Genomic DNA, 72,089 nt, shown 5'->3' with positions numbered 1-72,089 from the left:
GCAGACCCTGCTTGTGATTCTCTGTCTCCCTCTTTCTCTACCCTTCCCCAACTCATGCTGTCTGTGTCTCTCTCAAACTAAATTGATAAATGTAAAAAAAAAACTTTTTAAAGAAGAGTTGGATCCAATGAACTGTATTTTCTTCCATTTCTAACATTCTGTTTTCCTAGAACTATGATTTATGAAGAATATAAGACATCACTAAGAACTAAGGTGCATGAGGTACAAACTCCAACAGACTAATAAATTGAAAGAGAAATAATTGTCTGAATGATGGAAAAGTTGAGAACTTTCATCAGTGGCTCAAGTTCTAGGTGAATTTCAGCTTTGAATTTGAGCTGAGCCTGGAAAGATATACAGAATTTGTAAGATCAGGTAAGGAATAACCTCTCATAGTTTGTACTTAATCCCAAAGGCCATGTTCTTCTTTTCCCAATGACCTAAAAAAGTGAGTGGTCTTCTGGGTGGTCCTTAAAATGGCATTACACTTTGAAAACATGCTTTTTTCCAACAGAGGCATACCTTTCTATTTCTCATAATAAAAGTTCCATATAGCATATTTAGATTTCCCCCAGGTTATGAGGAGGAGGAATTCTGAATCCACTACCACTCAATAAATAATAAGTATTTTAATTTTTTAATGTTTATTTCTTTATTTTGAGGGAGAGAGAAAGCATAAGTGGGGGAGGGGCAGGGAGAAAAAGGGAGAGAGAGACTCCCAAGCAGGTTTCATGCTCTCATCCCAGAACCCAGCGTGGGACTCAATCCCAGGAATCATGAAATCATGCCAAAATCAAGAGACAGATACTTAACTGAGTGAGCCACCCAGGGACCCAGGAATAAGTATTTTAAAACATGTTTTGTTAAGTCATTATTAACGTGTCCTTAATACTTAAATTGATGTATGAAGTACCTGAGCCAAATTCCATCTATAAGTTTTTAAATGGAAAGCTTTCCATGGTTATAAAATTAAATGATATCCTTCAAATAAAAAAAAACAGAAAATCCAGAAGAGCACAAGAAAAGGACAAAAATCATCTATGATTTTACTACCCATAAGTATATACTGTTATCATTTTGGCAAGGATTCTTTCATATTTTTTCTGTATATCTATCACAGTGTCTGGCACAAAATTATTCCTCAATAAACTTTTGTGGACTAATCAAATATGAGGAAAAATAATTCAGTGGTTAAGTACAAATGCTCTGGAGTCAAGCTGTTGGGTTCAGTCATGATTTTGCTCCTCACTATCTGTTAAGTTGAAGTGAGTTATTTAATTTCTCTGTGTTTCTATTTCCTCATATATAAAACGGTAATATAATTGTAGCTGTCTCAAAGCATTTCATGAGTATGAATTGGGAAATATGTGTAAAGGTACAATAACTGACAGAGTAAGAGCTCAATAAATGTTGATCTACATTACTTGTATCTTCCAATACCCAGATTTAGTCTTCTTCCTGGCACATGGAACACTTCATTGCCTCTTACAGTTAGGTGGGATCTTGTGACTGTTTTAGGCCAGTCTATTTTAAGTCTATGTATTATTTCTTTTTTTTTCCAGCTCTATTTCTCTTTTATTTAGTTATTTTGTTTTTCATTGTTAAGCAATGTGTTATTTCTGGGCCAAAAACTGAGTAAATCCCCTAGGAAGACTTCCGTTCTCTCTTACCTTGCTGCAGTGATGGTGGAGATCATATGTTTTAAAGAGATGAAACATGGAAGATCAAATATATACATTACTTCCACTTTCCTCCAGAACCCCTACAATTAATAATAATAATGATAATGATAATGATAAAAGAATGAAAAGTCTATAAAGCCTCAAAGAGAGAGAGAACAAGACATCAGCAGATGAGAAATGTCATAGAGTTATAAAAGATGGAAAGAGGTTGAGCATATGATAATTGACTTCAACTTTAGGTTTCTCCACTGGGACAAAAACCAAGTAGTAAAATTCAACAAGGTGAAAATCAGTTCACAATGTAGATATGCAAAAGACTCAAGAGTTAGTCTATCAACAACCTTTGAAAAAGGAAGTTCAGGGGAGGGTTAAAAACAGGACAACTGGTGGAAATGTATGTAAGATATGATTAGATCCCTTCCAGCCCATTCAGTCAAACCTTGTCTGAAACTGGACATTTACCTTCCAGAAAGGTCTTTGATACTAGCACTACAGAGGAGGAAGTGCATTTTCTTGATAAGAGTAAGATTTACTAGAAAGTCAATATACGGAACAGTGAGAGATCATCAGACTTCCAAAATGCTTACTGTCAGAATTATTACCACCAGCCAAGTGACTAGGAAATTTGTCTTTAAGAAAACTGATTAGCCCAAGGGAAAAGACATACTGACAGTTAGGGTTTCCCCTAATGAAACGTGACAGTTTCAAGTATCACCATAATAGGATGCTTGTAAGTCAGGATGCTCTATCTATGCATATAATGCACCCATTCCAACAATTAGGAACTTATTAAGCACAAAAACACAAATGACCACAAAGCGCTTCAGAAAATACTTTAGGGTAAAGACAAAGTACCAAAAAAATAAAAATAAAAATAAATTCAGAGGAAAAAGAGACAAAACAGAGTAAAAAAAATGAAGAGAAAAAATAAAAAAGTAATAAGAGAAGATTATGAAACATGAACATTTAGAGAATAAGACGACAGCAACAGAAGTTTAAAGAGCAAAGGAAGGTTATAAGATAAAGTTGAATAATCCCCAAGACAGAACAAAATGACTGATTGAGAACTGGAAAAATAGAAAGATAATTAGGAAAAATGAAAGAGTTGATTTAGGAAGTTCAACACCTAAGTATTTGGAGCTCCTGAAAGAGAAAAGAAATGATTAAAGAAAGAAAGTTAGCAAGGAAATTATTTAATTTTCCACAATTAATAATCATTAGCTTCCAAAATGAAAAACCTGATGAATTCTCAGCAAAGTGAATAAACAAAAAGACAGAACGCAGGATACATTATTAAATTTCAGAGAATCTTGGATACAAAGAAGATCCTCAAAGTTCAAGAAAGAAAAGCAGGTCACGTAAGAAGGAAAAGGAAGTAGAATATCATCTAACTTCTCAACAGCAATTCTGGAAGCTGAAGGTTGATGGTTCAATACGTTCAAACATCTGATTAAACCTGAATAAATAATGTCCAGACTAGAATTTCATACTCTGCCAAACTATCAATCAGCTCTTTTGAGTAAGGACATTTTTTATTCACATAAGGTCTCATAGCTTTATTTCCCATGTACCCTTTCTTATGAAGGATTTTGAGGAAGTTGAGAAAGTGTTTAAAATGAAAAATCAATCAAGGAAGGAGACCTGGGATCCAAGAAACAGAGAATCCAACACAAGAAAGAAGGTCGGAGATTTTCCAACAAGTTATGAAGTTAGTCCCAAGAAGACAGTTGTGCAATGGGCCAACAGAGCAACCAGCACTTGTTGGACCCAAAGGACTGAGGCGAACCAGGGGGAAAAAAGGAATTAATATGTGTTTGCCTACAGAGAAACTTCATCCCTGTCAGAGATTGGGTCTGGGAGTTGGTGAATTAGTGAGGTGTGTGTGAAAAACTGAAAAAAACCAAATAACACCAATTATTAACTCCAGGAAAAACAAATATTGTACAAGAAATAGATGCAAAAATGTACAACAAATATTATGAACAATATTTACCTAAGTATAATAATGACAGGGTTTTGGAGTGTTGGGGATTCAGAGCTGACAGCCAAGATAGAATTCTTGAGATGTCTTTGGTGCAAAAAGGTGATTTTATTAAAGCACAGGGACAGGACCTGTGGGCGGAAAGAGCTGCCCTGGGGTTGTACTGATTATAAATTATGGAGTTGGGGGAGGTAAAGGCTAAAGGGAGGCCTCCTGAAGAACTTTCATATGCTTAAGAGAATTAAGATACTGGAGGCCTGGCTATTGTCAAGCTAAGGTTGCTTTCCTTAACATTAGATAGTAGGAAGTTCCTGGAGAAATGTCATACTCTACCGGTCTCAAGCATCGTCCTTGGGCTGCAGGTTATAAGGAAATCTAATTTTACTTGCCATTTTCTTCTTGTCTTTGTTCCCTACATCACTTTGGAAAGTTGGGTGATGTTAGGGCTCCAGGAAACTGAATCTACAGGTTTCTGGAAATTAGACTACTGATAAGATTGTCTTTTTCTTGTAATTTACCAAGACCTATATAAAATGATGGGCACTCCTGTCCTGCATGACTGTGATCTCTATCAGTTAACCAACCATTTGTTTTCTCTTAGCTTTAGGGCAGCCAGAAGTGCTTGAAGAATGTCAGGCATATCCCACCTGGGGTGGGAGGCATTGTTAGCTTGTGATTTTAGCTCAGCTTGCCTTGTGCTCCCTCATCAATAATGCAAACTTTACTTAAAAAAATGTAATATAGCTATAATGGGAAGATAGAGGAAAGGGGAGGCAACATGATGAATATACAGTAAAATAAGTCAATCATAATTTTCTGCAGAAGGAAATACATAAATGCTATCTAAAAATGGGGAAAATGCAACATACAAAATGTTTAGTGATACAGAACTAGGTAGAAATTGAGCTAAGAAATGAAGCTAAATGAACTGAAATGCATTGCCTTAGAGAAGGATGTTTCAGGAATGGAAAAGCAGGGATCAGAGAGCTGACAGTATCATAAGCTTTGATATAAGCTTTATAATATTAGCAAAGTTTTGGAGTCCCCAAGACCAGCCTCATTTCTGACACCAGTTGCAAGTTCAGGGGTCCTCATACCACACTCAGGTTCAATAGTTTGCTAAAAGGACTCACAGAGCACAGAAAAGGCATTATATTCCTGATTTATGCAAATGGTTATGCTTTATTAAAAGCAAGATTTTAATACAGATTAAAATCAGCAGAGGGGAAAGTCGCTTAGGGCAGGATCTGGAAAGTTTATGCACAGCTTCCATTTGTCCTTTGCCAGTGGCGCCATAATCAGTAGAGACTTTTCCCGGTAATGATATGCATGGAGTTTTGTCAACCAGGAAAGGTACCCAAGCTTTAGTTTCTAAACTTAACTGGGGCTTATATAAACATTGACTAACTGCATGCCTGACCTTTGACCCCAGTCCTTCCAGAGGTCTAGCTGATATCTCGCAGCCCAAGACCTCCCCATAAATCACTTTGTTAACATAGACTATCTGAGCTCATTCAAAGTCCCAAAGTAAACAATGATACTCATCAAACAGGGCTTTTAGAGGTTACCTCTCAGCATCTGACAGCAAAGGCCACCTCTCTCTTTGGACAAGGTTAATCTATTGCTGGGTAATAATGTGTGACTTTTTTTCTTTTTACACAGTTTGTTCTGCTATAATAGTATATATCTAAATATGTAATATGTATACTATAATATAATCATATATAAAACATGTAATATAATTATATTCATATACATGATTATCTTATACCCAATTGGTAAATAGGAAAAGTACGTTGATAAAGCGTGGAATTCACTTTTGTTCATACTGGATTTTTCCCAGTTTTAAGAGAAAAGGCAATCAAGTACAAGTTTTCTTACCATTATAAGGAAGACTTTGCCGTACTTGAAGACCTTAAGGAAAAAGTAAAAAAGTTACAGAAGTGTTTCATGTTAGAGCAAGTGGTGATTGGTCATGGATTCAGGAATTGTTAGCTTTCCAGTCCAGGAGAAGCAGCAAGTGCAGATAACTGAAACTGAAAAGATTTTTCCTCCTATTTACAAATTAAATTAAATGGCTGTACCCCAGATGGACGTTTAATTGGAATTTAAGGCAAATCTCAAAAAAGGAGGCTGCAGCCAGATTTTAAGGCTTGATTCACTATGATGATAGGTGGAAACTTCTCTAGAGATTTAACAATCTTTGTGTTTTGATTAGAATTTTTGCTGTTTTTGTTAATGCTCTAATTATAAAGCTTGAGAGGCATTAAATAGACCGTCCCAAACCTACTTATCCCCATAAACCTTGTTATTGTTAGAGATTTTGCAGAACACAAGGCTTTCAAAATATGACATGTGAAGACAGCAAGGCTTGTACGTGTATTACTTTGATAAAAGTAGAGATATTTTTAAAATATTATTCAAGTGATACATGTAGTGATTATCACTACTTTGTTGTGGTCACTTAGGGAGAGCCTCAACTATATGTTACAATTTCTCAAATTAGCTGAGGCCATTATAGGTCAAAACAGTGTATAAATTGAAGGCTTCCACAGTGTGCCGACAGCAAAGTGCAGGAACATCTCAATAAATCTGTATTTAACCTCAGGCGAATGAAGCTAAGAGAGAAATTCGTGCTGCCAAATATTCCTACCAGTTAAAGTAATGGTACCTAACAGTAACTAATAGCTACCCATGGTAAGTGCCTTACGTGCCTTATCTCCTTTAATGATGACAGCCATCTAAGAAAGGTAAATTTATTTTCATTCTATAGAGGAGAAAAATTAGGCTTTTACAGAGGTTAAGCAACTTGTCCAAGGTCACTGAGCTAGTAAGTAACATAGCTAAGCGTAGCTGAATCTTCTGCTCTGCTGTTTACCACTTTCCTACAATCTAGCATTTAATCACAGAACGCCTTCTGCTTCCTCTGTTAGTCCTGAAAGCCTGATGCATCAAATATTATATCATTTAGTGTTCTTTGTTTACATATATTAAAAAACAAATCTGACTAAGTTTAATTTAAAAATAGCACCGTTTGAAGGTATATGGAGGAGCTCAGATATGGATAATAAAGCCGAAGAACTGTGCATAAAACAGAGAAGCTATATCTGGCAAGCCCAGGTCTCAGCCCCAGAATCTACTCAGCCTTCTTCAGGGCACCATGAAGGAATGAATCAGTAAACTCCAATGCTTTTGCTCCTATCTTTGCATAAAACCCTGAGGAAGTGAGTCCCATTGGCTCATCTCAGGTCAGCTGACTGTCCCTTGACAGTCAATCCTATAGTGAAGAAGGGGGGAAACTCTGATAGAAGGATGCACAGGTACTCCTTTGGATTTCATGATGAGAGTACAGGAAACCCAGATCTACCAACCTAACATATTGGAGGTGATGAGATTCTCCAAAAGGAAATAAAAGTTCCATCAGGAAGGGCAAAGATGTTTGGTTGCCGAAAAAGGAACAATGACCTCCACAGGGACTTTCAGAGAACCTCATGGGATGGCAGAACCATCAGTGGAATTTTGGAATGTCTTCTGATTTAACATTCTAGAACAATCCTTGAACATTTTAACACTTGAATGAACGGAACAAAGAGGCTCATCACTGTAGTAACTGCTCAATACTGAATCAGCTTATGTACCTTCCGTTTGGGAAGACCTGGGGGACAGAGACTGACTTGACAGGTACCTATTTCTTCTTTCTGGCACAAAGCTCACGTTTTCCAGCTTTCCTTCCAATTATGTGGGGACATATAACTGAGTTCTAGCCCCTGGAATGTGAGTGCAAGCGATGTTTGCCACCCTCCATGTGCAGTCTTCCTTGCTCCTTCTCTGTTTCCCAGCTTGATAAGTGCCACTATGTGTCACTATGTGCATAGTGGCCTCATGGTTCAGGAAGATGGTGGAACCACAGATTGAAAGGGTCCTGGTGCTCCTAAGAGGGAAGAGAATTGCTGCTCTGATATATCAATTTTGGACTTCACACAACAAACAAATAAACTTCTATTAGGTTTTGGCCATTAATACATTTTGGAGGCATTCCTATCACTTTAATTAATATAGTCATTGAAGCCCCATGTCTTGACTCCAGCTGTTACCTAAATAAAGACATATGTGTATTTCATAGTTTAAAATAAAACTTTAGGGGCACTTGAGTGGCTCAATCGGTTAAGTGTCCAACTCTTAGTTTTGGTTCAGGTCATGACCTCACAGTTCATGGTTTCAAGCCCCACGCTGGGCTCTGTGCTGACAGAGTGGAGGCTACTTGTGGTTCTCTCTCCCTCTCTTCCTGCCCCTCCCCAGCTCGCACGCGTGTACACTCTCCCTCTTTCAAAATAAATAAATAAGCTTTAAAAAATACCTTTAAGATAAAATTCTAAATGCATTTTAAGGGCCTTAAAGCAACTACTGTCACTGCCTACTCAGACTTACTTTGTTCTTAAAACCCATTCTCTTCATATTTACTGTTATCATTGAAGTATGTTTGTTCAAGTGTCTTCCTCTGTGGATTACCTTCTTAAGACTTTTTCAATTGGAAAAGTCTGTAAAATCATTCTATTTATTTGCTATTCATTGAACTTTTTTATTTTTAAGTTTCTTAGGAGTTTTCTTCTTTTTTTTATTTTTCTTTTAACATTTATTCATTCTTGCAAGAGAGATAGAATGTGAGTAGGACACAGGCAGAAACAGGAGGAGACACAAAATCCAAAGCAGGCTCCAGACTCTGAGCTGTCAGCCCAGAGTCCAATACGGGGCTTGAACCCAAAAGTGGTGAGATCATGCGTGACCCAAGCCAAAGTCAGACTCTCAACCAACTGAGCAACCCAGGCGCCCCTCATTGAACTTTTTAACTTCGTGTCTTTACCTCTTATATTTTTCTTGTTTTTGTTTGTTTGTTTGCTTGCTTGCTTATTTCAACTATAATTTCCCTAATTCCATAAAGGATTTGAGGTGACTGACATTTAAAGGTTTTGCCCATTCTTTTAATTTTGAAATGTCAAATAAGAAAACTAAAGTTCTCATCTTTTTCTTTTTCAAATAATTTTGTTTCTTTTCTAATTATAGCAGATTTATTACTCCAGACAGCTCTAAACATACATCAGTGTATTTAATTAAGCTTCAACATCTTCAAACTTAATGATATATGATTTGCCGTTCTTGAAAATTAGAGACATCATTTGCTAATTAGAGTCATTGATCATGGCTTACATGCTGGTCCCATTGGTGCTTTTGTGGGGTAACCTGAACACACATACACACAGGCATGCCTGCATTGTCTCATATTTTCTTCTTCCTAAAGTGAAAAAGAAACAACAAAAACCATTCGATCACAAGAGGGGAAATCTAAATGGCATGTTACAAACCATTCAGTCTATGCTTCCATTAGGAAAGTGAAAAGACTCAAGATGGAAATATTTGTCACTCCAGGTTGAATTTGAAGAAATACTTTTCTAGTCTTTCTTCAGCAACACCAGCCTTGTTTGGTTCTGTAGGCCTGTGGTCGGGGGGGTTTCCCCCAAGGTGCCCTCCATCTCCTGGCAATAAGCAGTGACTTGGCGAGTTAAGTTTTCTTTTCAGTCACCTGATAGGATTTCCCAGGACAGAGGTGTCAAGCCAGTTTGACCCAACTTCCCCTCCATTTCCTGTGGGTCGCCTCAGAAAGAAGGAAATGCTTTTATCCCCCTCTACTTCCTCCCTCTTCAGTACATTGTCTAGCCTACTCAGGGCTTCTGCAAGAGGACAAAGGCTTTTAGTGACAGCGTGGCAGGGCAGGGCGCAACTCAAGAGGCTGTTTGACTTCCCCTTATTTGAAGAACGTTAACACCTACAGAGCTCCCAGGGCTTCAACAGTTTGTTTTGCATCTTCCCTCTTCCGAGGTAGTTACACCACCACCAGGGCCACGACAGCTGAAGCCAAGGAAGAGAGCTGTGCAAAAGTGTGTAAATCAAGATGAAGTTGAATGCTCTGGATGACCTCACCTGAAGTTTTTCTCATAAAAAAGAAAGAAATCCAAGCTATCCTTATATGCCTGCCTCACTCACTAAATGTCAAGGTCCTAGAGGGTATACTGTGCATCTTAGTCTCCTTGTTCATCTGAGTGTCCAGCTCAGTGCTTTACATGAGTGACTCTTGACCACCAAAGCCTGGAGGATGAAACCAGCAAGGCCACTTGGCCAGGGCTGCAAGCCTGAAGACATCTTGAGCTTTTAGCTTCCATTCAGTACCAAATTCATACAGGTAACAGCGTGGTACCTCATTATAATGCTGATTTTAGCTTTGTACCACGTCTACCCACTGTTTCCCTAAGAGCTGCATTGCCCCAATCACAGAGGCTGCTAGCAGCTGATGCTCATCACAGTTACATGCTAATGACAAATCACCCTCATAAACAACTGATGGACTAACATGGGGTTTAAGAGAATGTTCATGTTATAACTGCTCCTATTTATATGAGGACCCTCTCTTCTGTGAGATTATAGTGAATATCAAATGTCATTTGAGATTATAGTATATATAAGCAATGTAATTTTATATAATATTTGCACAATAGCATGGCATTCATGAACATTAATTTTTAAAGATTACTTCTTCAATATAGTATCATAGTTAATAGCGCAGACCTAGAAGCCAGACTGTATGTGAATCTTGCCAGGTGTTGCAAAGGTGGGAAAGTTCCTCAAAGTCTCTGAATTTAGCTGATAATCATGGCATCTACCTCACAGGGTGTTTGTGAGAATCGATAAGTTATGCACACATACATACACATAAAGCTCATGGAACACTTATAATATCTAAGCATATAATAAGAACTATGTGTGTTCACTATTTTCATTTGAGTTTAAAGTTTTTTTATTTTAAACTGATTTGCAATAGTTGTATTTATACATTTATTTATTTATTCATGTTCAATGGAAATTTTTATATATAGAAAACCATCTTAAATTGGGTTACATCAGATGCAGAGCTGAGCCAAGGATCATTTGGGCCCTAATGCTGGAAGCAAGGTGGAGAGCCGCAGGGTGACTCGGGAGCAGGAGGAAGTCATGGAGAAGGCTTCACAAAGAGGAGCCACTGGGAGCAACTGGGACTCAACCCACAAAAGACCTCTGGGAAATGACATAGAACACACCTCAAAGCTGTCCCAGCCAAGGGACGAGAAAGCATGGGTATTTATCTTCCAACTCTCTTCCTCTTTCCCAGGGACATTGCCCTCCTAGAACTTCCAAAGAAGTACAAAGTTGTTACAGTTCAATGCAGTGAGTAAGGACAGGAAGGGAGCCTCCTGAGAAGACATAGATAAGGCACTGGCAGCATTTACAATGATAAATTCTATTAATACTACTTTATTTTATTATAGTTTTTTTTCCATTTTCATTATGTCTTTTATTTTTGGGTAATAATGATAGTACATGGCCAAGCTACATTTGCCAGTGCTGTCTGCATAGCAAGTGATGGAAACCCAAAGTACATGATTATAATCCCAGAGGAGTCCTTATCATGGGTAACAGAGGGAATAACTCCAACTGGAACCAGGGACTCCATTGGTTTACAGAACTTGTCTCTCTGCCTCTCATCTCTATTTCTCTTGATGAGATGTCTTCAATCTTGCCTACACAGAGAAGCAGTTGGAGGTCTAGTTGGTCCAGTTGGAGGCAAGTTTGACTGTCATCATTCCTCCAAAGCTTTATATTTTACAGATTTTTGTCCCCCCAAATAGACTTTCCTTTTCAATTCCATTTTGAAGCACTGAAACTAATTCATCAAATATTCATTGATGTCTAATCATTCTAGGCACTGGTTACAGTAATAATAAGAAAAGAGACAAAACCCCTGTCCCACAGGTCTTAGATTCTGGTGGGGAAGATTGGTGATACATAAACATGTAGTTGTGCAATATAATGTCAGGTAGAGATGATTGTTTGAAAAACTGAAGTAGGAGAAGGAAATAGTGCTGCCTTACTTGGCTTTTTATTATGGTAAAATGCACATAACATAAAATTTACTATCCTAACCACTTTGAAGTGTACAGTTCAGTGGCACTGAGTACATTGATATTGTTGTGAAACTATCACCACTATCCATTTCAAGAACTCTTCATCTTGCAAAACTAAAATCCTGTATCCTTTAAACAACAACCATGACCTGCTGCCCACAAGCCCCTGGCAACCACTCTTCTACTTTCCTTGTTTTTTTTTTTTCAACTGTTCCCTTCCTCACCCCCCCCCAACTTCCAGTTTCAGTTAAAACTTTCTACTCTCTGTTATTATGAGTTTGGCTTTAAAAAGATGTATTATTCCACATATAGATGAGATCATGCAGTATTGGTCTTTCTGTGTCTGGATTATATCACTTGACATATGTCCTTCATAGAGAGGTTGTAGACAACCCCTTTAGCCAAGGTTGAGTTATAGCATGAAGGGTGGTATGGCTGGACCTAAAGAGGAATAGCCAGGGACCAGAACATACAGCCATGGAAAGAGTTTTGGATTTTATTCTAAGGGTGATGGGATAGTCTCTGTTGGGTTTTGAGTGAGAGAGTGAAATGATATGACGATATTTTAACATGATCAGGAAACTAGGTTTTGGTGAGGTGAGAGTAGAAACTGAAAGACCTGTTACAGTCATCCAGAAAAGTCCAAGTGGAGGCCTGAGTCAAATCTGAGTCAGGTGCCCATCCTGGAAACAGTCAACTGCGGGATTATATAAAAATATGGCGGTCCACAATAGATCATGCATGCAATATAAGCACCTGTACAGACGAAGGAAAGATGTTGGACAAACAGATAATAGGTGCCCATCACATATGTTTAGTTTACAAATTACCTCAAAAAAAGGTGATTATTTTAAACTTAAACACTTATATCTATCTTGTTAACTTAGAGTCATATTTCATCATTAGCATGTAAATGAAATCAGTTATTATAACTTTGAAATTTCTGATTTTTGAACATAGGAATGTATCTTCTTCCTAAGATAAAAAAAATATATAAGATATTGCCTTCAAGATAGTACCATTATCTTATACATGTTGGGTTTTAATGTTAAAGTTTAATTGGTAACGTTTAAGTTTTAGAACATAAATATTCACAGCATTCTCAGGATAAAAAACAGAGAAAGAAAAACACTAAGCTCAAAATTACTAGTAGTTGTCCTGGAAAAAAATTTTGAAATTAGACTTTTTCATTCATTATCAAGTACCATGCCAAAAATCAAGGCCTGAAAGTCACTCTTGCAGGTAAACATATTGTACCATTAGCATCTGTCAAACAAAACCTATTTGTTTATTTGTATACTTATGTATATTATTCCAACTCCCACCTCACATTACAGTTTTATTCATTTGTTCATTGAACACATATCTTTTTTGTACTAACACTAAAATATTTCAAAGATCCTTTTGTAACTTTTACTCTCCACATTGTCACTCACCTTTGAATAAAGAAGCCGTTATCCGATCTCCCCTAGCCTTATAGTTTTGCTACTTCTCTGTGCTAAGGACCGCCCAATCTACCTTCCTGAATGTTTAACGCACTCCATCCCACTTCCATGTGGGCATCACTGATAGGACGCTCTCTTACTTAAGACTCCTTTATTTAAAACTACTAGAAAACCATCTGGGACTATCTTAAGCAACAAAATAAGATTAAATTTGAATTTAAAATTAAAAAAAGATAATCTATTTGAAGGACCCAAGTTTTGCTCAGAGAATCCAAGGCAGAAAGTTCAGCCATAGTTTAAGAGACCTCTTAACTCGTTCTCTCTCTCTTTCTCTAACTATAGGCTACATGAGTTTCTCCACCTTTCTGTGTACATTTGCTTCATTCTTTCTCTCCAGAGAAAGCTTCTTCCTTCATAGGACAATTGATGGCCATCTCACAGCCCTGAAGTTTTTACTTGTCCTGTGGTTCCAGCCAGAGGCAGAGACGTGACTTACTCTGAATCAAACATCAGGGTTTCCAATGTAATTAACTGATCCATCCAAGCTCCTCTTCTGTGTTCTCTCTCTATGGTGCTGCCATCATCTCTACTCAGTCCCCCAAGAGGAGAGCCAATTACCATCAATTACAGTCCCCTGCCAATTACTTTATAAAGTGGCAGGAACATTGCCTCTTCTCTAACAAGAAATTGTTAGAGCTCCCCCAACAAGCATGGGAAGAAGATTTCTATCCTGATAATGAGGGGGGAAATAGAAAATTAGAAAAATCATTGTTGAAATCTGCACAATGAGTTTGTAGAGTATTTAATGATGTTTACACATAAAGGTAACTCTAAGAAGCCACCTTCAGGGAGCTTGCTAGAATTTGGAGTGCAGGCTCCCTACATGGATTGCACTTAACATTCTTATGTAAACACATCTAATTTTTTTTTTGGTTTAGTTTGCTTTATGTTTTTCACTGAGTGAATTTTAAATTAGGAGACAGTTTGGGATAGAAATTAAAAGCCCAGATATTAGAGCCAGTGAACAGTGATTTAGGTCATAAATCCATTCATTATATTAATTTGGATAAGTTACTTAACCTCTCAGGACCTTAATTTCTTCCATTTAAAAATAGGAAAGATAATAGTACCTATCTCATTATATGATTTATTATGAAGAACGAACATGTTAATGTTTTTAAAGCATTATGAGCCCTGCCAGGCACAGAGTAAGCAAAGATGTTGGTGATGATGGTGGTGATCATTATTAATGGCACTTGCCAGCTTGGTCACTTTAGTTTCTAATGGAAGTTTTATAAAAAGATAAATATATCCCCTAGAACTAGAGGATTTACCAAGAGAATATGATGAAGGAAGAGAAGGGCAAATGACAGACCAAGAAATTTGAAAGAAGTAAAGACATAAAGGGGGTGAAGGACAATAAAAAGTTGTTAGTACTATTGGGTTTTCAATCTCATTAAAGTTGAGTAACTGCTGGGGTGGGTAGTAAAGGGGACACGCTGGGAAGTCACAGAGTAGGATTCATAAAACTGAGATAATGTGGGAGTGGGGGCTGTTGTTACTGTAATGGAGTTATAGGATCTGCCCATGGGAAACAGTTGGCTAAAGTCGGATAAAAGGTGACATCTAGGTGGAAGGGTATTCATAGAATTGAGAGACCAGCACATTTGAAGTACCATCTACATAGACATTGAAGTTTGTGTTAGGAGGGGTACTGGGGAGAATGATCGCGAACTATAGGGAAAATCTTTCTAGCATGAGAAGAAGTGACTGAAAGATCAGTATATGATGACCACCAGGGACTAGTGGGTGACATAGTCTGATGATACGATATTTAAAACAGGAACAAGCTAATGATTTTAGGATGAAGAGAGAGAGAGTTGTGGAGTAAAACACAAAAGGGCATCTAAACTCTCTTCACCTCCATGCCTCAGCATATGAGAGGGAAAGGAGAGAAAACAGTCACATCTAGACAGAGCTGCAAGGAAGCCAGGTCACCAAGGGAGAATTTGGTTAGTTATCGCAAGAAGGTGAAGTTCAGGGACAGTGTTAAAAATGCAAGGGATTTTGCTGGCTAATGACAGTGAGTTCAGAGAACACAATGGAAGAGCTTCAAAAGTTGAAGATGAGGTCAGAGAAAAGGAAATTAAGAGTCATTATGGAGATGAAAGTCTGAGGATGAGAGGTGATCTGGGAGTCCCAGCTTCTTGTGATATTGCTTTATTTTTTAATGTGTTTATTTTTGAGAGGGAGAGACATAGTGTTATTAGGGGAAGGACAGAGAGAGAGGGAGACAGAATCTGAAGCAGGCTCCAGGCTCTGAGCTGTCAGTACAGAGCCTGATGTGGGGCTTGAACTCACGTAGTTGTGAGATCATGACCTGGACCAAAGTTGGATGCTTAACTGACTGAGCCACCCAGGCGCCCTGTGATACCACTCTTAAACAGGGATAAAGAACACCATGGATTATTCCTGGTAGTCTCACAGCCCAGAGTGGTGGGGAGGCTGGGAACATTGAGGAGTCTACAAAGAACACCGAGATATGGGTCCCCTCTTCACTCCTGCCAATGATTATATGGAGGTTGAGGGAGCAATAGTCCTATTTCCCAGAGACACAAGAGCTCTAGGCTCCTTCTGGACCACCTGGGGAAGAGGATATCACATCTTATTAATACCTACAGATGAAGTCATAGGAGGAAGAGAGGCCACCTAAGGACAGACATGCAGCAAGGAAAGTCAGTGTGCCTGGAGCCAGTAGGAGATATTGTAGCTATAAGGAGACTTAGGAGTGTCTGAATAAATGTTTTCATTTCAGTGAGGAGGAAATGAGTTCAGAGAAGAAGAGCAAACCCACCGTAAGTAGGGACCTATGTAATATATCTTAGGAAGCTCTCCTCAAAAACAATTATCCAAAAAGAGATGATGTAGTGTTGACTTAGTATTTGGGAAATTTGCTAATTGGAAATAGGCAAAATTGTTTAAAAATGTTTATCACAGTCCACGTAAAATTTCTGTTGACAACACTATTATTGTTGCTTCAGTGGCACCACAGATTTCTCATTATAGGATAGCAGTAATTGATTTTTCTTGTACATTTGGTATTAGAGTTACCAATTATGGGGCCTGAAGTAAAATATCTTGTTACATGATGAATTGAAAATAATAAATTTTAGGATTTATCATGACAACATTCTTAGAGAATATTCTTTGAAAAACTATCAGTAAATTAAAAATCCAAGTGAATTATATGCCCAAAAGCTTTGTTTTAGCAATTCTTCAGAAGAAAAAATACCCAAAATATATTATCCTAAAATTTTTAGAATTCATACTTTACCAGTATAAAAATAGTTCTAGAATATCTTTATTATTCCTAACCATATTTTGTTTCAATGATGTTTGTGAAATTTGGCAAACTATTTGATAAATCTAGATTTTATTGAAGGCTCTTAACTAAATGTTATTATTTCTTAGGATTTGATTTTGGCTACTTTGATGAACCGTAACTCTCCACCACAGGCTTTTAGATTTCCGAATTGATACTTTGAGGCCCAAAATTGTTTCCACCATCACTTGTTCACCCCGGTGTGACTCAGTTATGTGTTCTTGGCCAGGCCACACCAGGTCCAGCTGTGGCTGCATGTCCATCCTGAAAGGCACCTGCCAGGAACACAAGTGTGCTTCCCCATGCTGATGGCAAAATCGCCATGTTCCTGGGAAAAGCTCAGACCATGCATAAATATATAAAGATGGAATGCCCCACCATAAAAAAAAAAAAGGGAGGATATCTTGAAATCATTTTTGGAATGCACAATTGATTCCATACCTAGGGCTTTTTTTAGTTATTTAAAATTGTTGTACATGTTTATTTCTATAATTTTTGTGTATATGCTTATTTATAACCAGATTTATACTACATACCTCCCAAATCAATCTATGTTTAAAGTGTGATAAGCAATGGGATTACTTAACTTTTGCCACAACTCACTCTTATCCAGTGATTTGGAAACCTCATTCAAGAGAATCTTCTTTACCAAGAATTGGCCCTCTGATGCAGCAGCAAGATGCCATTAACTATCATTTCCACCGACAGCTGAGTTTGTGGTTTTGCTTTCAGCACTTTTTTCCCTTGTGTGCAGTGTAGAGCAAAAGATGTTACTGATGTAGTAATGTGAGTAATCCGAACCTGTGGTTACCACTGCCGTGAAAATTTTCTTTCTCAGTAGGAAAGTGTCATTGGTTATTCCCAAGATGTTACACATGAACAGAAAAAAAAAGTGAATAATATTGGCTCTTTGACTTTTGTCTAGGAAATAAAACTTAGTTCTTCACTTGTGGTTAAAGTCACTGTGGTAACACAGACCATTTTTACATTAGGAGATGAGCTAAGCAGGAAGCAGCGACCTGAGACATGTCATCCGTGAATATTATACTTATGATATTCTCTTTGCTTTAATAATACAAATAGCGACCATAAAAGTGAGTTTCTATACACTTATTAAAATTATTAAATTTTTCTCCTTCTAACCTCCTCAAAACAACACACATCATATTAATGTTTTGCTTTCTTAAGTGTTTTTCTTTTTCTTTGAAGATAAAGCCAATCGATCTTTTTTCTCCCGTTGAGAGGTACACCGATTCTTCTGTTTTCATCCTCAGATGGTATCTGTCTTAAAAAGACTATGAGGAAGCACATCTTTGTTTCTGGAAACAGCCTTTGCTCTAGGTCAGTGATAGGAGAAGTCCGTACCAATGAAGTGGCATGGTGTTCAAATCAGGAGTCCTGTAAGGACGTGGTTCCTAGGAGAAAATGACAACCCACACATTGGGCCCTCCTACATCTTTCCAAAGCTCCTTCCTTCCACTCTTCTTTCCATCTGCACTTTCTCCTCTTTGTTCCAGTTGCCACTATCTCTCACAAGGGACTTTTAATTGCTTCCCAAGCTTCCACTCCTACAAGGAGGGCCAAGAGCATGTCTGCAGGCCACTGTGGTGGGTCAAAACCTGTGCCATATAGCTTATTAAATATTTGTATTACCATCCCTGCCCACAATCCTTTGCCTCAGAATAGCCAATGTGATCTCTACAGCATAAATCATGGCTTTCCACTCCTCTGATCATAATGATTTTATCTGGCTGACTATCCCTGAAACCACTGATCTAACTTAACATCAAGAGAGAGATACAATCAGGTACTACATGCTTTCCGAATGATACAATAGGCAGTTCACAGCACCGCCGTCAAGTATTCTTGCTGAAAGCTTGAAACCAAAGCTGATTATGCCTCTACGTCTAATCACCAGTTTACAGGAAATTCTGAGGAAACTAGACAGTTAAATGTCAGTGGGGATACTAGCCCCAAAGTGGAAAGATGGAAAATTCTGTAGGACAAATGATCCGGTTTCTTCAACACATAAATGTTAAGAGACAAGAGTGTGGGTATTGTTATAGATCTAGAAAATACATCTATCTGTTTGGTTTCGATTCTGAGTCAAACAAACCAACTATAAAAAAGACTTTGGTGAGATTTTAAATTTTGACGATATTAACAAATTGTTGTCAAATTTCTGTGTGGTAGTAATATTTCAGCTGTGGGTTTTGTTTTTAAGAGTCCTTATTTCTTAGACAGACTGAAGTATTTATGGATACTATGAAGTATTTATGGATGGAACTATGTTTCTGGAATTATCTTTAAACTGATTTGGAGTGGAGAGTGAGAAATGTAGGTGAGCCAAAATTGTTAGATGTTGAGACCTTTTTAAGTTGAATACTAAGTATATTAAAGGTTGTCTGTTTTTGTATTTTTTATAATCATCTCTCTACTTTTTTGTAAATTTCAAGATTTTATGACAAAAAGGTGAAAAATTCATAGAAAAACATCTGGAGCTGTCCTTTTACTCTCAGAGTAAACTTTAAGCTCCTCTGGCTGTCCTGCTAGACCTCCACGATCGAGTCCCACAGGCTTCTCCAACCCCATTTGTCCCATTCTCCCTGCTTATTATGCTCCAGCTGCCTGGTCCCTTTTCCACTTCTTGAACACTCCACAGCCTTTCCCACTTCAAGGTCAGGGCACTTGTTGCTTCCTCTGCCCGGAGTCTCTGTGCTTGCAACTCACGTGGCTTTCTCGACTTTGATCTTCCAAGTCTCAGCTAAAATATCAGCTTAAAAATTGCTTCATGTTAGAAAAGTGCCCTGAGCACCCTTTCTAAAATACCCTCTGCATACCCACCCTCCCCAGCCAGTTATGTTTATCATATTCCCCTGTTAATTTTTTTCATAGCCCTTATCACATTCTGAAGTAATCTGGTGTGTTGCTTTTGTTGTTTACTTGTTTGTTTTCTGCTTCACCAGTAGATTGTAAGCACCTGGAGAATGGGTATTATCTCTTTTCATGGCTGTTCCCCAGTATTAGAACAATACCTAGTATACAATGAGCACTCAATAAATATATGTTGAATTAACAAATGGTGCATTAAAAATGAACAAACTAGAGTGAAGAGCCAGTACCAGCGACCTTGATGCAGGAGGACAACCTCAGGCCATCCAAAGATACTCCTCTTAGTTGGCTCAGAGATGATTGTTGTCTAGTGAAACCCAGAATTTCCAGAATACTGGGATCGTCATGTGGGTAGAACTGAGCAGGAGATGGTGACTAAATATATAAATACTAACCACTTCAGAAGGTGTGGCAGGAGCCAGAGCACAGCTGAGCTCACAGTAGGTCTCCCTCCCGATTCCGCCTCTCAGAGGTGAGTGAGATTGCAGGTCTTTAAGCAATTACCATTCATGGATGCTTGCACTTCTCAAGGTAAATTGCTACATCAGCATAAGAAGGTGCAAGATAAAATGTCAAAACATTACCATGGCGATAATTCCTGTTATTTTATCTTGCAAATACTACTGGGTGACATTTAAGGGAAAACGGACCACTACTTCTTATTGATTCATTCCCAAAGAACTGACCTCTGTTCTCCGATTGAGTATATCTTCTTACTTGGGACTTGGATTCCTGACTTGAAGGTGATGACATAGTCACAGTCTTGATAAGATAATAATTCTCTTTCTTTCTGCTTCAAGAATGCCTTCCCCAAGATCACAACTGGCTGAACAACTCTGGCACATTCATGGCAGACAGATGGACAAATGCAGGGAGGTTCACAGATGGTGCTGGCACAAAGTTAAAACAATATCACCCAAGTCACCGAAGCATTACACATCACGGGCTAGTCTCATCAGATAATATGAGAAACTCTGGCAGCTCAGTAAAGTCCTTAAAGTAGATTAGATTATTCCTTCTATTCTTCACTGTCATTACATTAGAACTATTCATTTATGTCTCTTTGTTAGGTCATGATGACCTGATTCGATGGAATTTATGTTCCTGCCCCAGTGACATTAGGATTGGCCATATAACTGACTTTGGTCAACAAGAGAACCTTAACAGATATTATGCAAACAGAAGCTTAAAATATGCTCGCATGATTCGGCTTGGCCTCCTGCATTTCCATCATCTACCATGTTAAAGACATGCTCATTGGTTGCAGAATGAAATGTGTGGAGTATATCTGAAACTAGACAAGCAGCCTGTAGCTGACCCAGAGACCTATGAACAAGGCACTGCTTTAAGACATTGAGGTTTGGGTGTTATTATACAGCATTATCACAAAACAATCCTCATATGGAACTTCGAAGCTCAATGAAATGACTCCCTCTGTCCTCTTCATCAGTGGACTTGTCACTGTTGTTTGCTCAGTTGAGGAAGGTTTCAGTCATGACAGAAGTGCATGGTGTGATGAGCCAGGAATCGGTCAATGAAAATTCCCCAAATATGCAAAGTATAACTAATGAGTTATAAAACTCTGTCAAGAGACACTTGTGTCCTTTTTCCTTTGGGAGTTACTATTATATTCGCATGAGGGAAGGGTCTGGAAAATGAACCCATCTTATCCCCAATTCACCTGATCGAGAATTTACTTTGGTCGCCTCAGAACAAGTTCTCACTGATACATGTTGCATTAAAGTTCTTTTAAGAACCTTATAGGGAGTTGATACTTTGTATCCATGGCAAATTTGACTAGTACTCAGGATACAAGCCATCCATTCCACCTACCTTCTCCAGTACTCCCCTGCAGCACACTGTTCCTACTGCCCTCCCTTACAAATGGAGGCAAGTCATTGATACCTACTCCTAGATCACAGATTACTTCTTAGAAGTAGCTTCCAGTTACTTCCTATTGTAGATAATGTTATTGGTCCATGTTCTTCATCCTACCTTTCATCGACACCCTTTGTCACAGGACTTGACCATTCTTCCCACTAAAAGGGCAGAAATATTTCCTGCCGCTTGTCTTTGGATTCGACTTGCAGTGGTTAATCACATGACGAGGACATGTCAGTTTGGCAGTTCTGAGACTGAACCTTAAGAGCTTAAACCTTAAGAGACCTTACGTTTTTACACTCACAGTCTTAGATCCTCAGAAGAGAGAGATCCTGAAAGCAGCATCAAGCCCACATCAGCTATGCCATCTAGAGAAGTCAAACCTTGGTCGACGGACCCCAGATAGCCTGTTGACTTAAGATCCAACTGACTGTTTATGTCTGATGATAAGATTTGGTGGATGGGTTTATTACACAGGATTTTGTGACCATAAAATATGGATACACACTCCAACCTACTATTTTTAGAAAAGAAAATCCTTTTAGGCTCATGTCATTTATCTACACTACTGTTTATATCTACTTGTTAATAAGAGTTTTTTATATATTAAGAATATTAAATCATTGCCATGGTTTCTCAAAGAACATTTTTCCAATGATTTTTATCTTTTAAGTTTGCTAAAAGTAGTACTTTTAGAACATTTTGAGTTTTTTTAGTAAATTTTAATTTATTAAATGGGTCTTATTAAGACCCATTGATCTATTCTTTATGAAGTTGCCTGTCTTTAGTATTTACAAAATTGGTCATCAACCTCAGATCAGTTCACTACCTCCATTTTGAGGGGAACATATTTATTTACATATTCAAGTCCTTCACATAAAATTGGGAAGTTTTATGCAGTCATGCCTTTGCATGTTACCACTGTTCCAAAAGGACAGAGTTCTTTTTTTGCAATATTTATATTTCTTAGGTCTTGTATTTGAGGACACAGAGGTGTAATCCATGAGTCACGTTCTATCCAGCTAAGATATTAACAGAATACAAGATTAGGCATCAGAAACTTTGAATTAGGAGTCCTGAGATCAAATAAAAATTATTATTTGTGAAATCACACGAATTTCCCTTTTCATTCATTATGTTTCTCTTTTGGCCTTTCCACTGACATACCTTCTTAAAGGACAAAGGCCTTATCTAGAGAGTTAATATTATGATCCACTTTTTCTTAAGATAATAAAATTTTCAGAGGAAAACAGCTGTTTGAGAATATAACAGACAAATCTGATCAAAGTGAGAGGTTGCAAAGGCTAAGGGGGGTGGTTAAGAGCATGGACCTGAAGCTAGAAGGTCAAGATACCAGTAACCACTACTGGTCAGCCACTCTGTGACCTTGTACACTTCACTCATGTTCTCTGTGCTTCAGTTTCTCCATCTGTAAAATAGGTATACAGTGATATTATTATGTAGATTATATAGGTTGATACTTGTAAAGTGTTTAAAATAGTGCCTGGTCCATAGAAGGATTTTTACCAAAAATTAATTAATTAATTGATTGATTAATTTAAATTTTAAAAAATAGAAGTATAAAGGAGAAACAAATGTGTCCCACAGAGAGGGAACAGAATGTGCAGGCTCCCAGGGCTGATGCTTATACACATTAATACTGGCCTGCCAGTTTTCAAGCCACCTTTGATTCTGATTGGCTGACACCCATATTCCTTTTTCAATTCTGACCCCTGGAAACATTCCTGACAAAAGTGAGTTGAGAGTCTAAGGGACTAAAGCTCAAAGAGTAAAGACAGGTAGGGGAAGGTGTTGCAAGATGAGGCTGAATGCGAACACACAATACCCTAGAAGCCAGGGCCAGAATGAAGGTGCAGAGAGTAAGGAGACAAGGGATAAGATGTAAGGAGACACTCACACTCAGGATCAGGCAGGTACCATTTGCACAGTGCCGAAAGTGAGTTTCTCCTTTAGATCTGTATGCCAGGTGTCCCATTGGCCTCATCTTATTCCCTGCCCTGCTGGGGATGATTCTTTATAACTTGCTTATTATAACAGGGGCAAGGAAAAGCCATTGAAGGCTTTTTAAAGGTGAGTGCAGTGGATGTCATGATAGTATGTGTTCTTTGAAAAGTATTCCCTGACTATCTAGTCAGGGAAAAAGCTAGCCAAGAAGTTCCAGTGTGGGCAGTAGATGGTAATTATTAGAAGCAGTGCCTTGTTGGAAATCCAGACCATTCATTGCCCCCAGAGGATTATAGAGTGCTACCCAGGTGATATGTGCTCTCAGGAACAACTTGCCCAAATATGCTACCATGGCCCCACATCCAGCCTTTACAGCCCATTCAGGCTTCAAAACCTGTCTCCTGGGATGTGTGTAGCCCAGAATCCATGGCTACTGAGACCCAGAACCTAACCCAAGAATAGTTGTAAGCAGCCAGAGGGCCTTAGAAACTGAGGGCATTGATGGGACATCTTAACTGTCAAAAGAGAGGGCAGTAATATGGAAGTAAGGACAACAAAGGAATCTCTAGAAGTAACTTAGAATCTCAAAAATTGTATCCAAACCCCATAGTTCCCAAGTCTGTGAGTGTTGAATCTAAACTGTAGAGTTACGAGAATTTTGGTTGTGAGGAAAAATATTCTATTCAAATTGGCCTAAAACAATGGAAGGGATTAATTATAGTACTCGACTAAAACATAGGGCAGATTTGGGGCATTATTTAATTTAGAAGCCAGCTCCATTTCCTTGTGAATCTCTAAACTTGGGCCTCCTCATATTGGCTTCATTCTTGGACTAAATTTCTTCATGGTAACAAGATGCTTACAGCAATAACTAGTGTTAAAATCTTGAACATTCACGTCAGGAAGAGATAATATTTCTCTTTCCAATTATTGATCACAATTTATGAGCTTCAAAATGACTGGACTCTCTCTGAATGACTCTCCATAGCCTGGTTAATTCTACTGGTCTTGTTGATTAGACCACACACTGTGGCAAAGTCATTAACCAGCATTTATCTTCATCCTCCCTCACTCCCCATCCTCTTTACCTCGATCTATTTTTACTCTATAGGTTTCATCATTCAACTTATTATATACTTGTGTTTATTTGTTGTCTATCTCCCGTTAAAAGAATATAAGCCCATGATGGTGGAGACTTTGTTTTGTTTCTTGTGCCAAGAACTGTGTCTGGCACAAATAACTATTTGTTGGATGGATGGGTGGATGGATGGATGGATGGGTGGGTGGATGGATGTTTGTAGCAGTGTGAGTAGTGAGTGGCTGTTGAAGAAGCAGAGGACAGTCATAGACTGGTTTTGCAGCAAAGTTAGTATCAACGGAAAAAAGAATGAAAGGACTGTGGCTTGAGGTTGACAGTAAGCTTGGGGCAAGAAGAGAGATCTCTACATAATTATATGCTGAGGAAAGAGAGAGAGAGAGAGAGAGAGAGAGAGAGAGAGAGAGAGAGAGAGAGAAATTTTGAAGTGTGAAGTGCACACTCTTTTCCTAATATAATGTAACTAGAAAAACAAATTGGTCTCTATCTCTTATTTAAGAAACAAAGCAAATCAGTTTTAACCCTTATCTTGTTTTCCTTGAGTGACATCTAGAGTTAGATCAGAAGTACTAAATCTTTTTTAGCTTTGCTTTATCTCAAGATTATCACTTGTGTGGATAAGTGTTTCTCAAATTATTTTCTATGAAACAAAGACACAGAGTGTTGATGAGTGCTAAAGCTAATATATTCTTGGATCAAAAAACTTCTGAAAACTGGTGAAACAAAGGTAAGGAGATGTTTCAATGTAGAACCCTTCCAAGCCTTTAATATTCCAATGTAAGGTAGAATTTCCCAGATAGAAAATATAGTTTGCATCATTTCCCCAAACTTGCTAAATAAGAAAACACTTTTGTAAGTTAAAAAAAAAAGTATACATTAACATGTTGAAGAAACGCTAATATTCCATAGAACAGAGTGCAAAAAATACTGGTGTCTGTCATATTTGCTGTTTTCTTGGTAACAAGAACAACTTTGTGTTTAATGCTGTTAGGTCTGAAGGATCTGTACCATTATGGTGGCCACATATTCTTGATTTGGTGTCAACTTCTGTAATTTGGTCCCATTGTCCCTCTAAGAATTTTAGGGCTTTTCAGAATTGGCTTCCCAATTTTTGATTCAGAAAATACATTCACTACATACATAGAAAAATAGTTTGGTTGGTCAAGACAACATGATTTCTATAGTTAAGAAATTGCCTCTGTTGTTTATTACAACTCATCAGATAACTGAGATGCTTACTTGAGAGAAACTAAGGTACAAAAGGCAGATCAGAGAAGTGTCTTCAGGTTATGGTTTTAGTCTACTTCAAAATAATATGTGATCTTATTTAAATATTTAGTCTCTCCAAGCCTTCATTTCTATATCCACAAAAAGGCAAAATCAGTAATATGTTTGCTGTTACTTCTCCGTCATTGTGAGGATCCTTCAAGTCTGTACAAAAATGGTAACTCATCAGTGAGCCTTCTCCTGACCATACTCTCATTTAAAGAGCCAACTTCCCTTCATTGCCCCCATTTTTGACCCCTTTCCCACCTTGATTGTTCTTAATACTGGTCATCATCTAACATACTCTATATTTACTTTTTTGTAGCAAGAATATTTAACGTGAGATTTACCCTCAATAAATTTAAAGTGCACAATACAGTATTGTAAACTAAAAGCATAATGTTGTTTGGCATATCTCTAGAATTTATTCATCTTTTATAACTGAAACTTTATACACACGGGGCAGCAACTTCCCACTTTCTTCCTTCCTTCAGCCCCTGCCAACCACTGTTGCTACAATGAATTTGATATTTTAGATATCTTATGTAAGTGGAATCATGCAATATTTGTCCTTCCATGACTGGCTTATTTCACTTAGCATAGTGTTCTCCAGATTCACCCATGTTTTTGCATATGGCAGGTTTTTCCTCTATCTCATGGCTGAATAATGTTACATTGTACATAAATACCACATTTTCTCTATCTATTCATGTGCTGATGGACATTTAGATTGTTTCCATACTGTGGGTATTGAGAACAATGCAGCAATGAACACAGGGGTGCTATCTCTTTAAGATCCTTACTTAAGTTCTTTCGGATATATACCCAGAAATAGGATTGCTGCATCATATGATATTCCGATTCATAATTTTCTAAGGAGTTCCCATACTGTTTTCCATAGCAGTTCCTCCATCTTTCCTTCTCAACAAAGTACAAAGCTTCCAATTTCTCCACATCCTCACCAGCACTTATCTTTTTTTAATAATAGCAGTCCTCTCAGGTGTGAAGTCATATCACATTGGCGTTTCGATTTGCATTTTCCTGATGACTGCTGATATTGAGCATCTTTTCAAGTACTTATTGGCCATTTGTATGTCTTCTTTGGAAAAATATCTATTCAGCTTTGCCAATTTTTGAATCAGATTATTTGTTGTTTTGCTACTGAGATGTGTAAATTCTTTATATATTTTTGATATTAACCCATTATCAGATATGTTCTTTGGAAATATTTTCTCCCATTCTATAAGTTACCTTTATATTTATTTATTTATTTGTTTACTGTTCAGATCCCACCAACTAATATGGTATTTTCACCTGTTTAACTAGTAAAACAGAACCCGACATATAACAAGTAAAACAAATCAATCCTTGTTAGAATTTAAACAAAAAGCAGCATAGTCAAATTTATGTGAACACTCAAAAAGTGATATTAGAATAAATTGACAATTTCTAAATTGGCAGAATTAGAAATAGTATCAATGAAATCAGGTACATATGAAAATTCGATATATATTTATAGCCAATCATTGATGACATTGGGAAATTAGCTGGTAGAAAACAGTCACTGTGAGCTATGTACCTGCATAAGACTTTGTAGACCAGAGAGGATCATGAAGAAACAGAATTTGACTGAAAATGGAAGAGTGAAGAGGGCATAGCAGATGGACAGAACAGCGTATACAATATCATGAAAGCAGAAAAAGCTTTTCTTATGTGGGGGGGGCTCTTTTGAAAAATGGACCAATATCAAGGGAAGTGAACCTATCAAGAGCTAGTGGGAATCAATTTGTAAACTCATTCAATACCTATTCCACAAAAGTCTGCTAAGCAACTGCTGGATGCTGGACTTAGCATTAGGACTGGTAATGGAAGAGGGCCTGGTGATGGCCTCTGAATCTCAGGCTAACAATTTGGAAAATGCTCATGCTATGCCATCGGGTAGTTTCAGGATGAACAAAATACTGCACTCGGAGGGCTCTGTAAGCCACTATCCTCCATAAGGATATATATCCATGTCACTACCCAGGTGCAGATTGACCTGGTGAAAACTTCCTGTTAGACCATGTGTCTAAGCAGGTGGCCACAGACAATATATTTTTGAAAATCACCCAGTGTGTCAGAATGTAGAAAGCATGGTTGCGAGGAAAGTAGAAAGGCCATAATAAAATAGATTCAGTCCCATCCAGAAACAGACCTACTGCATACTTGAAGAACAGAAACTGCTAGAAATAAGTGACAATCTTTCCCAAGTTGGACCCAGACTTCCAAAAGAAAGAAAATCTGTTCTGAAACTAATAAAACCTTTTTTTGTGACCTCATGGAAGTTACTGAGTGGCAAACTACAAGTGACTAAAGAAAATGGATAGATGTCCAAAAAAAAAAGATCCACCATGTACTTGAAAAATACAGACAAAGCAAATCTGTGTCATGTTCCTGTGATTCTCAGCACACTCCTCTGTCACAAATGGACTGTTTAACAGCAAGAATTATTTTCCTTAAAACATTTTTTATTATGAGGGTTATTATTTTTCCCTCAGAGAACTAATCACAACTGTTGGGACCCAGTAGGCCAAAAAACCTCCCGCGTACCGGGGCACAGGAGAACTATTTGGGAAGTTGCAGAACAAGTCAAAAGACTGTGAAACAACATTTGGCCTCCTGGGCTGCACATGAGGCTTCTGTTTATCCTGTCTATAATTTTCTCGTTGTTTTGCAAAAGCAAAAAGGCATATACTTTTAAGTTTTGAATCAATTTGGGTCAGTTAGTGACACCAGCTTTCCCTTACATTATTTCTGTTCCCAGCTCATTGCCTGCTGTTGGGGGCAAACACAATCCTCTGTCTAAAATTAACTTTTTGGATAATAAGCGTCTTGCCCAGACATAACTGCTAAAGGGCGTTGAAGAAAAGAAAATTCTTTGCGAGACAGACTCCCTCATTCCTGTTTTTTCACTTCTGTTCTCATGGCTGTTCTCTCTTCTGTGATAAAAAATGATCCTGCCCAGAACATGTTTTTACTCTTTCAAGGACCATAAACTACGTAATCATTAAAGAAAAACTGTAATCACCTCTGGTATATAAGACACTGACTATCTTAGTAAAGTGTGGCTTTACCACCATTCACGTTGTCTGTCTTCTTTCTTATAGATATTGCGCCGACACCAACCCCCTACTGAGAGACCTTTCAACTGGGGTGCGTGGGCTGGTCTTTTCATTCTGACATACTTGTCAAAACCTCTGCCCTTTGTAATAAATAATGCTTCATTCATTCATTCCTATGACTTTTTGGGTCCCCACCATGTTCTAGGCTCTTATTAGATGTTGGCAGTACAATGACCAATGAGGCATAATCTTTTTTGTTTTGTTTTGTTTGTTTTGTTGTTGTTGTTTCTAACCCCTGCTCTTGCTGAGCTCTTGATGAGACAAGAGAGCTGGACAAAGGAGTCACAGATCACAATATAGTATGTTAAGTGGCACAGTGTGAGCATTTTGCAGGCGTCACGGCAGCAAGAAGAATCTAAAGGAGAAATCTCACTAGACCAAAGCTGAGGGTAAAAATAAGAGAGGGGCCACCAATGAACAGATAGGTAGATCCCTAAACTACTTGGACAAGACCTGTGATCTCATGGAGATAGTCAGGAACAAGTCTGGAAAGAAGAGACACTGGAGCTGAGACCTGAATGAAAGGAGCCAGCCGTGCAGAGCACAGGAGGAGGACACTCCAGGGAGAGGAAGTAGCAACAAGAAGGGCCCGAGACAGTGACCTTGCCTGCTTTGGAGACGGAAAGGTCAGCAAAGAGATGAGGTCACTGAGAAAGGCCAGGCAATTCATGGAGGACCTTCCACGCCAGATAATAATGTTTGTTTCCTGTGGGAAAGAGACCGCTGAAAGGTATCACAGAGGAAGGAATATGCTTTGGCTTACACGTTTAAAGTTCTCTCTGGAAGCTGCGACAAAGCTGGATTTAGAGGCAGGAGGTGAGTGGAGACAATGAGACCAGTCAGTTGGGAGGCTTTTGAGGAGATGCCAGTGACAGAGGCTGGGGTATACTAAATCCTAATGGAGGGTTTAGGGTACATTTGGGACAGGCTGATAAATTTGGTTCAGGATATGAGGAAAGAGAAGTCAAGGATAACCCTAGGTTGTTGGCTTTAGCGATTGAGTAGATGATGATTTATCACATAATAATAATAACTCACACTTTATAGTGTTTATTATGTGCCAGTCATTGTTCTAATGACATATATTACTTCATTTAATCCCCAACAACAACACCACAAGGTAGGTACCATTTTCATCACCCTTATTGTACAGAGAAGGGGAGAGAGGGACAGAAAGATTAAGCTCACTCAGCTTCTGGAGTACCTGGGTGGCTCAGTCAGTTAAGCATCTGACTCTTGGTTTTAGCTCAGGTTATGATGTCACAGTTTCATGAGTTGCAAGCCCCGCATCAGGCTCTGCACTGACAGCGTGAAGTCTGCTTGGGGTTCTCTCTCTCCCTTCCTCTCTGCCCCTCCCCTGCTCACATGCTGTCTGTCTCTCTCAATACAAATAAATAAACTTACAGGAAAAAAAAAGCCCACTCAGCTTTTAAACTCCAGCCAATATTTGAACCCAGGCTCTACTGGTTCCAAAGTCTGTGTGCTTGCCATGATGTCAGTTTGTCCGTTGTCAGTTGTAGCAGACTAAAGAATGAACGAATTATATAAAAGGAAAAAAAACTTTTGCTTTTGCCATTCTGTTTGAAATGCCTGATGTGGCATTGTCAAGTACACAACTGGATTCGTCAGTGTGGAATTCAGGGGATAGATCAGCCTGGAGATATCGATGAAGTCATCAGCACACAGATAGTATTTAAAACCATGGGGTTGAACCGGATATATCTAACAGCAATCTCCAACGAGGGTTAGAAGAGGCCCAAAGCCAAGCCCTGGGGTCCTCCAGTTTGTCATTTTTAGATAGGAACCAACTTGAGAGCCTGAGAAGCAGTATCCCAGTGAGGTAAAAATTTCCAGATTTCCAGAACCTACGCGATTGAAGTGTTGGCTTGATTCTCAGTCAGGCTCTTTCCTCATGGTGGCAACTGGGCTGCAATAGTTCAGCTGATAGCCTTTCAAGCTTAAGGCTCATAAAGAAGAGAGATACTACATCTGACTGGCTCAGATCATGATCTCATGGTTCATGAGTTCAAGCTCCACATCAGGCTCTGTGCTGACAGCTCAGAGCCTGGAGCCTGTTCAGATTTTCTGTCTCCAACTCTTTCTGCCCCTTCCTTGCTCTCTTTTGTTCTCTCTTTCTCAAAATGAATAAACATAGAAAAAAAATTTTTAAAGAAAAGAGAGATTCTCCTCCCAGGGAGAACATCCTAGAATTCACTCTGACTGGACCTTCTTGGACCATGGGCTTATTCCAGAATTCTGTATCAATCACTGTGACTAGGGAGCCTTAGGGTAGGATCCCATCCATAATATACGGATGAAAAGCTGGAACTCCACCATCCAAAAGTATAGTTTATACTCGAAACTATCCAAAGTATAGTTATACTTTGCATGACATTATCACCAGTATTTTAAAATCACCATGGCTAGAAAGTATTCAGGGATGTGATTTCTATGAAGAAAATGCTTTTTCACCAGTATCGAAGAGCCAAAAAATTAACTTACCATGCCAAGGCTGCTAGCACTCATGGCTTTCCATATCTAAGCTCCAAATATGCCTTTTCTGTCTTAGCTACTCTATGCCTCACCGAAACTGGACAGGATTCGATCACAAATGGTACGGGTAAATGGAAAATAGAAAGTCACCAGAGACTCATTTCAGATCAGCTGCTTTAAAAACAGCTCTGTTTAAAAGAAATGTAACCACATGATTGGGAAGCCATTTCACCCACTCTCTTGTAAGAGTTTCTATCCTGTCATAGAGGGTAAGGTTAGGGACTGGCTTTGGTTAGGATTTTCAGCATTCTTGGGTACAGGGGTCCTTTGGCTCTTTCCCCTTATCTCTTCTCCTTATCCCCTTAACATTCACTCACTCATTTATTCATTCAGCAGCACTTTACTGAGCACCTACTGAATAAGGCACTGGTTAGGTCCTGGAGACACAATCATAAAAGAATCCAACAAAAACCCCTCCCATCATGAAATTTAAATGCTAGTAGGGGGAGACAGATGACACTAAATAGAAGTAATATGTAAGTAATTTATAAAATATGGGAGAGGTGATACGTGCTATAGAGAGAGTGGAAGAAAAGATGTGGAGTGCCATGGTAAGAGCTGCGAAATTTATTTTATTTTATTATTTTTTTTTTAAATTTATTGTCAAGTTGGCTAACATACGGTGTATACAGTGTGCTCTTGGTTTTGGGGTAGATTCCCGAAATTCATCACTTACATCCCAACAAGTGCTCTCCTCAATGCCCATCACCTATTGTCCCCTCCCCCACCCCCCATCAACCCTCAGTTTGTTCCCTGTATTTAAGAATCTCCTATGGTTTGCCTCCCTCCCTCTCTGTATTTTTTCCCCTTCCCTTCCCATATGGTCATCTGTTAAGTTTCTCAAGTTCCACATATGAGTGAAAACATATGATCTCTGTCTTTCTCTGACTGACTTATTTAACTCAGCATAATACCTTCCAGTTCCATCCACGTTGCTGCAAATGGCAGGATTTCATTCTTTCTCATTGCCAAGTAGAATTCCATTGGAGATGTGCAGTTTTAGAGAGGATGGCCATTCTCTTAGATACTTTTTTGGCACTACTCTCTTTATTTATAGATAATTTTTTCTGAATTAGTTAAAAGCTTAAAATCGGTGATGCATTAAGACTTTTAATGGAAGGGGAGAAGTGGGGCTCCAGAGGACATCGGTGTATCGCTCCTGGTCCTCAAAGGCTGCTGAGAGCACATGGATCAGAGTTCGTTTTTGGGAAAGTGGGAGAAGCATGACTTATCCTAAACCCCCTGGAATTATGGGGTGTCTAGTTTCGAAGCGTGGGGAGCAAAAGAAGTTGGAGGAAGTCTTGGGTAGGAGCTGAATAGGCCAGTGGGGCCTCCTTCCCTCTGAGGATTCTCTGTCCCCATCTCTACTCCCCACAGCAGATGCAAACCCCTGAGTTCATGGCTGGGGTTCTCCCTCTCCCTCGAACACCCAGAGCACCAGAGAGCCGGGGTGTGGCACCCACCAATCTTGGCTGGGAGGACACGGGGAGAGGCCACTGCTGAGCAACCTCTTGCTGAGCAGAGTGGACTTTGTGTGGGTGGAGAAGAAGCACAAGGTATGATCCAGGGTATGCTTCCCTCTATTAACACTATGTGAAATATTAAAATCAACTAAAGTGTACTATTTGTAGTTAGGCTTGGCTAAGATTTCAAACTTATTATTAAGGAAATGGCCCATAGGACATTTTAGGGTAAGTATCTCAGGCAGAGAAAAGATAAACGGAGTGAGTATACGTATGAAAAGATGATCAATTGACAAGTTGTCAGGGAAATGCAAGCTGTAACAATGTGATGCCATTTTCAGTCATCAGGCTGCAAAATGGAAAAATATTGATAATATCAAGTGCTAGCAGGAATTTGGGGGAAATAAGCAATGTAAGAATCATAAGAAATAATTTGGCAGTATTTAGCATATCTTGTGATCCTGCAATCTAGAATACTTTCTAGAAAGCATTCCTATAAAAATAAAAACACAGATGAGGATGTGTGTGTATATATATATGTACATATATATACATATACATATATATGAATGCTTATTACAGCCTGTTTTGTAGGGACTGAAAACCGAAACAGCAAACTAAAACAATTGAATAAATTATGTTTTGCTCATTCCATGGAATATTTTGCACCCGTAAAAAAAATATATATTTGGAAATATGACCTTGATGTGTTGAGTTGTAAAGTTGAAGAATAGAATAAATGTTGTTTTGCTGTTTGTGTTTCCCAAAAAAAGAGAGATACATATATATATATATACTTTTTATTGTTGTTGTTGATAAAGACAGAAAAATTATAGCAAGAACTAGCAAACCATCATCTTTGACTCACTGGAAGGTGGAGGTAGAGAGACAGAGAGAGATGATGACTTTCTTTATATATCTTGATATTGTTTTGATTCTACAGTAACATATATTTTCAAAGTAACAAATTATAAAAAAGAAAAGCAAAGGAATGACTGTGAGAAAATATGACCCAAGAGCTCAATATGGACTCATATTCCATATTCATATTCATATTCCAACAGCTGCAAATGCACTTGGAAGAGAATAAGCCCCTGATGTTGAAAGTGCCCAGACCCACGCCATTGGAAAACAGGTGGGCAAATGTGGAGCCATCTCACCCAGAAGAGAGATGAGAGGAAGAAATGACGAAGCTGAGATGGAAATGAGTGAAATAATTGCCGTTTGCAAACGTTTAACATGTGGGTGTGTCACCTACTGTCCATTCGCCCCTTCTGTCTCACAGGACAGAACCCTTGGGTTTTAACTGAATGCATGCCTCCCCAAATACAGACTGCATTTTCTACCTCCTTTCGAACCGGGTGTGACTCTGTAACCAAGGTCTGGCCCCGGTCTGTGCACACACGCAGGTTGCATGTAACTTCTGGTCTGTGCCATCAGGAGGAAAGGGCGGAGCCTCTCCTTCCCCAACATACCTCCTAACTAATCCACCTGTCCCATGGAAGATGTGTCAGAAGTACTCTGAACTTCAAATTTTAGAACTAAGAAAATATATGATGAGTTTCAAGAGGACAGATTTCAGACCAATCTAAGCAAATTTCTAACAGGCAGAATTATTTAGAGATAGAGAGGGCTTTTCTGGGAAGTATTTTGTCTCCCTTAAGTGCAAGTGCTCAAGCACATGCTATATGAGAGCAGTGTTATAAAGAAGGTTCTGCTATAAAATGCAAAATTGGACAATGTGGTTTGATTGGTCCTTTCAAGCTATGAGATTCTATGTTCCTATGAAGTCCAAATTTCAAAGTGTTTCTCCGTCAGGCTAAAAAAAAGATGACAGAAGTTCATTACAGTGCGTTTTTCTGAGTCCACATTTACTACACTTCAGTGGAAAATGTAAAACTTTAGAGTCATCCTAGAATACTTCCTCAGTAATGACTCCCCCTTAGCCAATTGGTCTCCAAGATCTTTCCATTTTACCCCCTAAATGTCTCTCAAGTCCATTTCCTCTATTCCAGCCTCACTGCCACTGGTTTTCTTCCTCATTGTTTCATTCCAAAAATACTTCCTGAATATCTGTTATATGACAAGCACCAGGGGAAGCTCTGAGGACACAATGCTGAACAAAACTGCCATTGCCTTTAAGAAAGAGAGAAGCAAACAAACAAAAAATTATAATCCAATGTGCTAAGTACTATTCTGAAAATACGCTGTGCAAGGGGCACAGCCTGGGAATGGGGGCTTGGAAGAGAAAAACGAGCAAGGAAGGCTTTCTGGAAGAGGTGACCCCTGAGCTGTGTCTCAAAGGTTAAATCAGCCCAAACTTTGCCTCCTCAGTGAGTGAGTCTCACCTCCCACTCCATGTGGTCCGTATATTTCTCCATTTTGCTTGCATTTTACCATACACTTATCTTCCTACCTATCTTCCTTCCTAGGTCCTAACTTGCTAGGAACACTAAGAGTTTTATTTATCATTATTAGCTCAGCCATGACCGCATGACAAGCACATAGGACACATTCAACAAATGTCCATAGAATTGATTGGCTTTCATTTTAGTTAATAACTCATCACCCTGGTGAAGGACTCCATTTTTACAAATTCTTCTCCTGTGTAGTAGTTCACAGCACAGTTCCACATCAACTTTTGAGACTTTCGGCTCGGCCTGACTGAGCTTTCACTTTTTGTTCCTACCACCGTGTATATATCTGACTGCTCCAGAAGACTCCCGAAGAGGAAGGACAGTGACTCCTGTAGCTTCTTCCCTCGGAAGCTGCATTAGCCGTGACCACCTGGGCAGACAGTGCTTTCCCAGGGGGCTGCGGAAGGAAGGACGCGGGCCAATCCACCATCCCAGCATCCTCTGTCAAGAGCGTCAGTCATAAGCACCGTGGAATGACTGTGGGTGAATATGCTTTCGTACCTCCATCTCTGGAAACAATGACAAGAGCTCTGAAACCAATTTGAAACCTGAACATCGTGGCTTAACTTTTTTTTTTGCATGGTGTCTGTGGGCAGGTTAAAATGATCAAGTTCTATTTCTAAGCTGGACCAGAATGAGGCAGTGGAAATTCATTATAATGCAGCGTTTCCCAATGTGTAAGACAGATTCCGCCCTGGGTTCCGCCCAGGGATTGCAAGATGATTCTACATGGTACACAAATGGACATGTTTCAGTTAAGAAGGTATCTGTTTAAGTTTAGCAACCTATTTTAAGAGCCATATATGTATTAACAGTTATCTTTTACTGGAGGCGAGTAAACCCATATGTTGATTTAAATCCATTGTCAGGCAAATAATAGCATAGGTGTTCTTAGAGGAGAACCACTGCTACATTACATTCCTCAAGATTCATACTGACCAATAAAAATTATGTCAGGAGATATGCCAGAGCCAAAGAACCTCGGAGACTATCTAATTCAATTCACTATTTTATTCACTTATTCATTCAACAAATATTTATTGGCCACATACTATGTATTAGGGTTTGGGCAGAAGAACTGTGGTGAATCAGAGAGAGATAGTCTACTGAATGAAACAGATATGAAATATACAGAGGAATTATAATTATGAAAGGTTCTGTGAAGAAGTAAAACATATATGAAACCATTAACAGTAGAATAATATTTGAATGAGATCTTAAAGGATCAGAAGGAATTAACCAGCCAAACGGCTCCCAGGTGGTACTAAAGGCATGTGGTGAGAGGAGGGTGTGGAGACCCAGAGAGAGCAGTGTACCTGGACTAAGGGACAATCCCAGCCCCTCAGTATGCCGATATCTGTATAGATCACCCATGGTAGTTAATTTCAATCAGGACCAATCCAGAAATGGAGCCCCAACAGTGAAGTGACCTGATAATGGCCACACATCCTAAGAGCAGTGGGACCAAGGCCTCAAACCATTCCGAGTCCATTTAATGCGAAAACAAAGGTCCAGCCGGATTACTCCTCGAACTGCAGGGCTAGCTGGGCAAGTGAGGCTTTTAAACGCTGAAAAGTTTCCTGTAGTGGAATTTGAGCTGCATTGAGCTTTTATTTGACCTCCATTGACTTTCCTAACTGTACAGCACCAGGAAGGCGCATTATCGATCTCCAGCATCATCTCAGGTTGGTAACTTGTGGTCTTTGAGGCTGGAGTTATCTATCAAAGGCCTTCCTGGTAAACCACTCCAAGCAGTTAGTTTACATGTCTGTCCTATTTGATCTGATCTGGTTGTTACCCATTGTACTCAATAAAATTTCAGCATGCTGTCATAGAAAGGACATCTGGAAGAAAGAAGCATGGTTTATTTATTAACATAAAACTCTGTTAGTAGTTAAGCTCACACTAGGCATAATTAATAGTCATCAAGCCCTTAAAAAGATAATAATCATATACATAGCATCTATAGAAGTCTCAATAACATTACGTTGTAGTCCAGAAAGCTGTCATTTTTCCTCCATGAATATTACATGAGTTAATTCTGATTACACAGCTTTAAATTAAATTTATGCAATGTACTTGGGAATAATAAAACATGTTCAGGATGAAAGCATTCTTTGGAAATACAGAAAATGTACATACTAGAGACAATTTATGGATCTCCAAAACTTTATTATGTTAAATTTCCCTAGTCTTTTCTGAATCATTTAACTTGATATCGGAACCATGTACAAAAGCTTTTTAAAAGCAATACATTCTTATAAATTTATTTCCAGTGGTTCTCATTATATTCCAAGATAATAATCAAATCCATGCACTTGGCTTCTTGCATTACTTAATGCTTTCCAGGAATTGTTTCATCCAGGAAAGAAGAATATCCAGCTCACTGATAGCTTTGTAGATTCCTTTGTTTCCAATCTGCAGATAAAGTAGAGATTTAAAAGCAGAAAATTTTCACATTTTAAAAAACGAAGTACAGTATTCAAAAACAATATTTTGAAATACTTACCCCATAAAATGTTCTTTTCATCCTGGTAATCGTTTTCATCTCTTTAGCTGATGAAGCACAGGAAACCTAATAAATCAACAGAAAATACAGATTGTATTATTGAAGAGGCTCTAATAATACTTTCCTACCCATTCAATAAACATTTATTGAGCAGGTATAATGCTCTGGGCATAGATGTGCACTGGCAAATACAAAATAGTTGGTCTCTTCATCACAGAGCTCACAATTCCATGGGAGAAGCAGACAACAAATAAAAAAAAAAATGAACAGAAAGTTCCAAATTACAAAGCACAAGTAATCTGTGTTTTTGATGCATAGGACTCTATGATAGGAATTACAGGAACGGCCTACTTTCAACTGGATGGTCAGGCAGTTTTGAAGAATGACATTTAAATTAAGATCTAAAAAAATGAGAAGGAACCAATTGTATGAGAACATGAAGAAAGGAAAAAAGGCATTTGAGGAAGATGTACAGCAGAGAATAATTCAAGCACAGGGGAGGGTGTGCAAAGGCCCAGAGGCAGAAAACAAGACTAGAGCAATCCAATGAGAGAGATAGGAAGTGTGGGAGATGTGGGCACTTACAAGAAAAAATTCCCTTCTTGGAAAATCACTCTGTCCACTATGCACTGCATAGTACAGTATTCAGGCATTGATTGTCAGGAGAAAGCACCAGGACATATTAGTTTTTAAAGCAGGAGGAGCATTTGATGTTTTGAGAAGATGGCTGATAGCCAGGCTACGAGAAACTGCCAGTCTCCTTTGAAGAGGTGAATTTTCAAACCCTTTCTGAGCACAGGAATCACTTAGGAGTCAAGTAGGAGGTCATTAACATTGTCTTCTGCTTGCCCACAACTTTCCATAGGGTTCATTAAACAAAACAGAAGAAAAAGGTGAGAGAAGATAAAAGTGAAAATGTCCAATTAATCTCTTTAGTTTTTGCTTGTGGAACCTTAGTGCTGGAACAGACCAAGGAGATGGTTTAGGACAATTCTTCTCAATTTACAGAAAAGAAAGCCAAGGCCCAAATGGTTAAGTTGCTTGCCAAAGGTGTCGTAGGAGGTCCTGTCCTAGTGATAAAATACTGCTGGGTACATCAATAAAGATAACAGTTAAAACTCATGAAATGGAAGCAGCTAAAAGACAAGAATTTTGAAACCGATAAAACATGGCCAATGTCAATCAGCAGGTCCCTTTCAGCCAGAACACAAAGAGAAGAGTGGGGATGATGGGCAGCATTCAGGCTCCTTTTCTTATCTAGAAAAAAATAGCTGAAATGATTAGACAGTAATATCCTGAGTGCTGTTACTGGGCTTACAGGTGCTGATGGTGTCATGACTGTCCAAATGGGGACTCTACTTTCAGGTGCACTCTGTCAGAAGAAAGAGATCCTTCTTGTGCAAGGGCTTCCCTGATCGAGCACAGAAGAGCTTGAAGACTCAGAATGTTCAGGTTAAGGTATAATTTACAGGACTCACAAGCATGACATTGGACTTTCTGGTGGTAAGAGCCCTGAATTAAGAAGAGCACATTTCAGGGGCATCTGGGTGGCTCAATCAGTTAAACATCTTACTCTTGGTTTTAGCTCAGGTCATGATCTCACAGTTTGGGATTTCAAGCCCCACGTCAGGCTCTTCGACAGCACAGAGCCTGCTTTAGATTTCTCTCTCCCTCTCCCTCTCCCCATCTCTGGCTCGCTCGCTCTCTCTCTCTCTCTCTCTCTCTCTCTCTCTCTCTCTCTCTCTCTTTCTCTCTCTCTCTCAATAAATAAATAAACATTTAGAAGAAAAGGACATTTCAACCCAGACCAGATCCAGTGAGGCCAAAACAATGTGTGGCCGGTCCTGGACGTGGGAACCGATGTCGGAGAGTACAGTCAGAGAGAGTTCATTCATTCATTACACAAATGATAAAGTGCCTACTATGTGCCAGACACTAAGGATATATTGATAAACAAACAGAGTAAATAGAGAATTGTAGATAGGAAAATTTTAAAAAACAAAACAAAACACCAGATTAATATTAGTAGGTAAAAACTGAGCAGCTCCAGGAACTCTCTACTTTTTCTCAGTTCCCCTGCAAGCAAAGACAGAAATACTGAGAAGATTGCTAGGTAAACTAACAGCAGTCAACAGGTACTATGTTAGTATTATGTATCAGGCACTAATCTGAAGGCTTTGATTATATGACCGCATTCAGTCCTCACAATAACCCTATAAGGTAGGTGCTATTGTTATCCTCATTTTAGAGGATTTCAGATTAGGAAATTGAAGCACAAAAGTTAATATTATGCTTATGTTCACATAGTAAGTGGAAGCACTGAGATCCGAACTCAAATATTCTGACTCTAGAGTCAGTATTTAAAACCGGTCTATTATACTAAAAAAAAAAAATCAACACAACTTGGAAAAAACATTCCAATTTTAAGCTAATCTCCTGTTGAAAACCTTCAAAATCCAGTTCCAAAGAGATACTGGCTCAAAGATCTCTGCTCTGCATTACAGAAGGGAAATTCTGGAAATGGCTTCAGAGGACTAAGCTAACTGGCAGAGACAGACAGAGACAGAGAAGATTTCAACCTAAAAATGGACAATGTGATAATAAGCAGAAGAAGAGAGGTGCCTGGATGGCTCAGTCAGTTCAGTGTCCAACTTCGGCTCAGGTCATGATCTCATGGTCCATGAGTTCAAGCCCTGCATAGAGCTCTGTACTGACAGCTCAGAGCTTGGAACCTGCTTTGGATTCTGTGTCTCCCTCTCTCTCTGCCCCTCCCCTACTCACATTCTGTCTCTTTCTCTCTTTCTCTCTGTCTCTCTCTCACTCAAAAAAATAGTTAAACATTAAAATTTTTAAAAAAATAAACAGAAGAAGAAATTCTGTAGTTGGGGTGTGTGTGTGTGTGTGTGTGTGTGTGTGTGTGTGTGTGTCTTTTTTGATTTGTCTTTCAGACTGGAACTACAAGAGGAAATTCAAGAAATAACCAAGAGTAGGTCCATCCAAGAGAGTAGCTATGGAAATAATTTAGAGAGGTTCCCATTATTTTATAAATAGTTTGATTAGATGCTAATTCCTTTTAACCTGAAATTATCTACTAGAAAAGTAGTTGGTCCAAATCTTGCAATGGGATGATAGAGAACTTCATAAAGAGAACCAACATTCACCTAACTCCAAGGCACTATATCAAAGTTCTTAGATGAAGGATCACCCACAAAGCATAGAAGCAAGCTACATACCACAATGTCAAGTCTGCCTATGCTAGGAGTTACGATTTAACACCAAAAGTGGGAAGCCAAAGAAGGCCAAAAAAACGAACCAAATCCTGGACCTTTTGAAGTGAAATATCATTAAGGGATCCCTCCTGTGTCTCTGACCAAAGAACTCCAGCCTGCAGCACATCCCACAGCAGGATGGGAGGGACAAGAAGGATTTCTGTCTTCATTCCATTTGAGAAGAGCAAGTAGAATAAAAAAGAGAAAAATAAGATTTGGCAAAAAGCAACAGCAAAATCCACCACCACCAGCACCATCAGCAACATCAAGGGCAAAAAACACTTAATAGTGCCAGTGTAGCCACGAGAGTGTGCTGGTTTGTGGGTGCTTTCCGGTGCCTTGAGGTCCATTCACACGGCCTCCTAGGAAAGATCTGACACAGAAGGTTCTCGTTTTCCTCACTGTTGTCAGCATGTCTGCAGACCCAGTAGACTAGCGAGGTTTTATGGTAACAATTCAGATGGCTTTGCTTAGAAAGAGAAATTTCTAAAGGAATGATTTTTTTTACCTTATATTTCAGTGTATAGTTGTATCTGCTGAAAACACACAATGCATAACAAAGGGTCAGCGATATTACTGTAGGAATGGATGCATAATTTGACAAACTTGACCAAAGCAGATATGATCTAGACTGGAGGCCAATTGTTAGGAGGGCTAGAATAACTAGGGCTCAAAGAAATGTATGAGATAATCATGGAATGACTAACACAAGGCAAGCCTAGCCATGCATCATTAAGTTAATACATTTTTATTGAATAGTTATATACACTAAGCATACAATTGTGCCTCTACCCATATCACATTGATTAATTTAATTTTTAAAAGTAGCCTGCAAGGGGTGCCTGGGTGGCTCAGTTGGCTGAGCATCTGACTCTTGGTTTCAGCTCAGGTCATGATTTGTGGGTTCGAGCCCTATGTTGGGCTCTGTGCTGACAGCACAAAGCAGGCTTAGGATGTTCTCTCTCTAAATAAGTCAGTCAGAGACAGACAGATATATGATTTCACTCATATGTGGTATTTGAGAAACTTAACAGATAAACAGAGGGGAAGGGAAGGAAATATAAGATAAAATGGAGAGGAAGGCAAATGAGAAGAGACTCGAATACAGAGAACAAATTGAGAGTCAATGGGGGTGGGAGGCTGGATTAAATGGGTGATGGGCATTAAGAAGGGCACATTTTGGGATAAGCACTAGATGTCATATGTAAGACCTGAATCACTGGGTTCTGCTCCCGGAAGTGAGACTATACTCTATGTTAACTAATTTGAGAAGAAACACTTTTTTAATTAAAAAAAATTTTTAAGGGATGTTCCCTTCCCCTCTCTCTGCCCCTCCCCCCATTTGCCTGCATGCAAGCTCTCTCTCCTTCTCTCAAAATAAATAAATTTTTAAAGATAAAATAAAGTAAAATAAAATAAAAGTAGCTTGCAAGATAAAAATGGCCTTGGGGCACAAGTGATGGCTCACAATCTACTCAGACAGTGATGCAAAATTACAATGTTATGTGATAAATACTGTGATTTAAAAAAAAAATACGATTGCTGTAAGACAGCAGAGGCAGCCTGACGGTGGGATCCCACAAGGCTTTCAGGAGAAAAAAGCCAGTTAGCTGCGCCTTGAAGGGTGAGCATGATGGAGGCAGGGGCAGGCGGAAGGCCCAAGTAGGCAGAGGAAGCCCAGCGCTCCAGACTCAAGAGAGCAGAGATGATCTGGACACCCTTCAGGTCTCTGCTAAAACGCCCAGATTCAATGATCAGCTGTCTGGCCCCCACCTCCAGCCCTGCTACAGCGCCCCCTGCTGTCTGCTCCCCGCACAACATGCAGCACAAGCAGAGACCTGCTGAAACTGGTGGGCAGAATTTTCAAGGAGTTCTAAATAGACAGATTATTATATGTCCATTTTGTTGTTCCAGCATCTGGAATAGTGTTTAGCAAGTATTAGACGCTTAATAAATGTGTGCTGAATGAAGGGATCAATGAATACAATGCAAGCACCAGCTCACAGCTTTGGGGTTCACAGGGCCTATGGTTTAATAACAGAATGAAGTATGTCCTTGGCATCAGTGAGCATTTTGGCTCATTAAAAACAACTGGATGAACAAATACAATCGATAATTTTGTGTCCCCAATCTCCTCACATTTTGAATAATCATACAAATCTGGATTATGTATGCTAAATTACAAATGGGAAGTCCCTTTCCACTGCTAATGCTGCAGAAATGAAATGCGCGGGTCAAGGACTAGACAGCTGCACAAAGGTATAGCCCTGCAGAGAACCAGCTGTTCATGGTGTAGTCTCAAAAGAATGACCTCAAGTTCTTCCTATGAAGAGCTTTACTATGTCACATTCTATCATAAACAAATGCAGCATTTTCACAGCCACTGGAGGAATGTAAAATCGTACGTAAGCCCTCATATTTACCTCAGCATGCAGCTTCAAACTGGATTTGTACTATCTCTTTTTTTCATGCAACATTTCTCCATGTTCCAGTCATGGAAAAAACTAGAAAGAGTTTCCAAACACCTTCAATACAAACTTTTAAACACCCTCAGTGTAATCGTTTATCAGAACGAGTCCATGCATGAATGTTAACTAGACTTATTATGATTATTTCATAATTGATACAAATATTGATCACTAGGTTGCACATCTGAAAACTAATATAATGTTATATGTCAATTATATATCAATAAAAAATAATAATTGCATGTAACGTGGCACATGGAAAGATACAGCTGTGCCCCATAATTTAGACAGAGAAGTTATCTACCACTAACCAAGAAGCGAATTTGGCAACAAAGAGATTCTATAATATCATTAGAAAATATATGTATCAAGATGTAAACCAGTTACTGAAAATAATATTTTTATCTTTAAAGAAGTACTATGAATTATACATATTATGCAAATTGATACTAACATAGGCACTGAAAAGAAGTTTGTTGTTTAGGTGAGCCATTCCTTTGGAAATTGTTGACAAAATGTAATTGGAAGAAAATTTGTGTTCTGTGTGAGGAAAGCAATAAAGAAAGACACTAACAACTTCATAGCACCTCTACACGCTAGTAGGCCCTTTGGTTTATTATCTCATTTAACTCTCCCAACAACCACAAGATGAGATGATTGGTATTGTTGAAGACAAGTTTTGGACTTTCCACTTAATGAGAGAATAACACAGGGTTGGTTTCACTTTCTACTTTTGGTTTTATCAGTTCAATCAATTGCAATTAAAACAAACTGAAATTTTCAGGATAGATAATTGGCAATGCTTTGTAAGTTGATAAGCTAGTTGCAATTAATGATACAAATTACTTGTTGAACACATAAAAGAAGTGGAGACACAAATATTTTCTTAGCCAAGACTTACCAGACTTTAAAATTAAGTACAAACAATAAATACAAAAAAATGTATTTAATTAAACATTAACTAATGTATATGATGAAATCTTAAAAACTGATGGAATTTTTTCAGTTTCAGTTTCAACTTTGATCGCTAGCAGTTAGGCAAATTTTTTATGAATTCAACTAAGCAACTCTTAAGTTTTTTTTTTAAGTCTGAGAGTATTTGAGCTCTGTGAGAATCTTTAGGGGCACCTGGGTGGCTCAGTCAGTTAAGCGTCAGACTTTGGCTCAGGTCATGATCTCATGTGTACATGAGTTCGAGCCCCGCATCAGACTGTGTGCTGACAGCCCAGACCTCTCTGTCCCTCCCCCGCTCAAGCTCAGTCTCTCTCTCAAAAATAAACATTAAAAATTTTTTCTGAAAAAACAATCCTTAATGTGTTTTTTCACATATGCATAGGTCAACTTTCCAAACACCATTTAGCCAAATACTATGGCTAGCAAAGATTATAAAAATAAAAATGTTTACATTGCCCATAACTTATTTCCTTTGAATCATTATACCATCTGAATTACCCAAATCAGACAAATTTTAAAATACAATATTTTATTAGGTGCTGCAAAAAAACAAGGAGATGACATTCAAATGCAGCGGTACCAGAATTCCAGACCAATGGTTTATCATGATAAATATCATGGCGCTGTCTTTTAGGAGTGGCTCAATAAGATGCCCGTCTTAGTGTACTTACAAAGAAATGGAAGGCAGGAAGCCTGTAGAAGCCAGAAAGATTCCTCAGAAATGAAAAATAATTTAAGTCCACGAGTCAATAATAACTCTAGGAGAAAATAACAATTCACTGATCACCTTGGAAGAATGTTAGAAAGTCAATTCCTTATATTGAAAACTGGTAAATAAAGAAAAAGAATTAAGTATTTGTTCTGTCTTTCTTATATAATAAGTTTCTCAGGACTGCCAAGTAGTAAGTGGTAGGTCCTATTTATGGAATTACCCCCTCTTATAAATAAAGAAGGTATACTAGAATTTTTAAAGTATCATTTTGTGATGCATTATGAATAAATAGATCTAGACAATAATTAATGACTGCTAACATCATAAACATAAATGCCACATACTAAGTGCCTCTGATGAAAAGCACACAGCACTACATATGAAGTGATTCAGCCAAAACATCAATCTGAATCTGATCAAGTATCTATGTGTAATTATCAATGTATGGAAAATAAAAGAATAAAATTAAATGACAATGAAGATTCAATCCTCAAACTACAGGCTATGAGAAACTTTGTATGGCAAACAACTCTATATTTTTAACAAATAAATTGCAAGAAGAAGTAAGAAGAAAAAAGAAAGAAAAAATCTGAAAGAATTCATCCCTAATAGAACTGTACTACAAGATACGTTAAAGGAAATCCTTCAAAGAGAAAGAAGATATTACCAGATAGGAACATGGTTCTATGCAAAAGAATGAAGAGTCTCAAAAATGGCAAAACACAAAGAATTATAACTAATAAGTTAATAAAAGGAATAAAACGGAATAATTTAAAAAACCAATCAAGGGGTGCCAAGGTGGCTCGGTTGTTAAGCTTCCATCTTTGGCTCAGGTCATGATCTCCCAGTTCGTGGGTTTGAGCCCTATGTCGGGCTCTGTGCTGACAGCTCAGAGCCCGGAGCCTGCTTCAGATTCTGTGTCTCCCTCTCTGCTCTTCCCTTGCTCGTGCTCTGTCTCTCCCTCAAATATAAACATTAAAAAAAAATTTTTTAATCAATTGAAAAGAAGTCAGAAAATGAAGAAAATGGAACAAAGAATAGACTGGATAAATAGAAGACAAACAGACGGGTGGTAGATTTAACCCCAACCATATTAAACCCCCATCACATTTAAAGTAAACGGTCTAAACCTACCAATAAAAAGATTGCCCATGTGGATAAAAACACACGGAACCTAAATATATGCTGCCTAAAAGAAATCCATTTTAAATGAAAGGTAGAAATAAGAGTGAAAGGACAGAGAGAGATATATCATGCTAATGCTAATCAAAAGAAAGCTGAAGTGGTTTTATTTGCATCAGAAAAAGTACGTTTCAGAAAAAGGAATATTATTAAGGACAAAGGGGTACTTTTATAAAATAAAGGGGTCAATTCATCAAGATGACATTGCAATCATAAATATTTATGCACCTGATGACAGAACTTCAAAATACATGAACTTCTACCATGAATACTGATAGAACTTCAGGGAGAAATAGCAAAATCCACAATTAATGTCAGAGATGTCAATAATTGATAAAATAAGTAAAAAGATCAGTAAAGATACAGAAAAATTAAAAAACAGTAACAACTAGATCTACTTGATATTTCTAGAACACCCCACCCAACAGCAAGATATCAATTCTTTTCAAATACACATAGAACATTTATCAAAAGTAAACAAATTCTGGGCCATAAAACATGGCTGGACAAATATAAAAGGATTTGAATTATACAAAGGAGGCTCTTTGACCAAAATGAAATCAAATTAGAAATCAAAATCATAAAAGCATCTGGAAAAATCCCCAAATATACAGAAACTAAATGATATCCTTCCAAATAACCGATGGATCTAAGAAGAAAAAAAAAAAAAAAACTAGAAAGTATTTCAAAGTAAATGAAAATAAGCACAACATATCAAAGACTGTGGGGCGTAGCTAAAGTAGTGCCAAGAGGGAAATTCATAACACTGAATTTCTATACTGAAAAGATTAAAAAATGCAAACTAATAATTGCAGCTTTCACCTTAAGAAAACACTGAAAGATCTCAAATTAGTGACCCAATTTTTCAACTTCAGAAACCAGGAAAAAAAAAAAAGAGCATACTCAAATGTAACAGAAGAAAGGAATAATAAAACTCAGAATGAAAATCAGTGAAATCAAACAGAAAATCAATAGTGGAAGTCAATTAAACTAAAAACTGGTTCTTTGAGAGTCAATAAAATTGATGGGTTTCAATAAAATTTCAGAAAAAAAGGCTGAAGACAAAAAAAATGCCAATATTCACAACGAGAGAAGTGACATCATCCTATACTATTACAAACATTTAAAAAAATATTTAAAAAATAACATGAACAATTTTATTCATGTGGCTAAAATTTGGTAGATTTGATGAAATGAATAATATAATTGAAAAACACAAATTATTTATTATTTTATAATATAAAATATAATATAAATTATTTTATAATATAAAAATAAATATTTTCTATTTATTTTTATATTATAATATATAATAATTTTATATTATATTACAATATAATATATGTTATATTATCTAATAATATTATATTATTATTTTCTCCTTCTCACTCAAAGAGAAATCAAGAACCCAAATGGCCTTACACCTATTAAAAAATAAAATATTTAGTTTAAACTCTCCCCATCCACATCCTCATCTCAGAGAGACCAGCATTATACTAATTCCAAAAATGAGACAAAGATATTAAAGGAAAGGATACAAGTGTGCCTCATAAATATAGATGCAAAAATTATTAATAAAAGTTTAGCAAAGTGAACCTAACAATACATGATAGGGATAACACATTATTACCAAACAGAGTACATCCCAGAAATGCAAAGTTGGCATAACTTTTAATATCAACCAATGTTAATTTGTATCAGTTGTCTAAAAAACAAAAATCACACGATCATCTCAATAAATGAAAAGGCATTAACCTAAATGTGAAACCTGAAAGTACAAAAAAGTGTAAATGAAAACATAGTAAAAGTTATTTGTGACTTTGTGTTAAATAAAGTTTTCCTGAATATGGCACAAAACACACAATTTGCTGAGGAAAAAAATTGATAAGTTAGACGTCATCAAAATGTAAAATATCTTCTCTCCAAAAGACACTGTAAAGATACTGAAAAGATGTCACAGGCCAGGAGGAAAATATTTCCAAATTATATATCTGATAAAAGATTTGTGTGCAGAATATATTTGAAAACACACATATGCAAAACCCAGTAAGAAAATAAGCAACCTATTTTTAATGGGCAAAATATTCAAACAGATGCTTCACCAAAGGTATATTGATGACAAATCGACAAATCAAAAGATGCTCAACGTCATTAATAACTTGGGAAATGCAAATTGAAAACACAATGTAATACCATGACTACACTGGCTGGCATGTGTAAACACTGACCATACCAAGTGCTAGCAAGGACACTGAGCAATGAACTCTCACACACTGCTGGTGAAAATGTAAAAAGGTATAGCCGCTTTAGAAAACAGTCCAGTCATCTCTTATAAAACATACACCTAACCTATGATCCAACTATTCCGCTCCTAGGTGTTTACCCAAGAGAAATGAAAATACCTGTCCAAAGTCCTGTATGTCAATATTCATAATAGCTTTATTTGCAATAGCTGAAAACTAGGAACAAAAAAACTATCAGTAGGCAAACAGATAAATAAATAGTACTATATCATTATCATAGAATACTCCTTGGTAATAAAAAAGGAATAAATTACTGATATTCTCAATTACATGAGTGAATATCAAAATAGTTGTGCTGGGTGGAAAAACTCAGTATAAAAGAGGGTAACACATACACCATTTACATTAAATTCTAGGAAACGCAAACAAACCTATATGACAGAAGGCAGGTCAGGGATTCCAGGGACAGAGGGAGGGGATCACAAAGGGGCACAAAGAAACTTTTGGGGGCGATAGATATGTCCATTATCTTAATTGTGGTGATGCTTCACGAGAGTATTCGTATGTCAAAACTACCAAATTATATACTTTAAATATATTCAGTTAATTGTGTGATGATTATATCTCAATAAGTTTGTTAATAAATACATCATAATTTTAACATACACGATATATATGGAAGGCTTGCATACTACTCTTATGCTTATTCTGATGCATGAGACTCCTGAAACTTCTAGCAGGTCTAAAGCAACTTGCTTACCTTTCTCCAAGTTTCCTCCTTCTATAATTACTAACGAATGACACCCCGTCCCACCGAGCCCCCCAGTAAGAACCTTAGGCTCATCTCAGACTCTCCTCTCTTCCTCAAACTCTCCTCACCTTATGACACGGGTGTGCCACCACGTTACTCCGGGCACATTATTGCAACGCTTTTCCCATTGTTTTTTCTCCCTAGAGCCCCACCCCCCCACACCCATCTGCCTTCACCAAAGAGGTTTTTCTAACGCATGAGAGTATATGATCATGCCATGCCTTTCAATGGCTTTCCATTTTTCTTCAGGACAATCCTTATCCTTAGCCAGTGTTGTCACGTCTCTCTTAACCAGGCCTTTATTAGCATTTCCTGGCTAAAACCCAAACAACCAGCCTCCTCTAGACATTCCCCAAGCCATTCTACATTCACACTCAATGATTTGCAGTTTCCTGAATATGATATGTCATTTCATACCATCAAGCTTTATTCAAGCTTTTCCCCCTGACATTCCTGTCCCTTATTCCCCTGGAAACTGAAAGCAGTTATCACCTCCTTCAACACATCTCCACACCCCAAAGTGGACAGAATTAACTACTTCCCCTTTTGTGCTTCCACAGTGACTGGGTCACACAGAAAACTCAGCATCACACATGCCACATTTCATGATTCACTGGCCTTCTTTGTTTACCTCTCTCTGCCAGAGAGAGCAGGGACCTGATCATACTGGCCTTTCTCACCCAGCACAGAACCTGGAAAATATAGAAGTAGGCCACCTGCTGTAAGCCAGCTTGCAAAAAGTCAGTTTACAAAACTGACTTGTCTCTTTTATCCATTTAGTTCCAGTTGATTGGGTTTTCATTTGTCTTTACAACACCATTTTCAAGAAATTTCTATATTCATAAGAAGAAATCATTCACTGACTAGAGCAGATGCTCAGTAAATTTATATTAAACGGATACCAGCTTCTGTTACTAAAAATACAAGATTCCGATTGGCCAAAAGATTAAACGCGACGCATGCTTCTATTTCCCTGACGCAGTGTCTGTGAAGGCTTTCCAAACTCAGGCTAATCCTCTGATTTTCTTTTTCAGTTTCACAGAGGTGGCTGGTATACCTCTCAGCATAAACTCCACAGTCTGCGAGACAAATTAACCGGGGCTAGCAACGGATGGCTTCAAGTGGGAGGAAATAAGAAGGAAAGCCCTCGATTAGGTGGCGCTTGGGGACGGTGAGTGGACGTACTTGGCCACAAGGGGGAGCCAGCCGCTTTGGTAAGCAGTCACGACGCACGCGAGAGGCGCCCCGCTGCTCCCACAGGCTGTGTGACCCAAGTCCCTGAAAGAAACATCTCTACTGACAGAGCTTCTTTAAAGGGGAAAAAAAAACTTCTCCAAAAATAAATCAAGGAAAACCAGAGTTCCTAGACTGCTGTATGTTTTCTAAGTTTTTCGTCTAGAACGTTGCATGGTCTTGGTTAAAGCTATCAGTGTAAGTTGTCTAGCTATTTGAGCCGAGGAAACCGAACTGATGGGAAAACAGACACGCCTTTAAGGGCTCCAGGTGTCTAGATACACTCTACAGGCAAGAATTTAGTCTAGTGCCTCACCACCATTAACAACCTCTTTTGAAATACATTAAATTAAATCAGATAATTAATGCAACCAAGAGCACCTACACAGTGGAACCAGGGTTCAAACAAAAAGTGAAGAGAAACAGGATGCATTTAAAAAGAAAAAAAAAAAAAGGCTGAAGAAGATTCCATTCTCCAGACACTGAAATGGGAGCAGCTGGTTTGTTCCTTTGAACTCCACTCTAGCCTACAGTGACTGCCTTAGGTCTCCTTATTTCCTCTATATCAAGTCCTTCAAGGGATATTCTCCTCCTGTTCAAATCTTTTAGTGGTGAGAATGCTCTTACTGGGGTAACAATAACCTAATCGGCTGAGGAGGGGAGGTGAATGTAATATAAAACTATATAATAATTCAACTTAAATTTAAGAGACTATTTACACTATTCACTATCTTAATAAGATGACCTCAAAGGTAAAGTATAGCAAAACCCTAAGAGATGTGAGGATCTGTCCATTCGTTTAGGCAAGGTAACTGGCCCAGGGCATTCTCTTTCTTCTATAAAGAGGTACCAGTTTGTAATTTTTATCATTGCAGTCATTTGAAAGGAATAGGCAAGTTTATAAGAAACCATGCAATCCAAGCCTCAAAGACATAACTTAAACACAAACTAACCAAAGAGAAGGTAAAGTCAGTGAATTTTTTTACCTACCTGACCACCTCCCTTATATAAAATGCCTCTGTGCTATGGTCTGCAATTTGAGATCCTTGATTTATTTTTGGAGAAGTTTTTTTTTTCCCCCTTGACAGACCCCAAGGAATACACATCCTAACTCTTAAATAACACTCCACTCCCAGCCGCCCAGCATTGAAGTCTCAATGACCATAATGCCCAGGAGTAGAGAACTCATTTCCATCTAGCAATCCAAGGACTGCAGTAATCCTCACTACGCCATCTTTGCATCAGCTGCAAGGACCAATCACAAAAGGCTGAGGGGCGCCTGGGTGACTCAGTTGGTTAAGCATCTGACCGGCTCAGGTCATGATCTCAAGGTTCATGAATTTGAGTCCCACATTGGGCCCTGTGCTGACAGCTCAGAGCCTGGAGCCTGTTTCAGATTCTGTGTCTCCCTCTCTCTCTGCCCCTCCACTGCTCTCTCTCTGTCTCAAAAATTAGCATTAACCAAAAAAACAAGAGGCTGAGAAAGCATACTTGGAGCCCAAACAGAATCATAGAAAGTATTTACCATCCTCCACAGAAGTCAGTCAACTAATCTGGCACTGATCCCAGCTTAATTGTTTTTGCTTTATTTCGTTTCATTTTTCTGCACTGGTCTTTATTACTGTGAATGTTTATAGAGAAATGTGTTCACTTTAACCTTCTTAATTAATTCCCCATTGCTTATGGTGGCAGTGACCATACTGCAGCATCAAATAACTTAAGTGCCAAAGAAGACATACCCCCCTTTTATAAAGTTTGGACTGAGACTGTGCCTTAAAAAAGGGCATAGCTATAAAAAAATTAAATAAATAAGAAAAAAGGAATCTAAAACTCTCATCAATATGACAAGGAAATAGAGAAAGAATGAACAAATGAATGAAATAAAGAGAAAAAGGAAATAACAGCCTAGAATAGTGTTTAGCACATAGTTGGTGCTTAAGAAATATTTATTAAGTAAGTGAATGAATCACTTGGGAATCATATACAGAAGGAACAATAAACAAACAAACAAATAAATTTGAGAATCATTCCATGTTATTTTAGATCTCTAATATGTCATATGTGCCACTCCTTAAGAAATAATAAATATTTAAAAAAGAAATAATAAATATTGGCATTATGAGTTACTCATGATTATTCAGTGCTGGTCCACTGATGATAAACTCTCCATTTGGACCACAAGCCAGCAATTAGAAAGCCCCTTTTCCTCACCCTTTGCTGTGGAGACAGCATCCTACATGCTGTTTTCTAGGTAGGTTTCCGGGGTCAAACTTACCACGTTTGTCGTGCATACTTACACAGCGGCTCAGTTGCTGCCTAAGGCTATGGAATTCTTCCACAAAGTGTATTTCCTTGCAGACTTGTAATTGGAGTTGACCAAAAACATCTTCCATGAAGAAAGACAGAAGCTGTTCTTGGAATCTGCAGTTTTTCTATAAAAAAGATACAAGAAATTGCATAAAGTAAACCATTGAATATAGGTTTTGTAAAATATCACTGAAACACTGATTATTATGTGATGCCCACCTGGAAAATTTTAAATGCAGAAGAGAAAACATCAAACAAGTAGAAAGATGAAAAAGATTTTTTAAAAAAACCCTCTGGCTTACCATAAATAGCTTTTTGGTTTTCTTTTTTAATAATCGTATATTTTTTATGCGGTCTTCCTAAATAAGACAAAAAGAAATAAGTGTTATCCAGAATTACAGATGTCCGTTAGGTCATCATTTTAAGCCTAACACTTACTGGAATTGTAGCTTTGAGCCATGCCGCCTTGACGTGGAGGGTATCAACAGCCCGGGACAGCGTGCCCCTTGGGTAACAGCGTTTCGCAGAGGAAGACGGCTTGTGCTTGGCGATGACAAGAGACAGAGTGGCAAACAGCAGCCCCGACCTGAAAATGCACTTCACCTGCATCTCCCTCCACCCCACGCTGGGCTCCTGTCACTCGCCAGAGAGCTTCTTCTGTTGGTTTGATGATCGGATAACCTACTTATTTAAGCCCTCAGGGCCACCTCTTCAATGAGATGCTGTGGTAGATAACTTAGAGTTTATAGAGAGGAAGATCACTTTGGCTGTTTTATTTTTTAGAGCTTGCTTCATAACCAAAAAAAACTAACCGCACTATCTGTGACACTAAGAAAAAGCACAAGTTTACTGGTAAGGTTAGGGCCCCCTTTTCAAAAAAAGGTCAGAACTTCAGTTGCCTATCACAACAGATTCATTGTTTTAAAAGGCACATCATGCCAGTAAGTAAGACTGATCTCCAGGAGGTTGTGCAATTTTTTTAAATTCCTATATGAAAAATAAAGTCTCCCTTTTAGCCAATACCCCCCCCCCCGCCCCCTTCAAATTAACCAAAGGTAGAATGGACAGCCCTGGGACTCCTTCTCATGATCTCATGTGGGTTTTACACATCTCCCTTGCTGAGTCCTTCACCAAGCTCCCTTTCTTCCCTCAGAAGCCACCATATTTTAGCCAGCATTAAGACCCAAAAGAGAAGCTTTCCAATTTTTCTCAAGACTTTTTCCAGCTCAGAAACTGTAACTCCCCTAACATATTCAAGATTTGTTTGGCATGGGACCTGGGATTAAGGCCCACAGTTTAGTAAATTCTCTATCATCTCTGTCCAAGTTTCCTGCTTCTAGCTCTAGACTTTGAGGAGCATGAACATTGCTTAAGGAAAGAGACCCAATCTTTCCATCTTTGAATCCTTAGCCCCTACCAAGATGATGCCTCATCTAAAGAAGCACAGCCAATATTAGTTGAATAAATACTTTCCTTTCCATGTCATGAAATGCTACTCTAACTGTGTTCTTTTTTCATTTATTCCATCAGGAAATTTCTGGCAAGGATGTGCCTATACAGAGACCAGTGCCAAGTACTAGGAAGCTACAAAGGCAGATGCTCTATGGAATTCCATCCTCAGTTCTGTCCCAGTTCTTCTTATGGTAGTGATAGGGTTGGTTCATTTGGGGGATTGGCCCCAAGTTAAGATGTGGATGTAGCCCAGAATCATATAATGAGAAGCAGAGACAAGTCACCAAAGCTTAGCATGCACAGAGTTAACATAGTACCTGAGCAAAACAAAACTGGAATCTGGTTGTGAGCAAGAGATTCCTCAAAACTAGGCAGTCAGTAACAAGCATCAGAACCCAAGACAAAAGTCTAAATCGAGACAACCAGACCAGCAAAGGAGCAAAGAGAAAGTGTGAGTGAGAGGTCCAAACATTGGAGAATATTTCTTGCTGCTTCAAAAAATAGGTAGATTTTGAAGCACCGGAGATTGGTTTCCACAGGACCTGCTCTGCTGTGAAGGACACACCCTCTCAGGTGAGGTGGGAATGTTCACAAAGAGCTACAGTGGAAGACAGCTCATTGGGAGCACAAAGGGGGTTCACTGAAATTTTACAAAAATTCAGGAAAAGGAAGAATTATTTTTAGCTAGGAGTTGCTTAAAGGTGTTTGAACTGGGACATGAAATACCCTAAGGTGTTGGTTTTTTTGTTTTGTTTTGTTTCGTTTTGATCAGAGTGATGCCTACTATTCAAAATTCCTTTAGAGAAAAGTGTATGAACATCAGGGATCAAAAGCCCAAATGCCTTCAGAGGGAGTAGGATTAACATAAACACCCTGAGTAGGTGCATATGGGACCATTGGCACTAAATCGCTTACATTGCCACCAAGGCTAAAACCTGCTAATGATACAGCCTGTAAACATACTGGGTGGGTGCACTGAAAGGACCACACAACATACTTCCAGGAGCTGTTCACTGCCTTGAGCAGCTAATTTGGGTTCCCTGGAGTGAGCCAACAAAGCATAAGTGTAACGCAAATCGCTACTACTGATAAATGAGAATGTGTTCTAATTTTTAACTCCTGCTTGTTGCATTTACATAAATGTCTCATGTCCCTCAAACTACCATGACCCAAGGAAGATCATACACATCCCACGGATGCCTCTGCTTTTATTACAACTGACTCAAGAAAGCCGGTCATTTTCTTATGACTGAAAACGATATCTCCCTGTTGATCATAGTCATCCTACATCTTAGTTGGCAGATCGGCCTCATTAAGGTCCTTCAAACAGTCCAATCTGACCCCCAAAGGATGATTAGTGATTAATATAAAGGATACTCAAAATACAGGTCGTAAAGAAAATTCTAAAAGGGGGTTCCAAAAGGATCCCAAATAACAGATGAGTCATTAGAATAAGTATATAATGTCCTTTGGGACACCAGTTGAAACACAGTCTCCCTTATTTTGGATGTATTTTTATTATATTGCTTTTATAAGTTCCTTATACAGAACTACATAAAAATGGCTATTAGTTACAAAAAGATTTGCTTTTGAAACTCAGATCCAACTACCCTACTATTGTATGGCCATGGGAAGTTACTAATCCTCTCTGAGCTTTGGTTTTTGTCATCTTAAAATGAAACAATAATTGTACCTACTTTAGAGGGCTGTCATGAGTGAAAATTATGATAATATCAATAGAATGCTTAGCACAATGGCAGCTACAGATGCACCCTGAAAGTGGTAACTATTGCATTATTATTTTTCAAGTAACAAATGCATCTTAATTTCTCCAGGTACTAGACCAAAATACTATAAACTAGATAGCTTATAAGCAACAGAAATTAATTTCTCACAGTTGTGAAGGCTGGAAAGTCCCAGATCAACAAGTCAGCATGGTCATACTCTGGTGAAGTCTGTCTTCTGGGCTGCGGGCTGCCAGCCTCTCACTGTGTCCTCACATGGTAGAAGGGGCAAAGGATCTCTCTGGAGCCTCTTTTATAAAGGCAGTAATCCCATTCATGAGGACTCTGTTCTCATGACCTAACCACCTCTCAAAGGCCCCATCTAATACCATCACCTTGGGGGCTAGGGTTCAACATATGAATCTAAGGCACAAACATTCAGACCATAGCAAAACGCATGTGCAATACTCTGAATAATGTTTAAGTTTATCACAAACTTTCAAAAGTTTTGAGAAATGGTGGAAAAAAGTGAGAAAAGTAAAGGATGAACAATGATCTGACAACATTTCAAAGAATATGTGGGCATAAGGAATTCACACACACACATCCAGAAAGCAGACTGGGACCATTAAGTGGATATTTTAGGGCTGCCACTCCTATGTAATACACAGGAGAACATTTAAACTACTGATCTGCCTCAAAGCACAGTTGGCTAACCCAATTCCCAAAGACCAGCATGGCAGCCATTTCCCTTAAAATTCAGTCCCCCCCACACACACACACCCAAAAGAATACTAGCGACTCTCTCCAATGGCCAAGCATATCCAATGAGCAACATGGGTTTCATGCAGAGAATTACAGCTTACTTTGAGACCTCTCTTTTGTAGAAGCGGGGGGTGGGGGGGGGACACCCACTGGGGTTCCTAAATTGTTAAACCATTTAGTTGAGTCTAAGACACATTCATGGTTTGGCTTCCCCTCTTCCCTTAAAATTCAGTCCCCCCCAACACACACATTTTAATATCTTTGAAATCACAGCCTGTTTTATAATCCATAGTCTTATAATTACATCACCAAGTCAGCCCACTGCAGTTGTCCTTTTCTGTGCATAGGCCAATTATGTCCACTTCAAACTGAGTGCATGGTTGTCACTACATGCGTTGAGTTGAATTGCTGTTCAAATATCTTTAGAAAGATTGCACTATGATTCAACAATGAAATGAAAATTGATAGGTTCACAGAAAAGCACAGTACAGCAGGGGGATGCAAATCTGCTATTAGAGAGGCAAATATTTGTCTTTGGAAGAATGACCAAAATCACATATTTTCTTGCAAGGCAACAACCAAGTGCTAAATGTTAAGCAAGCACTGCATCATAGCTTAATCAGCAGCACTTATTTCCTTTCTCCATGATAAAATAATGGTGCAACTTTGATCATATGGTATCTTAAATTTGTTGAAATATGATGTTTAATGACCTCAGTGAGTGACATAATTCCTAAGGATCATAAATCCTAAAATCTACATAAGCTATAAATAAAAACTAGGTGGATCTACTTTAAACTAGTCATTCTGTTTGTACAAAACCCTAAAACTCAGTATGTTTTTCCCAGGATAGAGCCAGAAGATAGAGATAAGACATAGTCATAGATTGATAAATACACTTAATACAATGATATCTTGGTTTTGTTCTTTCAGAAAAGGTAGGTCCCTCTCTTTTGGACAATTCCACCCAGGAAACATGTTTATCCTATGTTTACATCATCAGAAGGTTGGATGAAAACAGGCTAGAAAAGGAATGAAGAGGGCTCTAAATGGTCTGCATGTGGAAGAAAGGATATCTGGAAGCTGGATTCATGGAACAGCATGAAGAGGAAAAGTGCATGAAAAACCTCTGAGCATCTCAGTCTGTGTTCCTGGCTCTGTACTGGGTGACTTGTATTCTATATGTCTTCCCCATGCATCATTCATTCATTCATTCATTCACCAAATATTTTTTGAGCATTTGTTATCTCCCAGGGTTACTGGGCTCAGGATGCATCAATAAACAAAACAGAAAATTATTGATTTTATAAAACCTCCTAGTGGTAGTAGAGGGTGGAGAGGACAGACGGTAAGTAAATATAATAGATATATCTTATGAAAGTTACAAGCTAGTTATGCACAGTTGGAAAATGATGCTTTGGAGAAAATGGTATAGAATAAGGGGAGTGCCGGTGCTCGGACGGGGATAGGTTGTAAACAGAAAGGTCACAGAAGGCTCGATGTAACATTTAAGCAACAGTGAAATGAACTGAAGAGCAAGTCACAGGGACACCTATTCAGTGAAAAGGCACAGTCAGTGCAAAGACCTTAGGGAAGGTGACTGCTCAGTGTGTTCAGTACCAGAGCAAAGGAAGAGGGTAAAAAAATGTGAGATCCAAGAGGAAATGTAGACACAGGTCAGAGCCGTTATTTCTTTTTTAAGTTTATTTATTTACTTTGAGAGAGCGAGCGAGCAGGGGTGGAGCAGAGAGAGAAGGAGAGAGAGAACCCCAAGCAGGCTCCACACTTAACTGACGGAGACACTCAGGGGCCCCCCAAGTCACAGCCTTTAAAGCTATTAGTGGGAACTCAGCTTCCACCCCTGGTCATATGGGAGATTTGTGCAAAGGAGTTATATTATCTGACTTTTAGGTTCTTTAAAAAGGAAACAGGACCCAAATGCCCAGTAATAAATGAGTGGATAAATCAAGTGTGATACATCCATACAATAAATGTTAGTGATAAAAAGGAATTAAGAGCTGGCACATGCTACAACATGGATAAACCTTGAAAACAGTATGCTACTTAATAGAGCCTGGGCACAAAAGGTCACACATTGCATGATTTCACTTCTGTGATGTATCCAGAATGGGTAAATATAGAGACGGAGCACAGCTTGATGGTTGCCAAGGCTGAGAGGGGAAAACTGGGGAGTAGCCATTTAATGGGTATGGGCTTCCCTTTGCAAGTGACGAAAATGTTTCAGAACTGGATGGATATGGGCGTTGCACATTATGAATGTACTAAATGCTGAAGAGTTGTTCATTTTTAAGTGGTTAATGTTATATTATGTGAATTTCACCTCAGGAAAAGAAGAGAAAAAGGAAATTAAAAGAAAGGAAAGGAGGAGGAGGGAAGGAGAGGAAGGAAAGAAGGAAAGAGGGAGGGAGATAGAGAGAAAATCAAGGAAAACCCAGCTGCTGGTGCAGCAGGAGAGAGAGAAGCCACCCCTGCACCATAGCTCTGATGAGCCTTCTTGGAGGCCCTGGCCCGTCCCTTCTTGTTAATCCAGAGATAATTTTTTTTTTATTTTTTAATGTTTTTTTATTTATTTTTGATACAGAGAGAGAGAGAGCATGAGAGGGGGAGGGACAGAAAGAGGGAGTCACAGAATGGAAGCAGGCTCCAGGCTCTGAGCTGTCAGCACAGAGCCCAGCTCGAGGCTTGAACCCATGAATGTGAGATCATGACCTGAGCCAAAGTCAGAGGCCTAGCCAACTGGGCCACCCAGGCGCCCCTGGAAGATAATTTTTTTAAAACTATGTTGCATATGTGAACATTTTAGTAGCGCTTGAAAAACACTGTTAGAAAGAGAATCCTACCTCATCCAACTTTTAAAACATATTGAGATCTGTTTGAATGCTTTTTTAATTGGTGAGATCATGACCTGGCTACTTGTTTTTTTCTGCTTAACCGAGAATTGGTGGAATTAAGACAGACCTTGACTGTCCTGTGTGAGCATTTAATAGTCCACAGGCTGGTTGGGAGGAGAACACTTTCACATCTGAAATTATAGGGGATAGTTTCTCATTATATTGGAGACTGTAGGTAGTTTGAGAGCGTTTGGTATTGTTCCATTTTACAGAATCCAAGGAAGTTTAATCATATGCCCAGGTGACCCTTACAGATCAAAGAAGCAGAGGATTTCGTTCATGGTCCTGAGACCTCAAAGCCCACGTGCCTCCCACTGCCCTGGGGAGCAAGACGCAGGGATTTTCTGAGGTTGTGAGGGACACTACCGAAAATAAGAGAGGGCACAGGGACCTAAAAAAAGGAAAAAGGAAAAAGAAGAAAAAAACTTAAAGAATAGTAAAACAGTTATTTATGGTATTTTACAGGCCTTACATATACATTATAAAAATATCTCTAACTTTATATTATACTTCTCAAAGTATTCCTTTACTTGGTCTTCCCAATGTTATAGAAGAGGTGAAAGAGGTCTTATTTTTTGCAGTTTGCAGGTAGGAGAGCTGAGATGGAAAGACGCTAAATGACTTTCTTGAAGGCACAGAGCCAAGAAATAGCAAATCTAGGTTTGACCCATGTCTTTGAAAAACAAACCCAATGACATTTCCACTGGGACCATTTTGCCTCTGGGTTTATAAGCAAACATGATTTATGTCTGACTTCAAGATCTTCTGATGGGAAGTGTAAAAATAAACCTACCATTAAAAAATTATTATACACTCCAATAGCTCTTTTTCAATATCCATCTTCTTCATAGCTCTGTAGGCTTTGACACATTGGTATCATACATACTGTCCATTCATTCTCTGGCAAAGAAAGGCACATCACCTGTAAATACTGTCAAAATATGACACCCTAACCACTATTTCAAAAATTAAAATATCGGAAGCAGATTATAATAACCCACCACAAAGGATGACAGAAAACTGATCTTCGTAGCTGATCCCTTCACTCAGCCCAGCAGAAGAAAAGAGAGAGAAAGGATGCACAAATCCAGGCATCCTCCAAAGTTCTGTCAGAGCACATATGACTTAAAAATAGCCTTTCTACCTCATTTGCAAAGTGCATTAAAAATAGGGTTTGCAGTCATAACAGCAAGACTTGAAACAGAGTTTGGACATCATGATTGTGACAGTCATAGAAATAGATGGGCCTTTTCCATCAAAATGGATTAATCATCTGTCCGTCTCTTCAGCCTTGGGGACCTATGGCAATCAGCAGGAACACCTGGTAGATGTTACTGACTAAGCAATGCATTTGAACCTGAACTTGCAGGCCACCAGCAACATAATTTCTCCCTTAAGGACTTCCCCTGACATTCAGAGGAAAAGGCAAAGTCCTTCCCATGGCCTAAGGGCCTGCCTGATTCTGCCTGTTCCCCTTCTGTTTCGGGCCTCTGATCCTCCCGCTCTCCTGCTCTAGCCACAGGACCTTCATGCTGCTCTTCGAACTCACCAGGCACACATTTGTCTCAGGGTCAATGCTTTTCCCTCGCATATCTGTATGGCCAGCTCTTCCAAATCTTTTAAGACTTTGTTCAAATGCCACCTTCTCAGCAAGGCTTTCCCAGGATATCTGTTATGGGCTGAAAATTGTCCTCCTAAAATTCATATGTTGAAATCCTAACCGCCCCCCCCCCACCCTAGAGAGTCACCATACTTAGAGATAGGGTCTTCAAAGAGGTAATTAGTCCTCTGGGTAGGCTCTAACCCAATATAACTGATGTCTTCATAAGAAGAGGAAGATTAAGACACAGACATACACAGAGGAAAGGTGGCCATCTGCAGGCCAAGGAGGGAGGCCGCAAGAAAAACCAGCCTTTCTGACATTTTGATGTCAGGCTTCCAGCCTCCAAAACTGTGAGAAAATAAATTTCTGGGACTTTTTTGTTCTGATTTTTTTAATGTTTTTTAGTTGTCTAGAGAGCACAAGGTTGGGTAGAGAAAGAGAGAAAGGAAGACAGAGAATCTGAAGAAGGCTCCACACTATCAAGTCACAAAACCCAATGTGGGGCTCGAACTCAGGAACTGTGAGATCATGACCTGAGCCAAAATCAAGAGTTGGATGCTCAACCAACTAGCCACCAGGCATTCCTAAATTTCTGTTATTTAAGCCAGTCAGCCTGTAGTGTTTTGTTATGGCAGCCCTGGCAAACTAGTACAGTACCCTAAGAGTAATTAACCCCCTCTCAGCTCCTCCATCTCATTTTTCTGTTTTACTTTTTTAAGCCCCTTATCATTATCTAACATAAGACATATTTTATTCATGCATTTTGTTTACTGTCTCCCTTCACTAACATCTATACTCTTATCAGGGCAGGGATTTTTGTCTGCATGTTCACCGCTGTTACACCTGCTCTAAACAGTGACTGTCACCGAATATGGGTTCAATAGACACTATGCCCCAACGTGATTACCACTGAATGCTCTGTGAGGTGAGAAAAGACCAAAGGGCAGTCAGGGTTCGAAGGAAGAGGGAGGAAGAAATTTGAGTGCTAGCACAGTAACTCACTTTGGGAGGGCCTCTCTGTTTCTTCTTGACCCACTTCTGAGCTATGTTGGGCAGCCACAAGTAGCTCCTTATCTTCTAATGCTGTCTAGAAGATCTACAGAGCCCACAGTGGGTATCCCCTCCCCTGTCTTCTATATTGTTTCCTGTCTCTCCTCGGCATTTCAAACCAAACCAGAAGTCTACAGAAGATACCAGACCAGCTGCCCATCTAGGTTGGATGGGAACCTCCTGTGCAGCTCTGTGATGAGTGATGCTAGCTACTCCTTTTTGTTCTGTGACTTTTCTCATTGCTTCCTGCACACCAGCTGCTCCCTTGCCTGTAGTTAAACACATCTGTGTTTTTTATATTGCAGGCCTGGGTCTCCCTGAAGGCAGGAATCAGCTAATAAGAGATCTCTATCCTTCCCACAAACTTGTTTTGGTTCTAGTGTCTTCCAGAGGCTCTGCCCTGAATCAATGCATTCATTCTTTCAATATGTATGAATGTATGTGTGTGTGTGTGTGTGTGTGTGTGTATGTGTGTGTAGTGTCTTGAAAGAATAATATATATACACATATATACTATATATGGCATATATATGCATATATGACATATATATATATACTTATGTGTATATACCACTCTGCTGCTCATAGCAGATCTTAGATAGATAGATAGATAGATAGATAGATAGATAGATAGATAGATAGATACCTTTTGTATATTGAACATCTGCTATGTGCCAGGAAACATAGGCAGTGAACAAAATAAGCCAAAATCCATACCATCATGATGCCTAGATTCTAGTAAAGAATTGTGTTAATCCAAGTTCCCCAGAAAATACAGCATGAAGCAAAGCTTAAGTGCTGATCCTTTATTTGGAGCAGTGGAGTGAAGGAAGAAAAATGAAGCCAACAAGGATGCCTGGCCAGCACCTTCATAGTGGTCACTAGTAAGCTGGCCAGTGTTTTATAAAAAAAAAAAAAAAAGATAGCCAGTCTGTTGGGTGTCTCCAGACAGATTTTATAAAAACACTATGCCTTGGGTCAGACCAAAGGAAAGGAGGAAGAGTATAAATTATATGCTAGCTTCCTCCCTTGAAGGTTTGCCTAATAGGAAATTAACATCTCATGCCTCTGAGTATTGCCTTCCCCCTTCAGCACTTCAGGGAAAATCAGACTCCACAATCTTCCCCACAGCACTTTTTCTGAGTACAAAGTGACAGAAGAGGCCAGAAATGATTATTGCAGTAGGAGTTGGAAACAAGAGAGACTAAGAGAATCTGAGATGACCCATAAGATGTGATACAGAGATTTACTTTCTATTGTAATAAAAAAAATTCATTGTCATCAAAAATAGCTAACAACAATGTAGACCACTAGTTGTAACAAATGTATCCCTCTGTTGGGGATGTCAATTTTAGAGGAGGCTATGCATGTGAGGGGGAAGCTATATATTCTTATATTTGATATCTCTATATCTTCCTCAATTTTGCTGTGAACCTAAACTCTAATAGAAGAAAGTATTTTTTCAATGGGTAGCAAGATAAAACATTACTATGGTAATGATTACAGTTCATTGGTTTTGCTGTAACAACTTGTAATTGAGAAGGAAATTTAATTTTAAATAATTTTTGTTGACTCTGGGTTATACTCAATGCTGAATACATTTGCCATCCTGTCACTCACAGCAGATCTTATTGGTTGTCTATGAAACCATCTCCTTCTAATCTTGCTGGCAGAATTTTTGGTGCCTAGTGCTGAAAAATGAACTGTGAATGATCTAAGCCAAGGGTTGTCAAATTACAGTCCAAATCTGACTCACAGACTGTTTTTGTAAATCCCATGAGCTAAGAAATGGTTTTATACTCTCAAAGAATAGAGTAGGAGGAGGAAGATGGAAGTGAAGAAAAAATATGCAACAGAGTTGATAGGTAGTCTCCAAAACCTAAGATATTTACTATTTTGCCTGTATAGGAAAAGTTTTCCCTTCCCTAATCTAAGCCAATGATTATCACAAGTACATGTGCCATATCTGGCCAAAAAGATGTGGGGGCGGTCTTGCGGAGGCATGTCTACTTTTTGAGTAGGACGGAGAAGTGCCTCTCTGGGCTCCACACTTGAAAAGAGAGAAGGGATTTGGAGGGGGCTGCACCTTATTTCTCTTTTTTGAACATCATTAAAATTCAATTTAGAAAATTCTACTTCTAGCAATGATGATGTGAGGGTAATTTGATTCTTTCATGTAGGTAGGTGTCAATCATCTTAAAGACAAGGAATCTGCAGTTCAAAGACTATGAAACAGTGAAGAGCAGATCTCACATGCTCTGGGGATGTACCCCAGTCCATTAGAACCACCATCTGAAGACAAAAGCATGGAGACTTTTACAAAACCATGGACGGAGAACTCAGGATGATGCTACCGTGGCTTTAAATCAAGGGTTCTCTAGCAGCCTTCACACATCAAGGGTTATGAACAAAAGTAGACCAGGTAGGCTGTGGACACATCTCCTACAATGTGAAAGTTCTCTGGAAGATGACATCTCTTGTCTGGCTGTGCTGGAAACTATTGCATTGCTTTGCATTTAGCTTTTTGAATGGATCTCACTCCATACCATCAGCAACATCACATGATTTTTGTGAGGCATTTGGTGGTGGGAAGTATTAGTGGACATCAGCTGTCAAAAAGGAGAAGGAGTACATGGTATTGATGCAGTTGTCTTGTCAGCACATACTAGGTTAAAGGCCAAGGCGTGGTGTGAGCCAAAATTCTATTAATTCACTAAATTCCTTTTTCATGAGTCCCATCGAGAACTGGGTTTCCGGAAACTAGAAATAGGAAGTTGTGTAGAATTTATGTTACCAACTGCTGGTCATTGCAACCTGTGCTCCAGCCACACTGGCCTTGCCCTGACCACTCTGTCCCATTTCATGTCTCCAGCTCTTTGCCCATCCAGCTTGTTGAGCCGAGGACTCTGTTCAATTTTTTTATTCATCCATCCACCAAACATTTACCAACCACCTGTTAAGTCCCAGGTATTTTTAGGTCCTTAGAACACAAAGACAAACAATACCTTTTATTCTTGAAAAGCTCCCCAGATAAACAAATAACAAATAATTAAACTGCAGTGTAATAAATGCTAAAACAGTTATAAACTATGCTTTGAGGGTCCTGAAGATAAAAGAATTAACTGTGCTAGCTTGCAAAAGGGAAGTATCACAGAGGAGACAACATTTGAACCTGCTGAAATTTTTATTATCCTTAAGAAAAGTCCAGCTCAAATGCAACTTTGGTGCTTTCAACAATGACAGTTGTCATCCCACTTGTGCCTGAGTAGTCATTTGTTCATCTTCCTCAGGAGGCTGCCAGCACCTTGAGGACAGCATCCAAATTATATCTAACCTTCTATTTTCATAGTCCCTAATCTAGGATCTTGCTACCATATGATCTCAATAGTTGCTTACTGGACTAAATTGAATTGAAATTTCTAAGGGTGTCATTGATTGGAGGTTCTAGCAGGGGAGGGCAGCTACTCGTATACCCTTGACCGAAGAACGGTCCTCCTCTACCGGGGATGGTCGTCCTCTTCGACAGAGCACTCAGCAGCTTCAGGAGGGACGCACATGCAGCGGTGAGGGAGGAAGGGGACACCCGCTTAGCCAGCCAGATCAGCCAAATCAACCCTGGCGATCAATGGGGTGACAGATGTCGCAGCCAGATCGCCCTCACATCCTAAGGGTGTCATTGAATCATAAAGTTCCTGGGCAGTCACTGTGCCTAAAAATAGCACCTGCAGTAATGGCGAGTGGAAAATGTCATAGATGAAATGAGAGCTCAACAGAGCATCTCACAGCATGTGGGTTTCAAAGAGAAACAGCGCAGGCTAGTAAGGGCACAACAGATCAGTTTCTAGATGGTATTGAGCTTATTCTGCACATGCACTGTTGAAGTTAAGATATGGGATGCAGAGAATGATCCAGACAGTTAAACCCCATAGAAATCAGGAGAGACTGTGGCTAAAATAGGCATGTAGGGTCACCCTGAATATGCTGGATCAAAAGGAGAGAGAAGAGCCACACACAAGACAGACAACCAAAACACAAGGTTGAGAGCTGTTGAAATTATTCAAGTGTAATAATTCTCCCTTCCTCTAGCTGGCGTAGTAGCCCGATTTAAAGCTCCCCTTGTTTGTCTGGCATGAAAGCAGGGGGGAGGAGGGAGCCTCCAAAGGAACAAGAGCACTCCTGGACCAGAGGGAAGGAAATAGCCCTTTAGTTCCTGCATGTTGACCTAAGTGCCTCTCTTTCCCCATGGAGAAATCTGTTGGATAAATAGGATTTTTTTTAATTAAAGAAAGTTTTTTTGATTTTAGAAATCAAAATACTGTTGTTTCTGATTTTGCTTTGTTGCAGAGTCAAAATTTACAGACCACTCAGATATGCCAAAAACTGCTTTTTTTATTGTCCATGAGTGATATCTACATTAACAGACTTCATCTTGCTCCTATGTGACTCTGGGGAGAGAATGGAAGAGAGAAAAGGATTATATAGGTCAGAATGCAAGCAGAAAACATACGTTACATTTAAACTGGGTAATAGAGAAGAGTTTAATAAGGGATTGATTTTTTAAGGTGTAGAAAGAGTTTAAGAAACTCTGTAAATGCTCAGTGCAATGCCCTAAAGCTAACAATAGCTGGAAGCCTACTGAGAAAAAGGGTTGAGAGCCATTTCCAAAACCAGGAAAGAAAACAATATGGAAAAGTGCTGTCTGCAAGGAGCTATGGCATTTGGTAGAAGTATACAACCGAATGCACAGAAATATGGGGGCAAGTTCCAGAGGGATGAGTAGTCTGACCTTCCTTTGATTTCCTGCTGTCATCTCCCACCTGCCAAATACGATCAAAAGTCAGAGAACGCATATATGACCCATTTCATATACATCAGCCTCTCTGGGCACAAATCAGAGTGGAAAAGAACAGAAGATGGATACGGATGGCCAGATTAGCACAATCCACGCCTTATGTCTTCAGCATCCACTTTTCGATTTGCTCAGGTGAAAACTGTAGGTCTCCAACACAGGAAACACTTAGAATCTCATCAACGACTGTGTGGTTACAGGGTAATATCAATGTGGTCATATTCCCAGTTAAAAACTAGAATAACCTCTACCATATTCTTCATATAAGAGATGGAGAGAAAAGGAGAAAAAAAGGATAAACAATTTATTAATGGAAACTTATCAGCTATAGTTCCTATTTTTATTGCTGTTCACAGGACCTACGATAATAATTGTGAATTCCTTCTTCCACCACTCATTCCATTTTTCCTTTACCCTCTGCCTGTATGTCCCTTGGATAGGGTCCTTCACCTCGTAAAGTGCCTTAAAATTTCATTGCTATGGAAATGAAGTTCTTGATGATCCTTTCTTTACCAGTTGATGTACTTTTTCTTTGACATGACTACTGAGTGAATTGACAAGGCAATCCAGCCCATGCCTTTGGTCCAGTTATAGTCTACCCCACAGTAATGGTGTAGCAGCAATGCAATTTTCTCTTGCTGACCAAGATCCATCATCTCAGTTTTCTCCACCTATTATTTCAACAATAAGCATTCATTGAAAGCACATTTTAAAGATACAATCAGTATAGCTGTGGTTGCCTCAAAGACCAGAGGACCTCAGCTTTCAACCCTTGGTATCACTGCTTTTTATCTATGTGTCTTCACTCAAATCTTAAAATCTCAACCTCTTTTCAGAACAAAATCACCTGTCTGTCTTTACTCTCATTACTATATGAAGCGCTGCATACTAGTGAATAATATAGTATAAATAAAAATCCCGAAGAAGAACTAACAGACCACTTTTCCTCTTAGTGTATAAGACCTGCACATAGCCCTTATTTCCTAGGCAACCCAAACTGAGAGTCACAGAAAGGGTCACCTACCAGTTTCCCCGGCTCTCTTCTCTTCCACTTCAGTGCAATCATTACCTCTTCCCTAAACTTTTGGGTTGGCATTGCTTCTAGTCTTACCTCCGTTAGACTTAGTCTCCATCCAACACCAGACTGATCTTTATGAGTCATATCAAGTTTTTCCCACACTCAAAACTCTCTAGTGGCTTCTCATCAGTCCTGAATGCTGGTTAGTGTCTCCAGGGGCTTAGTCTCATACAACCTCACAGATTAATCTTTCCAACACCTAGGTGTTGCCGTCTGCTACTGAAGGAGGAAGCATCCATGGCCTCTGCCAATGCCAAGAATAAGAGCAGTGCTGATAGTGCCAACCAAATGCTACCCACTGCCATTGGGCAGAAGAATTGCTACTGCAGGTACCAATGACTATGTCAAGACTCCAAATGAGAAAGCTGGACTCTCTCATGCAGCTGCAAAGTTAGCCAGAGCTTTCCTTGGGAACTGAGGGAGCTCCTGGTACCTTATGCTCTGTGTTCATTAGCATTCAGAATTTTTTAAATCACTTTATTTCAGACTCCTTGCCCTAGATGGAAGCATTTGTGAATCCAATTCTAAGGATATTCTTCCATTTATGGTTTAATTTCTGAAAGATTGATCAAAAATAAGTAAAATACCAGGCTCCTGGGTAGTTCAGTTGGGTAAGGGTCTGACTTTGGCTCAATTCATGATCTCACAGCTCATGAGTTCAAGCCCCACATTGGGCTCTCTGCTTGTCATCACAGAGCCTACTTCAGATCCTCTGTTCCCATCTCTCTCCCCTTACCCCATTCTCACTCTCAAAAAATATATAAATATTAAATGATAAGTAAAATCCCAAATTTTGCTTAAGTTATTACCCTGAGATTCATTTGGAAGAAGAGAGAAAAAAAGCCCTAAACCGCAGCTTATCCCAGAAGTAACAATAATTCCATTATCTATGAAGCTTAGTTAGGGTACCTCTTAGTATTTGCAGCCCACACCCAAAAATATTAACATCACTTAACCCATGAGTGAATGGGCCATTTACATATGTGCTCACCAGTCACCACCAGGCTTGACCTAAACCTGCAAAAACTTGGCAAATGATTGGTGAGTGATCAGTACAATAAACCTGGAGTTTCTGAATTTTCAAAGGAGGAAACACTGTAAACAGTTGACCACAGACACAATGACCTCTTCTGAGAGAACTGTGCATTCCCCAATGCTGGTGTCACTTGTCTATTCTTCTAGATAGAGCTCATCCAACTAGCTCTACTCCTTCTGTCTTCTCTGAACCACTGCACAAATTTTGGAGAGTCCCCAAACTCAGTCCATTTCCCCTTTACTTTATTTTCTGACTTACAGGAAAACTGGAGAATGCCTTCCTTAATAGATTCAAACTAGCACAACAGTAGTTCCTCCACAGCAATGGGGGCTACATGTATTTCTCTGTGAGCAACATCACCCCATTCTTTTATCCACAAACTGCCAATGTTGCCAATGGATTCTTTTCAGTATCTTACTGCTTTCCTTTCAGAAGTACATGATGAATCACCATAATAAATCTTTGTAGGCAATATAGTAGAGAGCCCAGAAATTCCATAGATCCAGCTCAATACAGGTCAACAACTTAAAGTTACCCAATGATTTTTTAACATGTCAATTTTCTTGCCTTTAAAATGGAGATAATACTAACAGCTACCTAAGTTGCTTAGATTCAAGAAAAAAGTATATGAGCTTCCTGGCTCATTTAGCAAATGAGAATGTTTACATGATAATTATGATGATGATGATGATGATGATGATGATGAAATTAAAAGGAAACAAGTCACAAAGCCACAAGATTTAGGATATCGAAGTGTTTATTGAGATCAAATAAACATTGCTCCATAATTATTATCATAAATATTAATATTAGCTTTATACTTAAGTAAAAATATCATATAATATTTCTATAAATAAATCTATATTGTTAAAATGACATAAATAAAATGTGTACTTACAGAAATAAATAAATTCATAAATATAAGGTATTGATTATGGAAATAAAGTTATTTAGGGTTTTTTTCCCTAAAGGAATGGGAAATTATACTTTTATGGAAATAGACAATTGTTTTAAAAAATAAATTTCTATGTATAAAACAGCAACCACAATAAAATTTTATCAATAATTCTCATTAAGCTTGAAAGGTCTACCTTCTGGTCCTATGGACCCAGGTGACATTGCTCTCTTTTTTAAGCTAAGCAGGGGTTTACTTAGAATCCACCCATGATTATAAAGTTTGACTTCCCATTCTCCTTTTGGTGAAAGAAAACCTTCAAGGATCTTGTTATTTCTAGTGGGCAAGAAGGGTTAGTCATCCACTATCCAGCTTCGCTGTGTTCAATTACAGGCATTTCTCAGGGCCATAAACAGCAAATCCAGTTCTCCAATTACTTTGATCTCTCCGTTCTCTCCAAGCTGTAAAAATAAGAACACATGAGGATTTGAGACTTCATACCATACTTTTTAAAGAGGAACAAACTAGAAAAATATGGTTGGGTTGCTGGAGACAAAAACCAAGTTTTTGCCTTTTGTAAAAGACTAATAACAATACCCTTTTAGCAGAATATAATATGATTTGCCACAGACTTTTAAGTTATGGCTAACTGAACTTTAAGGGCTCCAACAGGCATCAGTCTCCGTTGTATCTACACTAATGAAGCTGTTTAAAGCCACTTCCTAGCCAGAGAAAGCAGATAAAAGCTGAGCAGGCATCTGTGGGACCTAATGCCCCCATTATGCCTTGCCCTACCTCACAGCCTCACTGCCACCTAATTATAACAGCTCAGCTCACACTGCTTTGTACCAAAACTATACATTTACCAACACATGTGACTTTTTTCTTTCACCTCCTTAACAAAGGGGAAAAACAACAACAGGTTTTCACTTTTGTAGGGAAAATGCCAAGTAAGTTGTTTTAATTAGTAGAAAGTCAGATACACATTATAACACCACTTTTCTCCTCTTCTCTCCAAGTAGTATGTAAATGAGGCTTTCAAACTCCCATAAGGGAGAGAACTCAGATTCAAGTTCAAAGCATTCTCCTCTGAAATTCATCTAATCTATTAAATTTGCTCTAGATTATTTCAAGGAAAACCGTAAGCCATCACTGACTTCTCTGCTTTGCGCTCCTTTCTCTTCCTGCCATCTTCCATCATTCTACCTTCCTATACTTTGACATAATGCCAAGCGATTTTTATTATATCTCAAAGACTCCCAAGATCATAAAGAACGTTTAAAGTTATCTTGCCCTACTGTCTATCATCCATTCTACCCCAGCCTGCTCTCTGCTTGTACCTGCAGTGACAGGGACATAACACCTCCAAGACTGCCCTCCCATTTCAGCCAGTGGTGACCGGTATCTCTGGGGTTGAGCTTTCTCTGAATAACATTCTTCTCTCACCCATGCTCTTTGGAGCTACAGGGTTTTAAAAAAATGCATAACCACTCTTCTGCATGGCACCCTACATAAGAGCTGATTCTCTCAAAATGGATTAAAAGCTTTAAAATTTATTTCCCCACATGGATCTCCATCAGATGTTTCTCTCTCACCCTGTGTTTTTCTAAAGCCAACAAAATAAACCGACATCAGGAATGTTTCAGACCAGAAGTGCAAAGCACTTCTTGGCAATGGCATGCTAATATTCAGCCCTCCACATCTGGGTAATAGATCTATGACAAGAGAATTGATCTTCACAGACTACCAAGCCTTCCATTATCAAAGGAAGAAATAAACAAATTCATTAAATCATGATCAGGAACAAATACTTTTTTAAAGATACATCATGGTGGAAAAAAAGGAAAATTTATTGTACACCT

The 72,089-nt window shown here is 38.8% G+C and overlaps 2 protein-coding genes and 1 long non-coding RNA gene across 3 annotated transcripts in view; 1 reads left to right on the top strand and 2 right to left on the bottom strand.

The window, feature by feature from the left end:
- Window positions 1-10,778: 10,778 nt before the first annotated feature.
- On the top strand, window positions 10,779-11,397 carry LOC115303382. The gene is made up of 2 exons (XR_003914012.1): window positions 10,779-10,827; window positions 11,279-11,397. It is a non-coding gene; the product is annotated as an uncharacterized LOC115303382 (long non-coding RNA).
- Window positions 11,398-37,341: 25,944 nt separating this feature from the next.
- IL26 (interleukin 26) lies at window positions 37,342-53,531 on the bottom strand. Its single transcript, XM_029955881.1, has 5 exons — window positions 53,302-53,531; window positions 53,166-53,222; window positions 52,854-52,988; window positions 37,685-37,750; window positions 37,342-37,593 (listed from the first exon to the last, which is right to left on the bottom strand). The coding sequence occupies exons 1-5, from the start codon at window positions 53,470-53,472 to the stop codon at window positions 37,507-37,509; spliced, it is 516 nt and encodes a 171-aa protein (XP_029811741.1). The 5' UTR covers window positions 53,473-53,531; the 3' UTR covers window positions 37,342-37,506.
- Window positions 53,532-70,376: 16,845 nt separating this feature from the next.
- Window positions 70,377-72,089, bottom strand: part of IL22 (interleukin 22) — a 4,758-nt gene continuing 3,045 nt past the window's right edge. The window contains exon 6 of the mRNA XM_029955704.1: window positions 70,377-70,688. Within this exon, the coding sequence (XP_029811564.1) occupies window positions 70,611-70,688 (78 nt within the window). The 3' untranslated portion in view covers window positions 70,377-70,610. The remainder of the gene's footprint in view (window positions 70,689-72,089) is intronic.

Source organism: Suricata suricatta, chromosome 10 (genome assembly GCF_006229205.1).
Source record: "Suricata suricatta isolate VVHF042 chromosome 10, meerkat_22Aug2017_6uvM2_HiC, whole genome shotgun sequence".
In the NCBI taxonomy this organism is placed as follows: Eukaryota; Metazoa; Chordata; class Mammalia; order Carnivora; family Herpestidae; genus Suricata; species Suricata suricatta.
Note: the sequence above shows the minus strand (reverse complement) of the source record. Positions and strands in the feature narration are given on the sequence as shown.

Bases quoted from the DNA above. Each gene is read 5' to 3' on its own strand.
- IL26 (XM_029955881.1), bottom strand. From the start codon at position 53,472: ATGCAGGTGAAGTGCATTTTCAGGTCGGGGCTGCTGTTTGCCACTCTG. The intron at 53,223-53,301 runs GTAAGTGTTAGG...TGTCTTATTTAG, and splicing joins GGCTCAAAGCTACAATTCCA to GAAGACCGCATAAAAAATAT. The intron at 37,594-37,684 runs GTAAGTATTTCA...CTTTATCTGCAG, and splicing joins TGAAAAGAACATTTTATGGG to ATTGGAAACAAAGGAATCTA.